The sequence below is a fragment of the Lucilia sericata genome, unplaced genomic scaffold (genome assembly GCF_015586225.1).
Source record: "Lucilia sericata isolate MDLA Ls3-8-SP2 unplaced genomic scaffold, ASM1558622v1 Contig000707F_arrow, whole genome shotgun sequence".
NCBI lineage: Eukaryota > Metazoa > Arthropoda > Insecta > Diptera > Calliphoridae > Lucilia > Lucilia sericata.
Window position 1 is genome coordinate 5982 of NW_023994710.1, and position 71920 is coordinate 77901.

Sequence of the window (71920 nt, forward strand, 5' to 3'; positions counted from 1 at the left end):
CAATTTGTTTATTTTGCCAATTTTTTTGTTTGTTTGTTTTTGTTGTTCTATAGTGAGAAAACTTAATAATACTAATAGTATTGTTCTATATATTTGCCTAAACATTTAGAAGGTTTGCTAATAATTTTATTAAATATTTAAATATGAAATATATTCTTACAAATTGTGCACTAATTTTGTTGACGTTTTAATGGAAAAACAAAAATTAACCCAAATAGTTTAAATAAACATTAAGAATTTTTTGATTTAAATGTAAATTTAAATATTAAATTATTGATAAAAGATTTTCGGTTGAATGGTTGGATAATCTAGATAAATGATGTCAGTATTTTAAATAAAACATTTCAATCAATTAATTAAAATATATTTTTATAATTAAAATAGTTTTTATGTTCAATTTTAAACTTTTCTTTTAAAAAGAGAAAATTATTGGAAATTATTATTTGCAGATATAGAGAAATTAGCTCGAATTATGATTAAAATGGAGAAATAAGGAAAATTTTATAGAAACTGAAAAAATTATCGAAAATTTAGTCAGTTATTGAAAATTTCGCTTAAAAAAGAAAATTTATTGAACATTTCCTATAAAAAGAAAATTTATTGAAAATCTTCTATAAAAAGAAAATTTATTGAAAATTTTCTATAAAAAGAAAATATATTGAAAATTTTCTATATTAAAAAGAAAATTTTCGATAAATTTTCTTAAAAAAGAAAATTTAACGAACATTTTCTATAAAAAGATAATTTATTAAAAATTTTTTATAAAAAGATAATTTATTGAAAATTTTCTATAAAAAGAAAATTTATTGAAAATATAAATAAATTTATTGAATATAATACTATTTAGTCAGTTAGTTAGTTAGTTAGTTAGTTAGTTAGTTAGTTAGTTAGTTAGTTAGTTAGTTAGTTAGTTAGTTAGTTAGTTAGTTAGTTAGTTAGTTAGTTAGTTAGTTAGTTAGTTAGTTAGTTAGTTAGTTAGTTAGTTAGTTAGTTAGTTAGTTAGTTAGTTAGTTAGTTAGTTAGTTAGTTAGTTAGTTAGTTAGTTAGTTAGTTAGTTAGTTAGTTAGTTAGTTAGTTAGTTAGTTAGTTAGTTAGTTAGTTAGTTAGTTAGTTAGATTCTACTCTGGCTTATAGATTAGTCTCTGTGTGGTCTCTAGACTAGAATCTACTCTGGTTTATATTCTAGTCTGACCTATAGAATAGACTCTTGCCTCGAATATACTCTAGACTGTGCTATAGACTAGACTCTAGCTTGCTTTATAAAGTAGACTACATTATAATTAAGTCTACAAAGCATACTCTAGTTATGTCTATAGACTAGACTCTACTATAGTCTATACACTACACTCTAGTATGTCTCTACACTTGACTCTAGTTTAGATTCCAATTGATTCTATTGACTATGTTCCATTCTGATATATTGTCGATATTCTAGTCTGGTATACTTGACAAGATTTATTCTGTCTTATAAATTACACTCTAGTCTAGTCTAGTCTGGTATTTTTGACAAGATTTTGTCTGTCTTATAAATTACACTCTAGTCTGTAAAAAAACTCAACTTTTGTATGATATATAGACTCTAATCTGTTCTTAAAGGTAGTCTCTGGTCAATAGGATAAACCATGATCAGTTTTCTAGAACAATTATAGTATGTTATAGTTATAGACTAAACTCTGATCTAATGACTTGATTCTATTGACTAAACTCTAGTCTAATTTACATACTCTACTCTGATCTAGTTTATAAATTGACTTGGTCTATGGGCTATACTATAGTTGAATCTTCAGATAGATGTACAAACTAAACTCGAAAATGTTCTATAAAAAGAAAATTTGCCGATATAAATATAAAAAGTAAATTTAACGAAAATTATCTATAAAGTGAAAATTTAAAAGTTGAACTTTATCAAAAATTTCCTTTAAGTCTAAAATTTATAAAAAAAATTTACGATTTTTTCAAATTTTATTTGCTTTAAAAAAATATGTCGCCATAAAATCTATAATTCTATTTAAAATGAACAACAGAGATTCTTTGTTTAATTAAATGCAAAAACCAATTATCCAAAACTTATTATCAACGCCATTTACTTAAAAGCAAAAAATATAAATAAATAAACAAAAATTTAAATTCCAGATAAGATTATTTATTCATTTTTAGCTATTTTTGTAAATACAAAATATTTTGCTAAATTAATAAGACGTAATTAAACAGTTTAAACAAAAATCTAAACAAAGAAATAAATAAAATAAAAAGTTTTGTTTGAAAATTGTGAAAATTTTTGGCAGTGGGCAGCAAGATTTCCTAGTTAAAGTTAAACAATTAATAATAGCATTTTGGAATCAGCCAAGCAATTAATAAACAATTTCATAACAAACCTGTAACAATTTAATTTATTACACACATGCAGTAATAATTACCTTTAATTAAATTTCACCAACTGTATATTTCGCATTACTCGTTGCTAGAGTTCAAAAGTTCACAGTACAAAGTATTTCTCACATTATACAATGTAAAACTATACTAATGGGTTGTTGTGCGTTGAGATACATGTACTTTTTGTTGCTTTTTAAATCTCTCACATTCCCTTTGATTTATGATGTAATAGTATCACTTAATTATTAACAAACCAAACTTAAAGTTTGGCAAACATACAACTACTGCTGCTATGTTGCTGCTACTGCAGTATCTGTAGCATCAGTTAACCTATAGTTACATAAATAAATGAATCTGTATCTACAGTAGTTAAAATGTTGTAGATTCACCTAAAAGCTGAAAAAAATAACAAAAACAAACGAAATACTACCGCAAGCTATAGCAACCAACCACTGCTCTCATTTACAGCTCAAAGATTCATTTCATTTTTGTTTTAGTTTTTTGTTGTTGTTGTTGCTTTTATGTTTTATGTAGTTCAGTTTTTTTCGGAATCATGTCATTAACCTCACTTCTTTATGTTTTTTGTAAATTTAACCCAATTTATAAACATTTTGAATAAAATCAAGTCATTGTGAGGGTCTTCATTTTACGAGGGTTGTATGGGAAGTTTATTCGAATCGTAATGATCTATAAAAGGAAATTTTCTCAAAAATGTTTTATAAAAAGAAAATTTAAAGAAATTTTTCTATAAAAAGAAAATTTAACGAAATTTTTCTGTAAAAAGAAAATTTAACGAAATTTTTCTATAAAAAGAAAATTTAACGAAATTTTTCTATAAAAAGAAAATTTATCAAAAATTTTTTTAAAAAAGAAAATTTATCAAAATTTTTTTTAAAAAAGAAAATTTATCAAAAATTTTTTTAAAAAAGAAAATTTATCAAAAATTTTTTTAAAAAAGAAAATTTAACAAAATTTTCTATGAAAGAAAATTTAACGAAAATTTTCTATGAAAGAAAATTTAACGAAAATTTTCTATGAAAGAAAATTTAACGAAAATTTTCTATGAAAGAAAATTTAACGAAAATTTTCTATGAAAGAAAATTTAACGAAAATTTTCTATGAAAGAAAATTTATTGAAAATTTTATGGAAAATTTTCTATAAAAAGAAAATTTATGGAAAATTTTCTATAAAAAGAAAATTTATGGAAAATTTTCTATAAAAAGAAAATTTATTGAAAATTTTCTATAAAAAGAAAATTTATTGAACATTTTCTATAAAAAGAAAATTTATCGAAAATTTTCTATAAAAAGAAAATTTAATCTGACATTAGATTCTCCAGTTTAATCGCAATATCGGCAGATTAGTGCTCTCCTTTATGGACGTTAATGAGAGAAAACAAACTGAAGCATTATTCGCAGACTATATAATCTTGCAAGATTGGAAATCAGCGTAGACCGTTTTGCATCGATCTATGCAAATAGTAGTTGGTCAGAATCTCTCAACCAATTATCGCTTCAATCAAATCTGTTGTTTTCGATACCGGTCTCCTATGGTTGTCTGGTCCAATTTTTGCAGCTCATAATAAATTAGACTCTTCTGGTACCACCAGATAAAGATCATTACCATTACACCATAGATATTTGGCTTTGACTATGATTCGACTGGATATCTCAGTTTCACATGCAATTTTTAGAGCATCGGCTATGAATTTGAATCTCACTGGAATTAGTAAAGATCCAGTGAAGTTTTTACAACAAGAGCCAATCGTAAAGATACTCGATTATATGATCTTTCTTCAACTCAACTATCTGTATAAAGATAATTAATCGCAATAGCCAGTCAGATCTTACCGGGACTGCATTAGTAGATATCAAATTATTTCAAAATTATTGTCGGAGAGCAGAAGTCTGCACCCTACATGTTCTACATTTGGTTCTCTCAATGTTTTAAAATATGATCAGTTGTTTCCAAAATTATAATTCATTCTCAACTTATGCCCTGAAACCCTATGGATCATAACGTCTAAAATCACCCCGGTAACACAATCTGTTAGACTTAAAATTCTTGTCCAATTATTCAATTATTCATGATTTCAAATATTACAAATTCGGAATATATGTGACCATAAATTGAAAACCCTAATATTTGTATATAGTTGCTGACCTACACCAATTTCTATTGGAATTTTTGAACACACAACAGGTAGATATAGTCAACATAAAATTCAAGTCAGCTTGAATGATACACAACCATATGTATATGCGGTTGTAAATCATACTATCTCACACCGTTAAACTCATATATATTTTTTTAAATTGCAAAAATTATTGCACAAATATCAAATGTGTGTTTTTATGTTTTTTTTTAAATTTTTTTCCAACTAAAAAAAACCAAACTTATCTAATAAATAATTTTTTATTGAGTACATATACTGCTAACATGGTTTTTTAAACAGCCCACAATAACCGTTAGAAGATTAAATAAAAACTATATACAAACGCCGCTGCCTTAAACACTATTTGGTTAAATGATTTTAAGCAAAACTATAAACCTACACAATTTATTTAAAATTTTGTTTATATTTATTTGTTTTTGTTGTATTTAAAATTCTGCCATCAGCAATGGAAAAAAATACATTTTAATGTAGACAATGATTAATGCTCGTTATATGCTCTCGTATAAGTTTAAAAATAAACACTTTTTACCAATAATCGATTTGTAAAAGTATTTTTATAGAAAAAAACAATTATTAAATGATTTGTAGTTTATTTTACTTTTTAACATTAAAGAAATTATGAATTACTTTCGGTTTGAGAAATTATTGACTTCTAATTTCTTTAATTGTTTCTTGTGTATAAGAGTAGTTTATAAGATCTAAGAATAGATACCAAAGGCGATGACAGTCTGACCCAAATTTTATTTTTATAGAAGTAGTAGACGTTTATATAAACCTTTCACTTTATTAGAGTGTGAGTGCTTAGTGGTTATGATGAATAAAATTTGACTTGTAATCAAAGTAATTTAAATACATTTGACTTGCTGAGAAAACGCAATCATAATGATCAGATGTTTGTAATCCATTATAGTCTTGACTATAGACTAAACTATATTCTTGACTATAGACCAAACTTTAGTATTGACTATAGACTAAACTATAGTCTTGAATATATAGTAAACTGTTGTTTTGACTATAGACTAATCCATAGCCTGGACTATAGTCGTGACTAGAGACTAATCTATAGACTTGAATATAGACTAATCTTTAGTCTGGACTATAGCCTAATCTATAGCCATAAATATAAACTAATCTAAAGTCTTGACTATGGACTAATCTAAAGTCGTGACTATGGACTAATCTGAAGTCTTGACTCTGAACTAATCTTTAGTCATGACTATAGACTAATCTATAGTCTTGACTATAAACTAATCTATAGTCTGGACTATAGACTAATCTATAGTCTTGACTATAAACTAATCTATAGTCTTGACTATAAACTAATCTATAGTCTTGACTATAAACTAATCTATAGTCTGGACTATAGATTAATCTATAGTCTGGACTATAGATTAATCTATAGTCTTGACTATAGACTAATCTATAGTCTCGACTATAGACTAATCTATAGTCTTGACTATGGACTAATCTATAGTCTTGGCTATAGACTAATCTATAGTCTTGGCTATAGACTAATCTATAGTCTTGGCTATAGACTAATCTCTAGCCTGGACTATAGTCGTGACTATAGACTAATCTATAGACTTGAATATAGACTAATATATAGTCTCGACAATAGACTAAACTTTAGTCTAAACTATAGACTAATCTATAGCCATAAATATGAACTATTCTAAAGTCTTGACTATGGACTAATCTATAGTCTTGACCATGGACTAATCTATAGTCTTGACTATGGACTAATCTATAGTCTTGACTATGGACTAATATATAGTCTTGACTAGAGACTAATCTATAGTCTTGACTATAGACTAATCTATAGTCTTGACTATAGACTAATCTATAGTCTTGACTATAGACTAATCTATAGTCTTGGCTATAGACTAATCTATAGTCTTGACTATAGACTAATCTATAGTCTTGACTATAGACTAATCTATAGTCTTGACTATAGACTAATCTATAGTCTTTACTATAGACTAATCTATAGTCTTGACTATAGACTAATCTATAGTCTTGACTATAGACTAATCTATAGTCTTGACTATAGAATAATCTATAGTCTTGACTATAGACTAATCTATAGTCTTGACTATAGACTAATCTATAGTCTTGACTATAGACTAATCTATAGTATTGACTATAGACTAATCTATAGTCTTGACTATAAACTAATCTATAGTCTTGACTATAAACTAATCTATAGTCTGGACTATAGACTAATCTATAGTCTTGACTATAGACTAATCTATAGTCTTGACTATAGACTAATCTATAGTCTTGGCTATAGACTAATCTATAGCCTGGACTATAGTCGTGACTATAGACTAATCTATAGACTTGAATATAGACTAATATATAGTCTCGACAATAGACTAAACTTTAGTCTAAACTATAGACTAATCTATAGCCATAAATATGAACTATTCTAAAGTCTTGACTATGGACTAATCTATAGTATTGACTATAGACTAATCTATAGTCTTGACTATAGAGTAATCTAAAGTCTTGACTATATACTAATCTATAGTCTTGACTATAGACTAATCTATAGTCTTGACTATAGACTAATCCATAGTCTTGACTATAGAATAATCTATAGTCTTCACTATAGACTTATCTATTTCGTGACTTTAGACTAATCTATAGTCTTGACTATACACTTATCTATAGTCTTGACTATAGACTAATCTATAGTCTTGACTATAGACTAATATATAGTCTTGACTATAGACTAATCTATAGTCTTAACTATAGACTAATCTATAGTCTTGACTATAGACTAATCTATAGTCTTAACTATAGACTAATCTATAGTCTTGACTATAGACTAATCTATAGTTTTGACTATAGACTAATATACAGTCTTGACTATAGACTAATCTATAGTCTTGACTATAGACTAATCTATAGTCTTGACTATAGACTAATCTATAGTCTTGACTATAGACTAATCTATAGTCTTGACTATAAACTAATCTATAGTCTGGACTATAGACTAATCTATAGTCTTGACTATAGACTAATCTATAGTCTTGACTATAGACTAATCTATAGTCTTGGCTATAGACTAATCTATAGCCTGGACTATAGTCGTGACTATAGACTAATCTATAGACTTGAATATAGACTAATATATAGTCTCGACAATAGACTAAACTTTAGTCTAAACTATAGACTAATCTATAGCCATAAATATGAACTATTCTAAAGTCTTGACTATGGACTAATCTATAGTATTGACTATAGACTAATCTATAGTCTTGACTATAGAGTAATCTAAAGTCTTGACTATATACTAATCTATAGTCTTGACTATAGACTAATCTATAGTCTTGACTATAGACTAATCCATAGTCTTGACTATAGAATAATCTATAGTCTTCACTATAGACTTATCTATTTCGTGACTTTAGACTAATCTATAGTCTTGACTATACACTTATCTATAGTCTTGACTATAGACTAATCTATAGTCTTGACTATAGACTAATATATAGTCTTGACTATAGACTAATCTATAGTCTTAACTATAGACTAATCTATAGTCTTGACTATAGACTAATCTATAGTCTTAACTATAGACTAATCTATAGTCTTGACTATAGACTAATCTATAGTTTTGACTATAGACTAATATATAGTCTTGACTATAGACTAATCTATAGTATTGACTATAGACTAATCTATAGTATTGGCTATATACTATTTTATAGTCTTGACTACAGACGATTCTATAGTCTTGACTAGTCTTGACTATAGATTAGTTCATAGTAAAGACTATACATTAGTCTATAGTTATAAATATAGATAAGTCTATAGTCAAAACTATAGATTAGTCCATAGTCAAGACTATAGATTAGTCTGTAGTCTTGACTATAGATTATTCTAGTCTATAAGCCGGTTGACTATAAACTGGTCTACAGTATCGACTATGAATTGGTCTATAGTCGTCCAGGAGAAGTTTTAGTGAATATTTTGTTTCCTATTAAAATTTCTCATCTAATTTTTTTTAAATTTCTCAGTTTAAAAAGTAAAACAAAAATACATCATGCGACTATTAATTACAATTTATGCATATGATCTAAAATAAAGTTCCGTATAATTTTCTACAAGATTAAATATTATTTAAATTAGCAATTTTAGAAATTAATTTTCAACAATGATACTCTTTGTTAAACTGAAATGAAAATAAACGAACTTTCTTATTTAAATAATATATAAAGTACATTAAGAAAAATCTGATCATGACAGTGAGGCATTAAATGAATTGCATCAAGCAACCAATCAAACAGAAATATAGGCAGTTAGTCACTCTAACGTTTGGATGATTTTTTTATTGCTATTAAAATGATGATGATGGTGATGATGACGTTAAAGACACACGCCAAATGTACAAATATTTGCAAGAAAGCAAATCAAAATTATACAAACAAATGCAAAATGCAGTGCAGTGGAAATGCAAATATTTATTTTAAATATCCAACTGTTATAAGAGATAAATAAATAATTCAATATAATAAATTGTAGTATTTTTTTCTCTCTGGTACCAAATCATGTCTTAAAAATAAGAAAAAACATTCAAATGAAAATAAAATTAATGTGAACCGCATTTAATAGGTATGTAGGTAATTAGTAATTGCGTTCTGTTACTGCAACAAATAAAGGTAAAATGTATGTATGTTTGGATTCGAATAGCTCAGTGTCTCCTCTATTTAATATGCCGGCCGTGTGCATACACTTGCCAATTTGAAATATGCAAAATAAGTTGTTGTTGTTGTTGTTATAAGTTACACTGGAATTTTCTGTATTTATAACGATTTAAATGCGTTTTAAATAAATATTTATTTTTTTGTTATTTATATTCATATGTATGTAAATATATATAAAATATATTGAAATATGTTCAATTTATAAAATTATTATTATTTTATGTATGACCTTGTATAGTCTCCAAGTGTCATTATGGTTTAAAGCAGATATTTAAATGAGTGCAGTGTTGCTTTAATTGTAAATAGTCTTTGAGTGGTAATGACACAACTATACTCTGTATAATTATAACATAATTAATGTGTTTCAGATTATTTAGACCCACATAGGTAAGTCCCGATTATATTCTTAGACGATCTAGCCATGTTCGTCCATCCTCCGTCAGTTGATATAACAGTAGTGAAAGCAAAGAGTTAAGCTTTTGAATTGTTACCCAGAAAATGATTTTGCATAGTGAGACATACAAATATTTCAAATCGGAATTAAAATATTTAAATAAATATCAAATATTTTAAGTTAAATTAAAATTAAGATAATTTAATTCTAAATAGAATTCATTCTTTCTAAGCTCTGCTTCCTGTGCATTTCAGAATGTGTTGTACAATCCCTATGTCCAAAAGAACCTATATTCCTAATAAAAATATTATCGTAAATTTACAGATCGATATTTGGTTCCTTTTTGAAAATTCCGGCGTTTACCAATCTCTGTTCTGGACTGTAGTCTAACGCATTGTGTTGGCTACAGATAACTCCATAGTATTGACTATAGACTACTTTATAACTTTGACTATAGGCTACTGTATAATCTTGACTATAGACTAATCTGTAGTATAGATTAATCTATAGCTTTGACTACAAGACTAATTTATAGTCTTGACTATAAGTAGACTTATCTATAGTCTTCACTATAGACTAATCTATAGTCTTGACAATAGGCTATAGTCAAAGCTAATCTTTAGTAAAAAATGTTTACTTCTTCTAAAACATACATGGACTTGATTTAAGAAGGAATCAAGACTATAGACTAATCATATACTAATCTATAGTCCCGACTATGGACTAATCTATAGTCTTGACTATAGACTAATCTATAGTCTTGACTATAGACTAATCTATAGTCTTGACTATAGACTTATCTATAGTCTTGACTATAGACTAATCTATAGTCTTGACTATAGACTAATCTATGGTCTTGACTATAGACTAATCTATAGTCTTGACTATAGACTTATTTATAGTCTTGACTATAGACTAATATATAATCTTGGCTATAGACTAATCTATAGTCTTCACTGTAGACTTATATATAGTCTTGACTATAGACTAATCTATAGTCTTGACTATAGACTGATCTTTAGACTTCACTATAGTCTTGACTATAAACTAATCTATAGTCTTGACTATAGCCTAATCTATAATCTTGACTATAGACTGATCTATAGTCTTCACTATATACTAATCTATAGTCTTGACTGTAGACTAATATACAGTCTTGACTATAGACTAATCTATAGTCTTGACTATAGAACAATATGACTTGACTGTAGGCCAATTTATAGTATTGACTATAGACTAATCTATAGTATTGACTATAGACTAATCTACAGTCTTGACTATATACTAATCTATAGTCTTGACTATAGACTAATCTATAGAAAAAATTTCCTAAAAATACAAAAACATGAGAGATTTCAAGGGGACGTAAAGGTACTTTATTCTGAAAGTACTTTTTTACTCTTGTAGTGTAATTTTTTAAGATTAATTTTGATTGGTATACTGTAAATCCCCGGTTATGCTGCTAATTAATAAACTCCTTTACAAATCTGGAACAAACCACAGGCAAAGAAAAACTTGACAAAGAGTAGGCGTTTGGGTAGGATTTAAATTAAAACAAATGTACAAGAATTTCACAAGGACTTTATACGATTGTTATTATTATTCTAAAGAAGTAGGCGGTCTACCATAAATAACTTTTATATTAAATAAAGACAATTACATGTTGCCATACAAATAACTTAAAAATTAAAAAAAAATATATAAATTAAATTTACCTTTTTTTCCTTTATTTACAGAGGTTACAATAAATACGCCGAAGATACGACATCACGTGATAGTGATTCTTTAATACAAGAATATGGTAATATATCAACAGATGAAGTGAGCACATATTGTTGGCGACATCCCAAAGTACGAGAAAATTGGCGTACTGTCTTAGCAGCCGTTACATTGTTAATCGTTGGCACCGGTCTATTTGTTATGGGTACATTTGCGGTTGCCGATCCAGCGAACACCTCACAGGGTGTAGTATTTTTTGTAGCCGGTCTTATATGTTTTATACCAGGCGCCTATCATGTTGTCTATATATGGCTGGCTGCCAAAGGCTATCGAGGGTTTGATTTCTATCATTTGCCACTATTTACATAAAAATCCTTTTTTTTTATTTAAATAATTTTATGCTTAAATTAAAAAAAAGGAACAAAAACAACAAGATAATCTCTTATAATTTTTATTTTAAATATTAATACAGAAATACACACACACACACGATTTAAAACGAATTTTATGGTGGTAATATTTTTTACAAAAGAACTTAAATGTTAAAAAGTAAAAATAAAATCATTAAAAAATATTTTTTTTGTTTAATTTTTTTTTAATTTAAAAAATTCTCTACACCCCCACCTTTTTTTTAAGAAAAAAAAAAAACAATTATTAAACATTTTTTTAAAATAAACTACACCAGATAAGAATAAAAAAACAATTAATTAATTAAATGTACTATAAATATTAATTTAATTTGTAAAGTGTTTAATTAAAAACAAACAAGAGAATAAAATAAATGTACTAATTTTTATTTTTGTAATTGATACGAAAGACTATATAAATAATTTCTTTTCTTTGTAATATAAGGCATAGTTTTTTATATATATATTAAACAAAATAATAATAATAATACATATTTAAATTAATTTACTTAAATATAAAAACAAACAAAAATTTAATTTTTACTATCTTTTTTTTTTAACTAAACTTTTTTCAAACTTTTTTTTCTGTCTAAATTAAAATTTCGTTGCTATAACTACCAAATTTTCCATAAAAATTTATATTTTAATAATATTTATAATGTAAATATTGTAATTTCGATTCGGCTGGGCCGAATATTTTATAACCTCCTTTATTTTTTGTAGTAAAAATTTTACATATATTGAATTGCTTTAAAAGGACTATAAGATCGCCTAATCGTATTTTTAGTTCTTTTTTATAAAAGTACTATTTGAAGAACGAAAAAGTAGCATTTCATCATGACATTGTAGTTTTTATTTCATATTTCTATGTTCAATATTATAGAAAATAAAAAAAAGTACCATTTGATGAATGAAAAAGTACCAAAAACTTTCATCTTTTAAGGACCCTTCATCTTTCATCTTTTAAGGACCCTTCTAAGGACCCTGTATATTAAATTTTATGTTTCTAGTATCAATATTATAGAATAATCAAAAAGTACCATTTGGAAAACAAAAAAGTACCAAAAAGTTCGCTCTTCACTTAGAACCCTGCCTGTAAAATGTAGTATTTCTATGTTCAATTTTCTAGAATAATCAAAAAATACATTTGAGGAACGCGAAAAGTACCCCCTTAGAGATTTAGAGATAGATTCAATATTAGAGGAAAGCACTTTTTCACGATTAAATTTTCAAAATACTCAATTATGAACAATACTTCCTCGGGATTTTATTCCCTTTTGCATGCTTTATGTATAGGAGGGGGAACAAACTCCACGGGTATATTTGTAGATAAAAGTCAAACGATACAAATCTGAATTGAATTGCTCAAGAAAGATTATGTTTTAGAAAAGTGCCAACCAAACTACTTACACTAATTTAGTCCTATACAGGCCTTAGTACCCGATTGTCAAATAACACACTAATCGCACATTTCAAAACTCAAACCTTTTTCTATAATAACATTACTCTTTTACAACTAGAGTAATTTTTGGTAATGAGTTGATATGTGGTTAAGGTCAATTATGGACCGAAAGCTAAACAAGTTGAAACTATTGACAAATAAATACTGATATTTATAAGGACAAATCCAGTTATCAACTCACTATATATTGAACATTAATTTCTGTAAACAATACCAGAAGAAGCTTTAACTCTGAAGCTCATTTTTCGAGGACGTAATTGGACCAAGTTTTAGCAAAACTTTCTTGGCAATTATCAACCCTCAAATAATACAGAAAAAGGCAGAAATTGTATTCGGTCAAAATTCAACAAAGCTTGAATATTGTATTTAAAATTCCAAATTTCATAAAAAAAGCCAAAATTTCTGACACGATACATAAGTTTCTTCAAATCCTAGGGAAGAAAAAACTTGTGTTTCTCTAATATGAATATGCTAGTGGTTTAGTATATCGATTCACAATTTCGTATACAACATAAATAAGTCTTATCGGTCCATATTTGACCTCATATGGATAAATTGATAAAATTAGACATACATCAAAATATCTCGATCACGTTTCATAAGAATAGGTCATAAATTGACCATATCTTTCTCTTTCGGAAATTCAGTTTATAATTAAAAAATCGTTCAAAAATTATGGTTTTAAGATAAAATTCGAAATTTTTTTTAAGGATTTAAATACTGTAGAGCTCGGTAGGTAATTTAGCAAGGACCCGTATTCTGAAATCAATCTGATATTTATGTTGATATATTTATGTACATTAGAGGTGTCCAAATATTATCAATTTTACTCACATGGATCTTATTTTGTTCATTAGTGTCTAAAACTAACTGGTGTAAATAGATTGAAAAGTGTAAAATTGGGTAAATAATAGGACTTTTTTAAATTCTTCAAAAATTGGACACCTCTTAGGTACATACATATGATAATAAAATTCGGCATAAATCTAATAAATCATTAAACTGTGGCAATAAATGTGAAAAGGTTCGATCTATTAAGACCTCCATCAACACATGTTTAAATGGAGGCTATATAAGATTCGGCATTACCGAATATAACACTCTTACTTCTGGCACGATTAGTCAAAGCCAAGGTTTGAGCAATCTGACAAAATTGGTTAAAAGGTATAAATTTAATTTCCGAAAGCCCCGTATTCCGAAATCAATCTGCTATTAATTTTCCGAACACTCTTACTTCTGGTACGAATAGTCAAATCCAAAGTTTGAGTACTCTGACAAAAAATGGTTAAATCAATCTGCTATTAATATCGATATACAATTCATCATAAAACTAAAAAATTATTAAACTGTGGTAACAAATGAGAAAAGGTTCGATCTTTAAAGACCTTCATCAAAACATGTTTTGTGGTTAGCTATATAAGATTCGGCATTGCCGAATATAAAACTACGATTTGAGTAACATAACAAAAATGGTAAAAAGTTTTAAAAAGCTCAAGTCTACTGCCAAAAAAACCACCCATATGACTACTCACAGTAATATTTTTTTAAAAACTTTCAGTGATTATTTTTAATTTTAAAAACTAAATTATAAATTAATTTTAATAAAATAAATGAATTATTTTTTATCTAGGAGGTTATAAAAATTACATTATTTACAACTTTATAAATACAAAAAAATTCTTATTTTTGAATACTCTAACAGACTGTACGACAAGGTCGAAAAATATAGGTGAGTCATGAATAAACTGTATAGAAAACATTTTCGAATAATTTTTATAAAATTTTTTTACGTCCCCATTCTTTTCGACTTTGAGAAACAGGCAATAAATTAAGTTTTAATTTTAAAATTTAAATTAAGTTTTAATTTAAAAACATTGAACAAAAAATTAAAATGAAAAAACATGGTTGTAAAAATAAATTTAATATTAATTTATATAATATTATTTTATACAGTTATAAAATAATAATTTAAAAAATTTGCCATTGGAATTTGTAATACAGTTTTAAGATAATAAGATATTAACAAAACTGGTCAGATTTTAAAGACTAGAGTGAAAAGTAATCAATATTAGTCAAAAAGGGGGTTCATAGTACAAAAAAGGTTTCCTGCTAAAAGTGATTAAGCTTTGCAAATCTGACTCGACTATTGATTTAAAACCCTATTACAAATTCTAACTGCAAATTATCATCTCTAATTATTATTTTTTTAAATACATTTATAAGTGTTCATTATAAGTTTTTAATTTTTTTAAATATTATTTAAAATATAGAAAAAAACAAATACTTCATACACCCACACACTTTCATTCATTCTTAGTTTTTTAATCTAAAGTTTAAAGTAAAATATTAAGCTTAATAATTAATTAAAAACTATAAAATAAATACAAAATGTTTATATGAAATCGCTAACAAATTCCCCTTACATATTTACATAACGAATCAAAAAAATAATAATAATAATAACACCAATTTAGAAACCAAAAAAACAAAAAGAAATAATAATTTTTTGTTTTAAAATTTATAGATTTTTTGTTTTATTTTTCATTTTGAATTTACGCTTTCATTTAAGAATGAAAAAAAATCATTCTTTTAAATGTTTTGTGTAAGTATTACTTTTCGTTACTTTTTATTTAGTTTAAATTTTATAATCGAGAAAAAATTTAAGAACTAGTTCAAAAATTTAGAAATTTAAATCATTGGCTAGAAAATTTTCTAGAAAATGTTATAATCAAATCATAATTACATAATTATGATAGTTTTTAAATATTTTAAATATAAATACAACTTTTAAACAAATGTTTAAATTTACTTTTTATTAAACAATTTCTTTAAATTTTAATTATTTTTATTTACGTTTCTTAGAAACTTTTTATGCGTTAATATCAAAAAACCGTCCCTAAGATTAAAAAATCCTCTTTTTTCGAAAATTTTATAAATTAAATTTGCCTAAAATTAGCTATAATTTGCAAAAAAAAAATTACTAAAAGGAAATTATATTTTTATTGAAACGCTACAAACAAAAACGAAGAGGATATTCACGTTTTGAAGCAATTTTTAAATAGAACAGTTCCAGTCCAGTTCTGGTTATCGTGGTAGTTCTCTGCCCCCGAACTTTAGAGTAAAGTCGAAGATACTCCGTTCAGTTATAGTTCTGTGCGCGAATGGTCAAGAATAATCGAAGAGATTCGTTCAACTCTGGTTTAGTTCTAATTCAGTTCTAGTTGAGTTCTACTTCAGATCTAGTTCAGTTCTAGTTCAGGTCTAGTTGAGTTCTAGCTCAGTTCTAGTACAGTTCTAGTTTAGTTCTAGTTCAGTTCTAGTTCAGTTCTAGTTCAGTTCTAGTTCAGTTCTAGTTCAGTTCTAGTTCAGTTCTAGTTCAGTTCTAGTTCAGTTCTAGTTCAGTTCTAGTTCAGTTCTAGTTCAGTTCTAGTTCAGTTCTAGTTCAGTTCTAGTTCAGTTCTAGTTCAGTTCTAGTTCAGTTCTAGTTCAGTTCTAGTTCAGTTCTAGTTCAGTTCTAGTTCAGTTCAGTTCTAGTTCAGTTCTAGTTCATTTCTAGTTCAGTTCTAGCTCAGTTCTAGTTCAGTTCCAGTTCAGTTCTAGTTCAGTTCTTGTTAAGTTCTAGTTCAGTTCAGTTCTAGTTCAGTTCTAGTTCAGTTCTAGTTCAGTTCTAGTTCAGTTCTAGTTTTTTTCTAGTTATTTTCTAGTTTTGTTCTGTTCTAGTTCTTTTCTAGTTCTGTTCTAGTTCTTGTTCTAGTTCAGTTCTAGTTCAGTTCTAGTTCAGTTCTAGTTCAGTTCTAGTTCAGTTCTAGTTCAGTTCTAGTTCAATTCTAGTTCAGTTCTAGTTCAGTTCTAGTTCAGTTCTAGTTCAGTTCTAGTTCAATTCTAGTTCTTTTCTAGTTTTGTTCTGTTCTAGTTCTTTTCTAGTTTTGTTCTAGTTCAATTCTAATCGAAGAGATGTCGTTCAGTTCTAGTTTAGTTCTAATTCAGTTCTAGTTCAGATCTAGTTCAGGTCTAGTTGAGTTCTAGTTCAGTTCTAGTACAGTTCTGGTTTGGTTTAGTTCAGTTCTAGTTCAGTTCTAGTTCAGGTCTAGTTGAGTTCTAGTTCAGTTCTAGTACAGTTCTAGTTTAGTTTTAGTTCAGTTCTAGTTCTGTTCTAGTTCAGTTCTAGTTCAGTTCTAGTTCAGTTCTAGTTCAGTTCTAGTTCAGTTTTAGTTCAGTTCAGTTCTAGTTCAGTTCTAGTTCAGTTCTAGTTCAGTTCTAGTTCAGTTCTAGTTCAGTTCTAGTTCAGTTCTAGTTCAGTTCTAGTTCAGTTCTAGTTCAGTTCTAGTTCAGTTCTAGTTCAGTTCTAGTTCTGTTCTAGTTCTTGTTCTAGTTCAGTTCTAGTTCAGTTTTAGTTCAGTTCTAGTTCTGTTTTAGTTCAGTTTTAGTTCAGTTCTTAAATCACGGATTTTCCTCTAATTAGAAATTGCCTTCAAAGGTGAATACCCCTAATAATTACACATCATTAAACTTTAAAGAATTTTGTATACATTACTCAGAAATCTCAAAAAAAGCTAAATATGTAAAAAGGCTATGCACAATGCTTAAGAGCTAAATGTTAATTAAATTTTAATGTACAAATTAAATAAATATTTGCTAACACAATAAAGGGCACACTAAAGATATGGCACAATATGATATTAAAATTATGACCACAAAATTTACAGATTTAAAACTAAATGAATTTAAAACTGCCTTTCTCTAACGATATTCTCCGAAGACGTTTACAGGAAATATTCGATTTTAATTTACTGTAAACTTAATCTTATTCGCAATTAAAACGTGTAAAGTCTTAATCGTAATTCCATAATTCGGTAGTTGACGTGGTAGATACATAATTTCATTCAAATCGATGGTGTACTTAATTTTCTACAAATCTAACAAAACACGCTCACATCTAACATAAAGAAACGCTTTAAAAAGCTCATTAAATATGTGCCAAAGAAACTTTTAAGCACTAGACTCGCAAATTACACAAAAAGTTAAATAATCAATTATTTATACAGATATCAGAACCACATACATAACTTAAACTAAAACCAAAATTACACAAAAAAAATTTCATCATACTTGTATTATTAATCTTATTATTTAAACAATACTTAAGAGCTTTTGAACGATAGAGAAAAACACAAGATATTGATTTTAAGATACGTAAGTTTAAAACTGTGTAATAAGTATGAGTAAAGAATAGTATTAAAAAAAGAATATAAAGAGCAAATAAAGAAATATGGAAAATAAAAAAAGAAAAATTATTTTAAATTTTTTAATTAATCAAGGGATAACAGATAGAAATACTCTAAACGATGTCTAGACTAGACTACAGACTATACTGTATATTATACTGTAGACTAGACTATAGACTAGACTATAGACTGGACTATAGACTAGACTTTAGACTAGACTATAAACTAGACTATAGACTAGACTATAGACTAGACCATAGACTAGACTACAGACTGGACTATAGACTAGACTATAGACTAGACTATAAACTAGACTATATACTGGACTATAGACTAGACTATAGACTAGACTATAGACTAGACTATAGACTAGACTATAGACTAGATTATAGACTAGACTATAGACTAGACTATTGACTAGACTATAGACTAGACTATAGACTAGACTATAGACTAGACTATAGACTAGACTATAGACTAGACTATAGACTAGACTATAGACTAGACTATAGACTTGACTATAGACTAGACTATAGACTAGACTATAGACTAGACCATAGACTAGACTATATACTATACCATAAACTAGACTAAAGACTAGACTATAGACTAGACTATATACTAGACTAGACTATTGACTAGACTATATACTAGACTAGACTATAAACTAGACTACAGACTAGACTACAGACTAGACTATAGACTACACTGAAGACTAGACTATAGACCAGACTATAGACTAGACTACAGACTAGACTATAGACTAGACTATAGACTAGACTATAGACTAGACTATAGACCAGACTATAGACCAGACTATAGACTAGACTATAGGCTCGACTATAGACTAGACTATAGACTAGACTATACACTAGACTATACACTAGACTATAGACTAAACTATATACTAGACTATAGGCTAGACTATAGACTAGACTATAGACTAGACTATAGACTCAACTACAGACTAGACTATAGACTAGACTATAGACTAGACTATAGACTAGACTATAGACTAGACTATAGACTAGACTATAGACTAGACTATAGACTCAACTACAGACTAGACTATAGACTAGACTATAGACTAGACTACAGACTAGACTATAGACTAGACTATAGACTAGACTATAGACTAGACTATAGACTAGACTATAAACTAGACTATGGACTAGACTATAGACTAGACTATAGACTAGACTATAGACTAGACTATAGACTAGACTATATACTAGACTATAGACTAGACTATAGACTAGACTATAGACTAGACTATAGACTAGACTATAGACTAGACTATAGACTAGACTATAGACTAGACTATAGACTAGACTATAGACTAGACTATAGACTAGACTATAGACTAGACTATAGACTAGACTATAGACTAGACTAGACTATAGACTAGACTATAGACTAGACTATAGACTAGACTATAGACTAGACTATAGACTAGACTATAGACTAGACTATAGACTAGACTATAGACTAGACTATAGACTAGACTATAGACTAGACTATAGACTAGACTATAGACTAGACTATAGACTAGACTATAGACTAGACTATAGACTAGACTATAGACTAGACTATAGACTAGACTATAGACTAGACTATAGACTAGACTATAGACTAGACTATAGACTAGACTATAGACTAGACTATAGACTAGACTATAGACTAGACTATAGACTAGACTATAGACTAGACTATAGACTAGACTATAGACTAGACTATAGACTAGACTATAGACTAGACTATAGACTAGACTATAGACTAGACTATAGACTAGACTATAGACTAGACTATAGACTAGACTATAGACTAGACTATAGACTAGACTATAGACTAGACTATAGACTAGACTATAGACTAGACTATAGACTAGACTAGACTATAGACTAGACTAGACTAGACTATAGACTAGACTATAGACTAGACTATAGACTAGACTATAGACTAGACTATAGACTAGACTATAGACTAGACTATAGACTGGACTATAGACTAGACTATAGACTAGATTATAGACTAGACTATAGACTAGACTATAAACTAGACTATCGACTAGAATATAGACTAGAATATAGACTAGACTATAGACTGAACTATAGACTAGACTATAGACTGAACTATAGACTAGACTATAGACCAGACTGCTAGATCTATATTATTCATCTCATCATGATATTGTTGAAAATTGTATCGCTACTACTTGAGTGCAACTTTATCCCAAAACTGTAATTCCTCGGTGATAAACAAACAACTAAATCAGAATGACCTTAATATATTCTAGGTTTCTAAAAATAATAACATTTTATCATATACTTAGTAACTAATTCCAAAATCACAAAAGTCACTCAATAAAGATACCCCAAAAAAAACTAAACTAAAAATCAACATCTCTCGTTTTCAACCAAACAGTCATAACTCAAAATTCAGATGTTTCAAAATCTAATTTTATTACCCCAAAATATTCTAATAGAGAGAAATGTTTGTCATTTCCTTTGTAATTTCTCCAATTTTCTGAATCCCAATACATAGCCAAGTCCATTACACTCTTTCCTATGGATCGGGGTCAATATCTTAAAACATTCTGTCAGTCATGTTGGCTATTTAAGATCAGTAAAATCAGTCTATAAATAGAAAATTTTTTCCAGAATTTTTAATATTATATATGTGCAAAAGTAATATCAGATTAGATTAGAAATTGGTTCAATTAATATGGGTTTCTGGGCCTGTAATTCATATCTCACTCATTTGCAGAATTTGGATTTTTTTGGAAAATTAAAAACAAGTGTAATGACACTGTAATGGCAAATAAACGATATTATTATCTATTTACATGTGTACATAATTTGTTTACATGAATAAATATTTAAGGTCATAAAATCATTCACAACTCATGGATATTTTCCATAAAACATCGATCAAACATAAAAATCCTTTTTATTGCCTAGTTACCAATTTCTGTTTGATGAAATGCAACAAAATTAACTAAAACTATTTATGCATCTAAACAACCCGAAAAAATGCCTATGGAAAATTACAATAACTTGAACACGTACATAGTAGTGAAATTCAAACTAATACAGAACGTCGGAAACGGAAAGTATTCAACTGAAGTAAAGGATTACACGTGCTACAACGACATCTACAAATACTTTTACTTAACACGAAATATATTTAATGTTTAATAAGAAGAGCATCATAAATAAATATTGATTGATTTGTTTGTTTATTTAAATGCAAAAATTTATTGGCAAAAAACAAAATAGAAAATAGAACATCACATAACAAAATCGTAAATATATATCTAAAACAAATAAAAACGAAGAATCGAACTCTTGACATACAAACAAATAGTAAAACAATTGGAATTATTTAAAATAGTACAAATATTTAATGGCAATAACAATACTATTGGTGAATGTTACCGAAAACTTGAAAAAGTTAAATTTTAATACAATTAGACCGACAGGCGACAAGCGTCAATAAAATAAATTTATAAATTTAAATAAAGCTTTAAGCTGTGGTCGAGAGTAAAGTGAAATTTAGCCTTTTTACCACATTTAGTCTAGACGAATACCCTCCCGAGAGAACTACGTACTTATATTGAAGATCTTTTTAAAGCAGTGTCAGTGTCTGGGTTATATATCGGAATGATAGTCTTGAATATTTTAATACGATCTATAGGTTGGAGAAGTTCTATTGGAAATATTGTTGGTATAATTGCTATCTTTTATAAAGAGCTTTATCAAAGTTCGTTTGATACCTAGTACAAGTTTTTTTCATAGCTTCCGAAAAATCTAAGATTGAGATTTCAATCATAAGAAGATGACGTAAATGGGAAACTTTCGAATGACAGTAACTAAACTCCATCTGCAGACAACACGACATCAAGACCGATTGATGAATGTTGAATGTGCTTTAACGAAATGAAGAATCAAACGAATCTGAAAACATTACTCTGACACTTTTGGTACAAAAATATACAGCAGGGTTCTCTATATTTGCTTGATATAAGAACTTTATTTGAGATTTTACGATGAAAGTAAGTTGTTGAGTGACGGATTGAAATTTGATCTTTTAAGGGAAATTAAAAAGAACCAATCATGGACCTAGAATCGACTAAGGTAATCTTAATGATCTAGGTTAAATTTGCAAGCTTATTTCTTTTTTAAGGATCTACTTATAAATGTAGTCGAGCGGATATAGTCATAGTCGAGTTTTCAATCATGTAGAGGAGTAAACGTGACCTCCATTGGTCTGCTGGTGATTTTAACCAATAAAGCACTGTATTGGTTCAGCAGTTTAATAGACACATTTGTCCAACATTCTTCTTAGAATCATTTCTGCAGATCAGCACCTCGTTTAACCCAGAAGGGTTCGAAGTCTATGTTTATAAAAGGTCTAGAGGAGTAAACTTTCTCTTAAAAATGTCCATTGGTTTGCTGGTAATTTTAACCTATAAAACACTGTATTGATTCGGCAGTTTGAAAGACACATTTGTCCATCATTCTTCTTAGGATCATTTCTGTAAAACAGCGCCTCGTTTGACGCAGAAGGGCTCGAAGTCTATGTTTATAAATGGTCTAGATTATTTCTTATTACTACTACTTACTAGAACTTCTTCATTGAAAGGGACCTCGATGCTCTAGTCCCTTGATAGGATAGACCTCTTTTAGGAGTTGCCTTCAACATTAATCGAATCATACTTCTTAGTAGTAACGATGGTTCTCTCGGCGATTACAGGAAACAAACTTCGACTTCCCATATGTGGTCTCCGTTGGTGTAAGAATAAAATCTATTTTGACAGTATTTGTTATTGGAAACTCCTTCCAATTTAGAAAATATAATGCACCAAATGATCTTCAAATGTTCTCCTTATATTGCGAGCTTTCTTTACAACCTAATCTGAAGTTATCTGAAAGCCTTAATTACGAATTTCGCTTGTAGTCTGTCGCTCTAATTACAATGTACATTAATTTTGCAAATTTTATGTCTGTTACAAAGTATCAACACGCAGTTACAATTTCAATATAGTTTAAAAAATTCTAGACATGGAAAATGTTCAACATGAAACTGAACAAGAATCAGACGAAGATTGTGAAGTGTATTGTAAGTATGATAAATAATTACTCCCAAAATCCTGTTCCAATAATGATGTTTTATTTTCAAAATATTTAGTTTTAAAACCCGTTAATGAATACAATATAGTGGATAAAATTAAAGAAGCTAATAAGGAGTTATTTGGCAATGAGCTTGTCGATGACAATGAACTAATGGCTGAAGCGCAACAAAATCGTAAAGTTAGTTTTGCAGCCAATTTAGAGGAATATGAACCACAAAATGGTATAAATCTAAGAGAGCTGGAAGACAAATTAGGCAAAGAACCGGAGGAAAATAATGAAGAAAATTTTCAAGAAATTGAAAAAGAACAGAAATTAGATGTTATAACTGAAGAAGAGGCAGTCAATGAAGTTGATGTTAATGAAGATTCCGAAGCTAATGAAAATTGCGAAACTAACACCCAAGACGAAAAAGAAGAAGAAGAAAAAGAAGAGCTTTCTACTATAGATATGAATGATAATGAATCTAATGACAATTTAGTTGAAGCTGAAGAGCGGCCAGAATCTCCAGCAAATTGTGAAAGTGTAGATGAAAATGTTATACTAGAAGAGATCTGTGAAGAAATACTTGTAATGGATATGGAAAATGAAAAGATCGAAGAAACAGTGACAACGAAATTTGACAGTCCCAGTGCCATGCAACGTAAAATGTTAAAACAAATTACATTCGATTATACCGAAGAAGATGATGAACCGGACAACAAAAGTCTAACTAATCTTTTAATATCCGACAATGAAAACGATCCGAATGAAAACGAAGCTGATAATGAGGATTATAATTGTAATGAATCTATAAATGAAGACACTGACAACGATGAAACAATTCCCTTAAACCATAACGAATACTATGAAGACGATGAGGAAGATGATAAATTGTCCATAATAGTAGCCTCCTACTTACCCGATGATATGGCCTGTGATAAAACCTCCTTAACCGCATCATCGCGCAAATGTTCACCACGTACTAACAAATCTCGTAAATTACCGTTCAATAAACGTTTTTCATTTCGACATAAAACTAAATCCTCAAATGCCATTGGCTCCTGTTCTAACCATCATTCCTCCAACAATCGCCGCTTTATGCCGCCACCCGAAGTAACGGATTTAAAGCTACACTACAAAACCTGTTGCGAATTTAAAAATGCCCAACAGAAATTACCCAATTATACGGGTTATCTTTCGGAATATGGTCTCTCAAAAGAGCAGTTAATTGAAAGAGATCGTAAATTACAGCAGAAACAACAAGGCAAAGAGGTCAATTCGTTGAGGTCAACGGAAGCAGATATGCGTAAAATGCACGATAATGAGAGAGCTTTTACCACATGGCTCAAAAATAAAATGCGCTTTCCCATAAATAAAACACGAAATATGTTCGATGTTAAAAGACCCTTTGGTCTTAGGAAATCTACAAGTGTGGGAGGTAATAATACTTTAAATGAGGACACCAAACAGATGTTAAATACCACAAAATATCGTAGTATTAGTGCTAAACTTAAAAGGGCATAAATCGCTAATATATATTTTTAATTTACTTAAATTTTTACGAGCTTATGTAATCCGCTAATAAAGAAAAAGTTAAACTTTGAAAAATTTAATTTCGAAATGGGGTGTGATGTATAATTTTATTTGATCAATGGGTGATGTATACGATGTAAGTTTCCGAATTTGTAGATCGGTATAGTAAATACCATTGCGAATTTTCTTTCAAAAATTTGTACTTCCATAGTAAGAGAAAGGACTGACAGCTTTGCGGGAATACCACTCTCCAGCTGCAAACGCCCTATTCGTAATAAACACCATGAGCATGCTCCAGATGATCAATCAAGGCGATATAAAACCCAATATCATCCTTATTAATTCTTCCGGGAGCTCAGCTACGAAACACTTTAGCATTGGTTACTGGCCTTTGGGCTTCGTCTTCCTAGAAACAGCTTTCTTAGAAGTTGTCATGACGAATAAGAAGAGAAAGCCTGGAGAAGAGAAACACTATAGCCAGCGAGTTTTTGCACGATTTAACTGATTTATCCGAGGTGAATAAACGATAGTTAAACTCCTTTATTCGTCCGCTGATTCTTTCTCTTCTCATAATGACATACGGAAAGTCTGGTAACCTAAGCCATACGTTCTGTTTCAATCATATTGTTGTGTATAAAAGTGATATCGGTACCTCTGGTTTCACTGGACCCTTAAAGTGGAAGAATTCCTTACTCTAGACTGACCAGAGTTGGGTTAAAACCCAAATCGCGGGAAGGATATTTCAGTTTATGTTCTGATGTATGGACTTGTAACATATTTTGGACTTCATATGTATATGAATACATAGGGTGCTACCTTAGTCGATAAATGCATCTTTGAGTCAACAAAGTTGATGACACTATTGATCAGTCTTCAGGGCGGAGTTTGACGATCACTTTAGAGAGAATGATTGATCTCTTATTAGACTGAAGTAATATGGGTGCTATCGGTGGAGAGTGGGTCTGTCTAGAGGCGATTTATGTTCGTATCTAGGTTCAACTCTGATGAATTCGTTAATGGATTTTTCTTTTATATGTTACTTATATCTAGGAATGTATCGATTTCAACAGAGTTCATGATTAGACTGATCGATGACTTGCTTTATGAAGGGAGTACAAAGATCTACAGTGGTGTTGAATCGTAATAATTGGTTGTTTTTAATGGAGCCAGAATTAATATAATTTACCTTAATAACTTGTGATGTTGCTCGAAGTTTCGATAAATATAAATTAAACAGATGTTGATAATCACCCCATTCTGCATTTCGATTACGTTCATGCATTTAGTTACGCAACGATCGAAAAAAGGTATTCGAACAAAAAATTGAATCGTAAGAAATTCAATTCCATTTCGTTTCAATTCTTTACGAATGTGTGTATTCTTACGATCGTACCTACGTTTATGTAAGTTGTTGTTTATGTGGCGGACAGTCGAATCAAAATACAGAATACCAAAGTTGCCAAACGGAGAAAATTGCGATTCAAATTGAAATGCAGAATAGGGGCCAATAACTTTTTGATATTTGAAGCATTTGTCTCCAAATTATTGCACTACTTTGATGTGATCCTCAGGAACTCCTTCCTCAACTCTTTTCAGAATTTCTTACTAAACTTCGTGAAATTTTCTCAAAATTTTCAAAGAAAAAATGCATTTTTCAAAAATGTTCTTTCTAATTTTCAAATTTTGCTAACATTTTCAATAGAAACAAGTAAGAAATTATAGTCGGGCGTGGCCGACCATATGATACCCTACACCAGTTATGAATATTAAATGTGATGTATTTTTCATAATAAAGCATTTATCTTCAATATTCCCTTGTTCCGATACATTTAAGCAATTTATGGATGAAAAACTAATTTTCTGAAAGAGGCTTTATATGGGGGCTAGGGGCAAATATGGACCAAGCCCGATAAAATTTTGTGAATATATTTATATTGACATAATATTTTGTTGTGCTGAATTTCATCGCGATATGTGTGTTTATAAGCTAATTTGGGACATTCAAGTAATTTTCTGAAGGGGACTTTGTATGGGAGCTAGGGTCAAATGTGGCCCGATCTTTATGAAATTTGGCAGGGTCATCAAAACTTCTATAAAACTTAGTTGTGCGGTATTTTATCGATATATCTGTATATTTAACATAATTATGAGCTCAGAAGCCCTTTTCGGTGGGTTCTGTTGTATGGGGGATAGGTGAAATAATGGACCGATTTTAACCATTTTCAATAGGCTTCGTCTTTAGGTCAAATAAAATGTGCGTGCCAAATTTCATCCAATTATCTTGAAAATTGTGACCTGTACCTTGCGCACAAGGTTTACATGGACAGCCAGCCAGCCAGACGGACGGACGGACGGACATAGCTTAATCGACTCAGAAAACGATTCTAAGCCGATTGGTATACTTTAAGGTGGATCTAGGACGAATATTTTTGTATGTTACAAACATCAGCACAAATCCAAAATACCCTCCCCACTAAAGTGGTGTAGGGTATAAATATTCGAAAATTTTCTATAGAATGAGAAATTTTGCGAAAATTTTCTATAGAAAGTGAAATTTTTCCATTGCTGATGAAAAAATAGATCAAAAATTTTCAATTATAGAAATTAAACAATTTATCATGAATTTTTTTTAAATAATTATTCTCTTTTTTATTGTATATGATTTTTGTTCTTTTGTAATCAATAAAATTTTCTTAGAAAAAATGAAGAGTTAGTCTTAAGGATGACAGCAGATGAAAGAGAGAATATTAATAGAAAAATATAATCAATTAACAAAGAATTAAAAATGCCTTATTTATTACTTTTTTTTTTAACAAGAAACAAAACTTTTTTCGAAAAAAATAATCATATATTCAAAGAAAAAACTTAAAAGACCATAAATATATGTTGTATATTTAAACAAAATTATGATGAAAAAAAATTAAATCGTATAGAAAATTTACACAAAACTTAAAAAGTTTATTTTAATTCTTTTAAAACAGACAGAATTATAGATATTTTAAAAAGTAAACAGTGAAAGTAGGGGGGGAGGAGGAAGGCGAACGAATAATAATAAAAAAGTTTATTAGAAATGAGGGAATATTGTTTAATGACGGGATTTTTTCGATTTATGATGACCACCGTCTCGACTGTCATCCCTTGAACGTTTGTGACTACTGCTACTGTGGCTGCTGCTATGATGATGACGGCTCTTATCACGATCCTTATCCTTGTGCGAAGAGGAATGATGTTTATCACGACTACGATCGTGATGTTTATCCTTGTGAGAAGATTTTGCAGGGCTGTTATTTGGCGGGAAAAAAGAAATTCAATTGTTTAAATTTATAGGAATTATAAGAAAGTTTCCTCGAAAATATATGTGTGTTTGTAATTTGGATTTTTTTTTTGTGTTTGGCCAATAGTGTGTTTTGAGTGAGTAGACAGATTTAGTGATAATTCTTTAGATTTTTTTAAAAACATCAAAAATTACACAAACCTATTTGTTGAGGCGGAAGTTGAATTAGTGTGTTTTGAAGATTTCTTTAGGGTTGCATGTGCTGACGACGAAGAATGTGTTGAGGATTTATGTTTCTTGTGATTCTGTTCTTGAATCGCTCGATCTCTGCGACTTTTTTAAGACAAATACAACAAGTAATAACATTTACAATTTAGCTCAATTATATAAATAATAGTAAAAAGATTTTGAAAATCGAAAAAACATTAATATGAAATCAAAATAAAGAATATGAAAGAGAAATTTTGTTTAAATTTCTATTTCAATTTTTCCCTGAAGTAATAAATTCTACTAGTGGCGACTCATGAATTAGATTTCATCAGCATTTAATTTTAAATAATTAAATTTCCCAATAATTGTTAAACAAATAATATCAGAATTAAACGAAAACAAAAACCAAATGCAACACAATAATAAAAAAAATTAAAATAAATTTAATTAAAAATTAAACACTCACCTATGTTTCGAACTTTTAGAATGTTTAGAATGATGTTTGCCATTTGATTTAGGATCAGAGCCGCTGTATTCATGATTACGATCTTCTTCGGCAGCCTCACGTTCCAAATCGGACCAATCTTTGCCAGATTCTTCATCAGAACCTAGTTCTGCAAAAATAAAACACAAAAAACAATTAGAAAACCAAACTATATCATATAAAAATTAAAACTTACCATCACTATCATCACCACTCTCATCTTCAGAGGCTTCTGAATATTCCGAATCTTCATCGGATTCAAAATCGGACTCCAAATCAGTGGGCTCATAAACTTCATCTTCTTCGGATTCAGCTTCTTCAGCTTCACCCTCACTGCCAGATTCGGGATCTAAGAAAGACCAACCGCCCTGCTCGAAAAAGCCTTCCGGATCATCGACAATGGTTTTCATAATCTTGGCCCAATTCAGGGACTGTATACCCTCGGTATAACGTATATCGCAAGAGCTTTAATTAAACAAATTAGTTTATTAATATTTTTCCACTTTTTTATAAAATTAAAAAAAAACTCACTTCAACCATTCCTTAACATGATCCAACAGATTCATGGGTATAGCATTAACCATGGCCACTTTACGATTATAATCTTTGAAAACAAAAATCATATCAAAATTTCTCAAATGGAATTGTACACGTTCAAAATGCACCAATTCCACATCATCCAAAGTGATAACAAATGGTGGCCATTCAGTGAGATTAACCAAACTGCCAGAGGTGGGTTGTAGAGTAACCGTACTGCGGAAGGGGGCACCTGGGAAACCCAATTCACGGAATGGTGTATCGAATTCTACCTGTTGTTTAGTCATCGATTCAACTTTTTCGCAAAAACTCTTAAATGCTGTTTTCAATTTGTGCCTCAATTCACGTTCTGCCTGTTCAGCGGCCAAATCATCACGATCGTGCATATGTTGATGTTTACCCAAATCGGTGGTAATTTCACCCACTTCTGTATAAAACTGTACATCGACATGTTTCTTCTTGCCAAACATAATGGCATGTTTTAAATGAAAATGTAACAAAATAATCATTTCGTTGTCACACGGTTGAAAGAAGGCGCTTTTGATGTTGTTGTATAGAATATCAACCTTATCACCGCGCACCGATATGTAACGGAAACCATTGGTATGGGCTTCCAAACTGCCGGTCATACGTTTAGTGACAATATTTGGACGTATATACAAATCCTTGAGTTTAGGATTACCTTTGTTTTGTGATAGTATTAAAGTGTCCTGTTTAACAAGATCCTCTTTTTCACGTTCCTCAGCTTCGCGTGTTTTGAAACGTTTCTGTACATCTTTGATGAGACGGAAAGCGTTGTTAAGATTTGATGAAGGAGCCACTGCCTCGCCATGATCTTTAACATTAGAACTGCGATAAGTGCTGTAAATTTTAAAGGGAATAAAATAATATAGATTTAGGTTTTCTTCTTTAATAAAACAAGCAATATTCACTCAAACTCCCTTTGTTTAGGAGAATTTTAGAAAATTTCTGTTTTTATAGGAATTTTGAAAAACTTCATTCTTCTATAGAAATTCTTCGAAAATCTCCATTGTTTAAAGAAAATTTATGAAAAATTTTCTTTTTATATAAAATTTAAATAAATTTGTTTCTTTTATATAATTATAAAATTTTTAGAACTTACACTTCCTTAACAAAAGTAGCTTCTGGATTGGGATAAATTCCACCCTCATTACGACCCATGGTGGCACCGGGATGAAAGAAATTAATACGTAGATATGTGTATTCACCCTCCACAGATTGTGATATATTTTTAATGGTGGAGATGTGAAAGGGTACGGGTATACCAAAGATGGGCATTATAACAGTCTCGTATTTTTTGTCTACATATAATTTCAAATCCTTTACCTCGGGTTCACGTGGCATTTGGCTCATTGACTTATAGGAGGCAGTATTTTTGCGTACTTTTTCCACTTCTTTTGAATCGCCCTGTTTGGATAAACGTTCCTTGGCCTTTTCATTGAGCAGTTGAGCCAATTCTTTTTGATGTTGTTTGCGTTTTTCCTCTGTATTCGTTTCGGTACGTAATTTATTTTCCAAAACAGCATTACGTTTGCTTCTACCCAAAATTTCGGTGCCTTTATCCTCCTTTACTTCCTCCTTTTCATCGCCATCTTCTTCTTCGCTGTCATCTTTTATGAAAATACCAATATTTTTGATTTTCTTCTTAGAAGGAGTCATAATACTGGCTGGCGCTTGATCACCCACCAACACTGTATCACCTATGAATAAAGCATAGGTTTTTGCCTCCTTTTCGCTGGCTTCTGTATTAGTAAGATTGGATATACCAATATTGACATTGAAAACCATATTCTTTTTAACTTCGGCCTGACATTTGGGACCTATAATAATGGAATTCTCGCGGAATTCTATGCCCATAGCAAAACCAAAATTTTTCGTTACACTATCCAATAGTTTGGGTTTCTCTTTCTTTACATAATCTGCCGCATGCTGGTAGATCTCACTTAACTTTGCACCTGGCTTAAGCATTTTCAATATCTCCTCTTGCACATTAACCAAGAAATTATAATTTTCTTGCATTTCTTCGGTGGGATTAACCAAAAATGTACGTGAAATATTTGAACAATAGGATTTGTAACGGGCACCCAACGAACATACGATGGCGCCAAAATGTAAATGATTTTTATCACTTAAGGCGGAAAATTTTAAACTATAAGCTCCTCCTGACTGTATAATAGGGGGATAACACATTTCCAACAGTGAAGAGTCCACGCCAGTTACATATTTTTTATCTGTTAAGGCTGATTCTACACCTTCTGAAAGCTTGGCATGTTTAACTTTCTAATAGAGACAAAAAGTAAAAGATTTAAATAGAAATTTGGTATCAAATTGAAAAATCTTTAACAAACCTTGTCTGAATCTATAATATCCATAATTTGATCCTTTAGATATTTGTTAAAAAGATCCACAGATACCAAAGAGGCCTTGCGTATGTTATTAATTTCTGGCTCATCTTTGGGACACATTATGTATGCTATGGCTCCACTTATATCGATATTTTCAAATGATTCCGATTTCAAAGACGATTTCCAAGATTCACAGAACTCTCCCGGAAATCCATCTTTACTAAAAACACCCAATTTCTTGCCACCCTTGGATGATTTAATAATTTCCTTGAGTTTAACAAAATTGGCTTTATCCTTATCATTCTGTTGAAAAGTGTTATGTTAGCTGAAGATTTTCTTTACATTTCGTTTTATATATAACTTACTCTGTCTCTGGTTAACAGTTTAATCTCTGGCACACCTTCTATTTTACAATTTTCAATTTGTTTAAGAAATTCGATTTTCTTTTTGCCGGTTAGAAAATAAATACCATCAGCTGCAAATAGTGATATTGTATCGGTAAGTTCATAGCCTAAAAGCCAAGTTTGTAATGCTGTGGATTTTGAATATACAATATCTTCATCCACACCCACCACTGACATAATACAGTCCACGTTTTTAAGGGCATCATCGTGGCTTATGGTAGGTGTCTGTTAAAAAGGAAAATAGAAGTAATTAAAAGTTTAGCGAGAAACTTAAGATGCGTCGATATACTAAATGAAATGGGAATACTCCTTCCCAGAAGTTAACTGATTAAGAAATTACAGAAAATTTTCAAAAATTATCTTCTTCACATTTTGTAGAACATTTTCGAAAACCAATTTAAGAAAATTTTAATTTTTAATTCAAAATTTTTAATTTTGGTAAAATTTTTGTAAAATTCTATTTTTTTTGAAATTTCCCAATTTTTTTTTTTTTTTTTTTTTTTGTCGAAAAATTCGATTTTTTTTGGATAAATGTTAAAAAAAAACTTTTTTTAGAAAAAATTCGAAAATTTTTTTTATTTTCGAATAAATCTCTATTTCTGGAAAATTAAAAAAAATCAGTTTTTCAAAATTTTTCGAAACATTTTTTTAGAAAATTGTATTATTTTTTTGAAAAATTTCGAAAAAAAAAACTTTCTTAATATTTATTCTCCGGCAATTGTTTAATAATAAACTTTTAACTAAAATAAGATTGAGTCACTAGTAGAGTATTTATATTTTAGTTAAAATTATAAAAAATCTTTTAAAGTTTCAATGGTGACGACAATTTTTATACATTAATCCCCAGAATTAAATAACTTGAAGTTTATAATTCTCTGTATAACTGTGCTAAATAATTTTGCGACAAAATTGTTCAGCATCATTTGATTTTACACAAATTGTATGAAAATTCACACACACTCATACACAAACATTCCAATGCCGTCCGTCAATGGGATGTAAAAAATGGGCCTAACATTTTTCTGACCAACTTTAGGAATTTCACAATTTTATCAACAATTTTCTGAAAATTTGTTTAATAAATTTATAGATAAAATATAAAACTTACATTCCATTCGTCATACAGACGTTTTATTCGTCGCAAAAATGTCTCTTTATCCAGCACAATGTTCGACATGTTGTTGCTTGTTGTTCAGCTTCTTTTTAATTCCTCCTTTCTTTTTTAAAATTCACAATTATCACTGCACTTTTTGCAAAATTCAAATTTTTAGCAAATTAAGAAAATTCCAGATTTTCTTAAAAGTTTTGCCGGAAAAAAGGCTTAAAGCCGATATTCAATTCAAAATTATTATCCACTAAAAAGTTCTTTTGTAGACAATTATTTTCACAAATTTTTTTGTACGCTGCCTGATGCACAAAGACACAAAGAGAAACACGCAGAAAATACGAATGACAGTAATAGCGTGTTCAAAACGTTGAAATGGCAACGTTGTATAAAAATGGTATGGAAATTAATAAATTGACAATTTTTGCTGTTTTGTTAGAAATTTTAATAGAATAGTTATTTTATGTTATAGATTTTTTGGGTTTTCATTATTTTTCAAGTTAACCGGCGTTTATTTTATTGTGTTACTATTATTAAAACTAAATTAAGACTGCCTAGTATTTGTACTTAGGTAACACTTTTTAGTTTTAAAACAAATATGGCGCACATGCCGCATATTTTTGCACAAGAAATCCCGCCAAAACAAAAACAGAGAAAGATTAAAACAAAAGGTAAGCGAAAAATTAACAACAAAATATATTTTTATGTCAAAACTAACAGGGTGTTTAAGAATTCCGTTTTATTTTGAAATCTTAATTATTGTGGAAATATAAATGACCCAGCAAACTATTTGGATTTATATTAGAGAATTTTAAAAACGCATAGTTCATAACTTTGGTTTTAGATAAATAATAATAAAATTAAACAAATGTTCTTTGGATTTTTAAAAATTTTCAAGAAATTTACTTTTTTTTAGAAAATTTTCTAATAAATCTCGTTTTTTAAATTTTTATTTTAGAAAATTCTCCAAAAATTTGTGTTTTTAAAAAATTCTCTATTTATAAAATATCTCTTTTCTATATAAAAATTTTAAAAAATATCTCCTTATATAAAATACATATTTTCAAAATTTTCTTTTCTTTATACATAGAACATTTTCAAACAATTTCTCTTTTTATAGAATATTATCGAAAAATTTACCTTTTTAATTTACACATATTCAAAAATTTAAATTTCTCTTATAAAAATTTTATAAATTCCCATTTATACAATTTTTTCAGAAAATTTCTTGTATTTTTCAGAAAATTTTATAAAATTGTATCTTTTTATAGAACATTTTCAAATAATAAGCCTATTTTTTTAGCAGAATGTAGAAATTTTTTTTTCGCTTATGAAAATATATTTATTTTATATCACCCTGTATTTTGAAGTTTCATCTACTACCCAAAAATACACCTCTGCCAAAGAGACGGCCAAAATATTTTTCATTTATTCTCGCTCTCCACTTATTCGCCCCATAATTTTTTTATTATTTTCTTGGACCACGAAGTCTCTGATAGATTTGAGGAATTTTTGCAAAAATCAAAATAAACATTTTCCCCCATAATTTATAGACAAAAGACAACAGCAACAAAAATATTGATTAATTGTAGCAATTAAATTGCAACAAATAAATTTGTATTCGTCAGCGAAAATAGAAAAGAAAGATATTTGAGTAAAATGTCCTCAAGAGTTCTTAAGAAATTGCAAGGTGGTGATTTGGAATTACAAGATAATGAAGAAGACGATGAGCAGCCAAGTGAGGACGAGGAAGTAGAAACTCAACGGGCCAAGAAGAATAACTTTTTTGATTTGGTAAGTTTCCACTACACATGAAAACTAAATGAAATAATATTGTGGTCTTAACGTGTAGGTGGTTGATTGGTTGTTTGTATGGCTAGCTGTTAAAGATTCAGCCTGTAATTCCGATTAGTTTTTTCATGTTTGCTTTTTCTTTATATTATAGAGAAAAACTTAGTTATGAAACTAGGTTAGTCAAACATCCAGCCATATGTCTGTTTCTAGTATATTGATAAATTTTGTAATTTTCTTTTTCTTTACTTTGACCTACAGCTGAATCAACAGAGTCTTTCCGAAAGTGAAGTTAAAGAAGATGATAATGAAACTGAACATGCCTCAGCGGCTAATAATTTGCCTGCTGGACCCTCCGCATCTAAGAAGAAAAAGAAGAAGCGTAAGAAGAAGTCCAAGCATACGGGAAATCATATAAGTAGTGAAGATAATGAGGTGAGTTGAGATTTTCCTTTGTATTCTTTTATCTAATGATATGGAAATAATTTGACTTAGAATTGGTTTATTAAAAAATCAACTAAATATAAGGAAAATATAATTTATATTAGTATCATTATGTATGTAGGACCAATTATTATAATTCCATCTATCTATTTTCAGCTCACCGATAAATACATCAGTGATATTGATCCTCTACTTAACAAGGTGTGTGATGCAGCCACACAAGATCCCAAATTGGCCATACCACGTATAGAAATCGATAAGTCGTTGTTTGCCGTAGAGTTAAAAAATCTTAATCCACAAAATGAAATGCGTCGTACGTTCGGCAAAAGAGTGGTAAAAATTGAGTAAGTTTTGGAAATTTAAATTAAACACAAATATGTAATCAACCATATATTAAACTATAGAAATAAACGTGGCCGGCAAAAGTTGACTCTAAAATCAACATACATGGTAACGGCTAAAGAATCATGGCCACCAGTAACCAAAAATATCATTACAATGAAACCAATGCCATCACCAGATAATGCGGGCACAAGTCAATCCACTATCGGTGGTATTGATAAAATACATTGGTTTGCTTTCGAACACAGTCAATACTATCAAAGTGTACAAAATCTATTTTTGTCGGCTTTAGAAAGAACCGATTCAGATTTTTTGATAAATCTTATAAGAAGATGTCCCTATCATGTGGATTCTCTTATACAATTAAGTGAATTATGTAAGTTTTGGAATGAATATCTAGGAATATTGTAATAAATAATATTATAATTGAATTTTGTTTAGGTAAAATGACCGAAGATTTCTCTTTGGCCAGTGAACTAATAGAACGGGCTGTTTTGGTTTTAGAATCATCTCTACACCCCAGTTTCAGCTTAACCAATGGTAATTGTCGTTTGGACTACAAACGCCAGGAGAATCGTTCTATGTTTGTGGTGTTATTTAAGCATGCTCAATATTTAGAGGCTCGTGCCTGTTGTCGTACAGCATTTGAGATTTCTAAATTGATATTAAGTCTAAATCCCGATGTTGATCCATTAGCCATGGTATTGATAGTCGATTATTATGCTTTGCGTAGTAAACAGTATAATTGGTTGGTGAAATTCTATGAAGAGTACGATGTCATACGTAATTTATCACAGCTACCCAATATGGCATATTCATATGCTTTGGCTTTGTATTGTTTGCAAGGAGGTAAGTGAGATTTATAAGGAATGTTTAATAAAAAGATAATATGTAGTTTCTTTAAATATATTTAGAATGTGAAAAGGCCGATAATGCTTTACAATATGCTTTGCTCATGTTTCCGGGTGTTTTGAAACCTTTGTTAGATGAACTGTCTGTGCAAACAGATAAACGTGTCTTGGGATGTTCTTATTTCAATTCAGAAGTTTCGGGAAGGTAAGATCAAATTATTCTTATAGCTGTGAAATACTTAACAGATTAGATTATAAAGTAGTCTATAGACTAGCCTATAGACTACTTTATAAACTAGTCAATGGACTTATCTATTGATTAGTCTAAATTTTAATTTAAAATGAAATAAAATAAATTTATATTAAACATGTCATTTAAAACTTTCATTTGAGCAGTCAATCTCCAGCTCTTCATCAATTGGTATGTCTTTACATTTGCCGAGCCAAGGTGGTATGGCGTCAAAACAACTTATTACCCTGGTTAGAGCGCAATGTTAATACTGCCCTAGATCGCATTGATAGCAAGGATGAAGTTATACAGGAGTATAGTCAAAAAAGAGCGGCCCGTTATGTGCAACCACCAAGGCCCATATTAAGACATGTTATACTCTCCGATTACAAAGAGAAAGTACCACTGGCACCATTTGTAGCCAAAGAAAAAGAAGCCATTATGATGTATGATCCCTTACCGCCAGTCGATTCAGTAAATTGTTATGAAAGGTAAACTGAAAACAGTATTTGAAATAACATTATTTCGGAGTGTTCATAATGTTTTTACAATCTTATAGGAAGTCCTCCTCCTCAAGTAGTCCTACTACCGCCAACAATCCTGTTTCAATGTTTTTACGTTCTCTTTTGCCCTCATTTAACCTTAATAACCCAGGAGGCGCTAATCCGGCCAATGCAGATCAACAACAGCAGGAAAATGTAGTAGCTAATGTTGAACAGGCGGCTGCACGAGTTGCTCAGGCTGGTGGAGGCAATCGAGTAAACGATGAAGTGGCCGAAGTGGATCGTCATTTACAAGCTCTTAATATGAATTTGGAAAATGCTGCTGTAGAGGGTAAGTCTTATAAAATATTTGCTATATTATTTATTATTAAATGAATTATCATTTATTTTAGGTGCTGCTGAAGGCACAGAGGCTGGTGCTTCATATCGTGAGTTGACACAGTCTCTTACCAATATTGTCGATGCTATGCGCGATTTTTTGCAAGATTTCCGCTTGGCTTCTCAAACCCCACTACCACCGGAAAATGAAGAATTCGATACGACCGATGAAGATACAAGTGATTATTTTGGTTAAAAAAATAACAACAAAAAAGATCTTTAATAAAAAACAAAACTAATTCAAGGATATTTTTCGCCCTAAACACAAATTTTTACAAGATAAGTAAAGGCTTTATATAAATATATATGTGTATCTTTAAAACACTTTAAATAAAATCTTTAAAAAAGATTATTACAAAGAAAGGTGTTAACCTAAGCCCGTACACCCAAAATTTTTATAAAAACAAAAAGCATCCAATTTTTGCAACTGATGAACACTTAATATTTAGAACAAATTGAAACAACACCTGCAACAAATCTAAAATAAAATTCCCACTACAAATTTAATCTATTTTTTTTTTTTTTTAATTAAAATAAAATTGATAAAATATAAAATAAAAATTTTCACTGAAAATCAAAATATTTATAACAAAAGTTTAAACTATTTTCCACTAAAAAAAAATTGTTAATGAATGAAATGTTAATTAATATACAATATTTTTCTTCTAAATGTAGAGCATTATTTTATTTAAATTATTGAAAGTAAAAGTCATATTTTTTATTTTTAAATAAAAATTCAATATTTATGAAAACATGATAAAATTCACGTATAAGTATATTTGGTGTGGTTATTTAAAAAAAAACTAATAAAAACAAACGTACATATTTATTACGCTTAAAATAAAGTATGTTTCATTTTAAATAAATAAAAGTATTATATTTGGCTGTGCCGATATACACTTCACCATAGAGTAATTTATTACAAAAACAGTACCAGTTGGAAAACGAAAAGGTACCAGAAAATCCCCTTTTATAGATTTTCATTCAACCAGGACGCTGCGTATTTATTACTAGGTTTAATATTTAAAAGTAGTCAAAAAGTACCATCAATCAATCAGGATCCTATATTTATGATTCAAGGTGCAATAATTTAGAAATTATGCTGCGTGTTAAGTCATCAGGATATAAAGGTCTGGTTTCTAGGTTCAATATTGCATGAAAACCAAGAAGTACCAGTCGAAAAACAAAAAAGTACCAAAAAATACTATCCTACAGATTTTTGTTCACTCAGGACTCTGAATGTTAAATTTTATGTTTCTATGTTTAATATTATAAAAATTTCAAAAAGTACCTTTTGAAGAACGAAAAAGTACCAAAAAGTCCACTTTTATAAGTTCTTATTTATTCCTGGCTCTACATGCTTAATTTCATGTTTTTAGGTTCAATATTATATACAACTCAAAAAGTACCAGTTAAAGAACGAAAAAGTACCAAAAAGTTCCCTTTTATAAGTTCTCATTTACTCCGGGCTTAACATTCTTAATTTCATGTTTCTTAGACCTGGTCCACTAGGAAACTTTTATTGAGAAACTTTTTCTTAATTCTCTTTTGAAGTTTCCTTAATGTCCACACATAGAAACTTTTGTTTCAGAAACTACGTATTAATTGCATTGATTGTTGTTGTAGAATAACGAAACAAAACAAGTTTCCGAGTACGAGAAACTCCGTACCGCGAGAGAGATGAATGATATTCTTTCTCTCTCACGCAAAATCAAAAGTTTCCCAAAAAAAGTTTCCTAGTGTGGACCGGCAGTTAGTTCAATATTATAGAAAGACTCAAAAAGTACCAGTTAAATAACGAAAAAGTACCAAAGAATATTTCTTAGTACCAGAGTTACAAATAACACCCCTTTAGTGTTCCAACGACAATTGGATCTTCGTTTGGCCAAATCGGCCAAAGATTGTCAACTCAGCAACAACTGTATCAACCGGAAGTTTTTCCCCAGGGAAAAACGTCCAGTCACAACCAATCTGTTACAACACCCCATTAGCATAATTTATTTTGCCCACACGATTTTCCATCTCTGATTTTGGCATTAACAAAACATGAACAACACACAACTTTAAACGTACGTAACTTGTTGATCTTGCTCCGTTTTGTTTTTATAAACAAGCAAACTAAGTACAAGAACAACATTTACTATGTGAAACTGTATGTTGTTGTTGTTATTTCTTTTTGTCTAAGCATGCACAGAGGTTGTCCCGGATTTTTGCTCATATCTCCGTTATTTACCGGCCGATTTTGCTGATTTTAAATAGGAAACTTAGCGAAAGCATGTCTGACAGAATTGTTGAAGATTTTAGGTCCCGTGGATATTTGGGGTCTTCAGAAAGTTGATTACAGTTCGCCCTTTATAAGCTGCAAGTTAGGAACCACGCGTCATTTCGATGTTTTTAAGATCAAAATCTTAAGTTTTTTTACATTGATCATTTTGCAAAAATTTGCAAATACATAGTTCTATTTCGTATGTTAAATTTCCCGAATTTAGGAAAAGAATTCCTTTTAATCGTGTTAGAAATTCAACCCCCTGTGTTTTAATGGATCTTATATTTCAAAATATGTATGATGCTGTTTCGATTGGTAAGTAATGATGAAAAAAAAAAAAAAAACAACACAACTTTTTAATAATGATTTCCAATAATTTCTCCAACAGATTAAATCTGTCGATATTTTTATTTTTCTTTTTTTTAATATATTTTTAAACATGAATTTTGTTTTTGCTTAGGATTTAAAAAACGTTTTTATTATTGAAATTATATACGGGAGGAAAACTTTCTTTTGTTTTTATAAAATTGTATTTTTCTTTTGGCCGAATTAAATGTTTCATTAATAATTAAGAAAAAACAAAAATACTTATAAACAGACTGAGGGAAATGCATTTGTATAAATTATGAAAATTGTCTAGACAAAAGACAAAACTGCTTAGTTTAGAATATATAAAAAAAATATTGGTTTATAAAAGAAGTTTACTTAGAAGATATACAAAAAAAGTAAAGGAAAATAAAAGTAAACAAAAAGAAACAAACTTGTTGTGTTACAATACCAAATGTTATAATAAACAGTTTTAAAAAGCAGGAAAATCTGTTATTAATGTTATAAAAACCAATTCACAGTAAAATAAATAATATTAGATGTGTGTGTAAAATGTGATTATGTCATGGTACCAAAGACAGGATTGTGACGACAAATACCAGGTCCATATTCTTCGTAAGCAGCTTTTGTATGACAAACCTGATAGAATTCAGGCTATAAAGAGAAATTTAGTTAAATAAAATTAAATAAAATACTTTTGTAAAGGAATTATGGAAATACTAACCGTTGAAGCTAACATACTGCCACCAAACCAAACAGCATAACGTTGCATATGATGGGTAATAACTTGAACATCAATGGGTTTTGGCTACAAAGAAATTGATAGTTTAGAAAGAGTTCATTTTTGAGTTAGAATCAATGTTAAATTACCTTAATTCTACCCTCCGATAGATTTTCACTAATACGCAAACGTGTATCAACCGAACGTTTGATATCACGCTGCAAGCGACGTCCAAAATCTTTAAACATTGTCGAGCCACCACTTAAAACAATATTATTGTACAATGGTCGTCTCACATCAATGGGACAATTTTGTATGACATTATCAACAATCTCCGACAAAGGTATAGTAAAATCAGGATTCGAAAATTCCGGATGGAAGAATATTTCTGGACCCAAGAAACGTTCGTAACCAACATCAACGGTGAATGGTGATTTTGTGACCGAATTAATGCCCGTATAGTTACGTATCCATTTGCCCGGCTCCGTATCATATTTAGCAAATTCTTTGGCAATGTCGGGGCAAATGTAGCAGTGTTTCTCTTTAATAGCTTTGGCAGTTTCTAAACTTTGTTCGGGTGGTATACCAACTTCGCGTTCGCGCAATAAACTCTGTATGAAGGAGGTTATATTGCGACCAGCAATTGGTATATGTTTAATGCATGAACCGATAACATAACCTTCAGCCTGAAAATGAAAAGTAAATTTTTGTATAAAATGCTAATTTTTGAAGTTAGTAATTCAGAAAGTAAGTCAGTAAGCCACCTATATTTAGGTAACAAAGTTGGCACACGGATGGACAACGTGTAATTGATCAGGAAATGATAATTTGCTCTCAAATGATTATAATGGGCTTTGAGTTCAGTATAGTACATAATAAAAAAAAAAAAAACTTACCACTGGAATGACATGAGTAACACCATCACCACTATCAACAACGATGCCAGTGAGGGTACGTTCCTCGACTGGTCTGGAAGCCCAACTGGCAGCCAAAGCTAAAACAGCCTAAAAATTTAGAATAAGTAACTTTTCCTTTCTAGCTAAATCCATTTAAAACCAACCTGCACAGCAATATAAAGACCAGGAACATTAAAAGTCTCAAACATAATTTCAGCAGTATACTCGCGATTTTCGGGAGTATTTAATGGAGGTTCAGTAAGTAAAAAATGATGATCTTCTGGTTCGGCTCTTAAGTATTTAAAAATGCATTGTTCCAAAAAACGTTCCATCAAATCCCAATCTTCCACCAAACCATGACGGACTGGATACTATTTTATTCAAAGAAACAATAAAACAAAAGAAAATATACAGATAAAAATGTATGAAAATAAATAAAACGATTACACACAAACTATAAAAGAATAACAGTTTAAAGATAACAATTGATTAGTCATAATCAATATCAAAAAACAGTCATTCATGGAAACGAACAAAAACATTAGAATTGTAAGTATTCTTTAATTACCTTGACTGAATAGCCAGTGGCATCGAAAGCCTCATCGCCTATATAGAAATCCAAATCTTCAATACCTTTTGTTATGCGTCTGGTATTGGTGTCGCCCACACGGGCTGACTCTTTGATAGCAATAGCCGAGGGTATTATAAATTGTGGTTCTTTGTTGCCAGCAAATCCCAATTTTGTATAGCTGCAAATCATAAGTCAGCGAAAAAAATCAATTACATTTCAAGTTTTTTTTGCACTGTCCCAGTTTTTCCATAAAAAATGAAAATGTTTTTCTTGTACCCCCCATAATTTTTCGCAAGTTTTATGGGAAGAAAAAAAAAACATACACACACTTACCCGGTGCCTACATCAATCACACAAGCCGGTAAACGGTTAGCCATTATGTTTTTTATAATATTAACTTAATACTTTAGTTAGAATTTATCAACTAATTAAATAAATTTTGCTTTTTATTTAATATTTATGGGGAATTTAATAAATTTTTACAACCACACCTCGACCGAATATTAGATGTGTCACGAAAAAAACGAATTTCTACTGCTCCAACTTCGCTGCAGTCAATTTTTTTCTTGCTCAAAGATAAAATGCCAAACAAAAGAGAATGTAGAAAAATATGAAAGCGAATTCAAATGTCATACAAATAACAGGCAGTGTTGTATTTGGTAAACATAGTTCAAAAAGCATAAATAATAATATCTAATTGGAAAAATATTTAATTAAAATGTAACAAGAAGTAAAATAATTAAAAATTAATAGTTGAATGTTTTTGTCAGGGTTCAACAACAATATATAATTTAATAACAGTTGTCAATTTTATTCCAAACACCCTGTTATCTTTCTTCTATTATTAGTACTTTGACATTCTCTGCGTATTATAAATAAACGAATGGCAGTATAAAATAGAAATGCAAATAAAAGAAAAAACTAAAAGCGTAATTAAACAAATATTTTTTGTACAAGAAAAATTTGCTATAATTAATTATTAAATATATTTGTAAAGAAAAAAACAATAAAAACAAGTAGGCTAATTAAAATGTTCAAAACATAGCTACACGCAACAAATAACAAAACAATACAAATAAAATAAAATAAAATTGCAATATTAAATTTGTGCATAACAATTTAACGAATAAGAAATAAAAAAAAAAAAAACTACGTCACTTTTAGAAAACGGACTAGAAGAAAGAAAAGTAAAGCTCGTACACAAAAAAGGGTCGCAGTGAAAATATTGTATATTTCGCAAGAAACCACATATTGTTATACTTAAAATTAGTTAAATAAAGAACCAAATGGTTTAATAACATTTAAAATATCCAAGAAAAAAAAAGTTAACAAAGAGCTTTAGGCCAAAATTCTATAGAAGAAAAAAAAAAAAAACGAAATTGTAAATAGCCAGCGAGAAAAAACTACATTGTCATTTTACAAGGTCTTGCTTGTTTCAGTGTTTTAAGTTATTTCCTTTTAAGGTTCATGAGCCGCCCTCTAATTTATTAAAGAAAAAACCACGACAAAATTAAATTAATATATATCCGCTGTTGAAATAAATTCTATCAAACTGAGCACTTACGAAAGCATGGATTTACAGCATTTGGAAAATGGCATAGGAGGTGGTGGGGGAGGAGGCAGCGGTGGTGGCGTTGGTGTAAATGGAAATGCCAACACACAAGCCTTGAGTGAAATTGATTTTCAAAGATTGGCCCAAACTATAGCCACTAGTATACAAAAAATCATACAAAATGGTAAGTGAATGTTAAGAAGGATATATTTCTTTAAGATTTAATTTAAAAAAATCTTGTCTCCTAAAGTTTCCACTATGCAACGTATGGTTAATCAGTGCAATACGCCTCAGGACTCACCCGATTTGAAAAAACAACTGTTAGTACTAATTTTTGTATCGAAAATTTAAAGTTTAGATAAGTTAATAGCCTACACCACTGTAATATTTGCAAAGATTTACAATATTTTCGGCCACGACTTAACGATATCCTTACATGTAAATATGTATAGTTTTAAAACATTATATTGGTGTAGGATACCTTACAGTGGACTTTCAATGTCTTTACTTTTAACATAAAAAAACCCTTTTTAGCCATCAAATTATGACCTATACCCATCAGCTAGTTTCCGATACCAATAATCAATTGAAAGAAGTGGATAAATGTAAAGAACGTCATTTAAAAATACAAAGAGATCGTTTGGTTGATGAATTTACTGCTGCTTTAACATCATTTCAGGTGAGTTCTTTTTTTTATCAATTGTTTCTTATTATTAAAAGTTCCATTTAAATTTCTTATTGGAATATTATTATTAGTCATCGCAGAGAAAACAAAACAAGTTTGTTTTTAATATAAATGTGTATTTATATTAATGAGAGATTGTTTTGTTAATTCTTCTTTTCGTTCATTTATCATGATAAACATTTTTTTGTGCTTTGTTTGGTATTTAAATGATAACAATTGTATGGAATAGCTGTTTTCAGTCTATCTTAATAATTTACACTTTTGTTTAAAATAATAGCATTTGTAGCATAATTTTTGCCAGTGCCTCCGTTGGGAATCGAATTCGGTCTAATAGACTAGAAATCTAAACAATTCCCTTCCAGAGACCACACAAAAACAGCAAACATTTTTTTTAAACTTTATGAATGGAATGAATTTACAAAATTTTCTAGCCTTTTTGTAAAATATAATTCTTCCCTTAGGCCGTTCAACGTAAAACTGTCGATATTGAAAAGACTCAAGTACGACAGGCCCGGGCAAATCATTATAACATCGCCAAACCTCCAGGTAATTCCACAAATTCATCAAATGGCAGCAACAATTCCTTTTTCGAAGACAATCTTTTTGGACGCAAATCACAGCAACAACAACAGCAAATACAAATGCAAGATGATATTGATTTACAAGCTTTAGAGGAACAAGAAAGAGCCATACGTGAATTGGAGGTAAAGAAAAAGAACTTTATAATAAATCTAAAAAAAAAACAAAATATTGAAAATTTATTAACAGGAAAATATTGTGGGTGTTAATGAGATCTATAAAAAACTGGGAGCCATGGTTTATGAACAAGGTCTAACCGTTGATTCCATAGAATCATCTGTGGAACAAACTAGTGTTTATGTATCTCAGGGCACAGAAAATCTACGCTTAGCTGGTTCTTATAAGGTAATTATTTGGAATTTGAAATTTCTAATTTAAACTTATTTATAATGTATTGTTTTTTATTGCAGAATAAATTACGCAAAAAGAAATTAATATTGTTTGGTATTTTGGCCGCCGTTTTAGCAGTTATTATCTTAATAATTGTTTTGCAATTGAAAAATTAAAGCTGGTTGGTGTTAGTTATTTACAAACAAACTTATTTTTCTATTTTTCGTTATGATTTGTTAGAAGAGCGAAAAGAAATTTAAACAATTTGGGCCTTTTTTTATGGAAATTTTTAGGCAAAACTAAAATTTATTTGTATTTACTAAATGTTAAAGAATTAAATGAAAGGTATTAAACTGCAACACAGAATTAACGATTAAAGGAAACAAATACAATATATAAAACATATAAAAAACGTCCTTAAAAGTTAAACAACATAAGAAAAAGAACAAATTCTTTATAAATATATATACATTTTTCTTCACGTATTAATTTACTAACCCCCTTGTAGGTATTTTTGTTACATATTTCTTTTAAGGAATTTAAACTTTACAATTTAAATTCTAATTCCAAAAAATTTATTCCAGTTTTGTTTAATATAAATGTTTTGTAAATTTCTTTCTAGAATCTTATATTGGCTTAATATTTTTTTTTAGTATATTTTGTTTTATTTATATTATTATATAGTGCCGAGTGTATGTATTTATCCTTATAAATATATTTAAGTTTAAACATAATCTTCTTATTATAAATTGTATAAAGCAAAAACTTTAAATTATTCGAAAATTGTATGCTTAAATCCAAATGAAGATGATCAGACAAAACAAAAAAAGAAAAAATAAAAAAAAAACAAATAAAAACAATGTGAATTGTAGCAATGTATGATAGAATCATAAACATTTTGTTTTATCATCACAAAAATTTTATTAAATAAAAAAACAAACATGATAATATTTGAAATTAATTGTAATAAAACTAAGTAGTTTTATGGTGGAAAGGATAAAAGGATATACAATTTAAAGAGTGTTAAAGAATTTAAAAGTTACTGTTAGATCCGCTAAGAGCATTTTCAGTTCTTGTTCTTATGAATAATTTAAAAGTGACATTTTAAGGCTTAAAAAGTACCAAAAGATTTAAAGATTTTCATTAAAGATACTTAGTATTGTCAATGTTTCATATCAATATAGAAAATTCCATAAGTACCATTTGAAGTGCAGAAAAGCCAGTATCAAAATTCCCTGGCACCCATTAGCTTGTATCAATGGTAGTGTATAAGACAATTAAAAAAAGCAGTTCTAACAGTTTTTACGTATAACTTTTCGTAATTCCAAAAAAAAAAATCAAGCTGGACCGTCAAATGAGTGACTTCTATTTTTAAAGTTTAAAAAATTCCGTTACTTTTTTAAAATATACTTGGCAGCATTTCTTATTCCAATTTCATTAACAGGGTGGCGGAAATCAACTATTCAAAATTTCTTTGTCCAGAAACAAACTTGGTATCACTTTACTATAGAGACACCCTGTTGTCTCTTTTACATTAACAGCTGTCTCCATAATGACAAATGTAATTTTTTGTTTATCACAAAAAATCAATAAACAAAAACCTGAAGAAGAAAAGAATACGCAAAATATATAAATATATAGAAAAAATATGTCACGACGTACACAAGACATACCTATAAGACCACGTTATGGCCTAACCGACGAGGAACTGGAAGAAGAGCGTGTCAATCGTGAGGCAGCCGCTGCTAATACAAGATCACGCAAAACCTCAACAAATTCAAACTCAGATGTAGCTTCATCCTACAAAGAAATACCATTTTTGGCTCAATATGCAGGAGCTGTACCAGATAGTGTATTAAATGATTTGACACCGACAGCTAGTAGGCCAATGCCGGGTAGAGATGAAAGTCTGGACGATGAGGAAGATGAAGAGGATAATTCAAAAAGTAGTTCGTGTGATAATAGTAATAAAACACCAAAACGACCACAAAGTTTACTAAGTGATGCTATACCCTACGAATTGGAAGGGTCAGATGATGCTGATGGTCAAATGCGACATTTTGTGGCGGAGAATTTAGAGGAAAAGTTGCGTTTAACTAGTCCGGCGGGTAAAGAAGGTACTTTTTTAATTATTTAAAGAATTATTTTAAATTAAAACAAAAATAATATACAAAAATAGATCCCTATGACTATACCAAAGCTCCTTCACATCATAGTACACCCTCCACCTCCACGGGAGGTGGCATGACACGACAGTTTTTACTTATGCCTCAGCTACCACAAATCGATGCTAATGTTTTGAATGATATAGAAATTGAGGCCCAATATTTAGCCACCTCTGTTGATAATTTAACAGAGAACTTGTGTAATCTTTTACATTCCATTTCCTCTATAACAGCGGATAATGTAGAGGTGCACAAAAATGCTGTTAATAAGTTAACCGATAGCATGGATGCCAATATTAAGTGCATGTATACCATAATGGCTAAAACTGAGGAAATAACAAAATCCATGCAACCTACCGAACAAGTGGGATTACGAATGTAAGTTTTAATTAAAATTAAAAAAAAAAAATCAATTCATTAGATTGCTTTTCTTTAGACGAGAAATCAAACGTTTAGTTGATATGTTGGACAGCACTGTATAGGAGTTGGATGACGATGAACCCACGGATCTGATAAATACCAAACCTTTATGCCCTTTAATTTAAGTTTAACACCATCATTTATTTAAAATATTTACTTACAATAAAATAGAACTATACCAAAGATACTATAATTTATCCACTTTAGCTTTTAAAATACGTACACTATCGACGGGGCGATCATTTTTATCAGTTTCTGCCAAACCTATACGTTTAACCACTTGCATACCGGCATATACTCTACCAAAAATGGCATGTTTACCATCCAACCATTGAGTGGGTGCCAAAGTAATGAAAAATTGTGAACCATTTGTATTGGGGCCCGAATTGGCCATAGATAATATACCTGCCCCGGTATGCTTCAAATCTGGGTGAATTTCATCCGCAAACTCACCGCCATAAATAGAACTGCCACCACGTCCCGTGCCCGTTGGATCGCCACCCTGTATCATAAAATCTCTAATGATACGATGAAATACTACATTATTGTAATAGCCACGTCTAGCTAGTTCGGCAAAATTGCGACAAGTATTGGGAGCATGTTTCCAATATAATTCCACGGTGATTTCTCCCATGCTGTAGAATAAAAAAAAAAACACATTAAAAATGTTTGTTGTTGTGCAGGCTTTTTTTAAGACTTACGTGGTCTCCAGAGTGACAAAATTTGGTTGCCATGATTTATCTGGTATGCCAGCAGTAGCTGCTAAAATATTTCCTGTTGTAGCCAACATATTTTATTAATAATATTTATTTAAAATGTTAAAAAGTCTGATTTAGTGCAAAATTCTAAATGTAAACAAAGTTTGTGTTTGCTTACCAGCATGGTTGTTATTTAAGGTACTACAGGTTTTATCAACTGTGTAGTGGATTGTATTTATGACAGTGTTGTATAGAAAATTGCTACCGTTAGGTATTTTAGAGAAATATTTTTAATAAATCCATTTAAATTATTAATTTTTTGAAATTTTATAAAAAACTTTTTTAATTCTTTTCGTGATAAAACCTCCTATTTTTTCCTAATGTTTATCACTTGGATACCAAAATTCCAGGAATATAAAAATTAAAATAAATACAAACAATTTTACATATGTTTGTATGTAAGTATATGTATCTGAGAAAATATTAGAGCTAGATTCCTGAAATTTTGTACATACAACTTTGGCATCCAAGTGATAATAAACATTAGGGGAAAAATGGGAGGACTAGCAGTAGCAGGAGTGACATCTGAAGTAAATATAAAGAATCGTATATCTGGAAATCTATTAGAGCTAGAATTTTCAAAATAGTATGTATGTACATACATATATTGTTTTTAGTACCTCGTTTCTGTAATTTTCTCGAATCGAGAAAAAACTTAAAATATAATAGTCTTCCAGTTTTTAACAGTGTGACTCTGATTATTTTTAAACTGTACTCATTAAAATTTAATAAGAAATTTTTAAATTTCTTGTATTCACCCTGTTTTACACAAGATTATCATGCATTTTTCGCCAGATTTTCTCGATGCGAGAATTACAGAAACGGGGTATAGCAAGGTATATTTATTTTATAAGGTAGTGTTAAGGGCGAATTCAAAAAAACTTGGGCGAATCGAAATACAACACTGTACAGTATTTGTTTTTGTTTAGGCGAATTCTGGTGTAGGCACAATGTCAAAAACAGCTGATTTATAATATGAGGCGAATTTGTAAAAATTAAAAAAAAAAGTTGTTTGTAAATAAAAGATTTTTTGAAATATAATAAAATTGTTAAAATTCTTCGTAAGTAGCCAAAGAATTTGTCCAGCGTTTAGAAAGTTGTTTAATGATTTTCCCTATTAGGAACACTCTTCGGTCTAGACAAGAAAATGCTAAAATAACGTTTGTCGGCTGATCAGTGGAAGGCTTGTTTGGCAGACCTCACTCCATTTTTCTCTTTTTTTAATGTCTTTGGGCACATTAAAAAATGTCCCACCTCCAGCCTCCACTTTCTTCCCACATATTTTGCAACAACGCATTGTTTTTTTTTTAATTTCACAATAATAACACTTTTATCACTCACAATTTTTCACAATTTGATTATAAATTTAGTTTTACTTTTAAAAGCACACTTTTAAATGTCAAATTAAAAATATAAACAAACTTTGACATTTTGCATACATTAACCAAACGTAAACAAAGTTTGACATTAACTCTACACCGCGGCGAAAAAACATGAATGTGAGCAAAAAATAGTCAGCTGTTTTGTTAACACTACCTTATAAAATAAATATACCTTGGGGTATAGGATAGCAAAGTACGCAGGGTATAGCTAGTAACATATAAAAACAAAATGTTTGGTTATAGGTACTTGAAATCAATCATATGAGTGACATCTATACAAGTACATAGAAATTTAGTTGGTCTCTTCCCAAGTAAAAAAAAGTAAGTATTTGATTGAATTTTTCTTTTAAGGATGCAATCAAGTGAATGAAGAGATATGGAGAATATAAGCTTATTTGAATAGAAAAAAAAAAGCTTAAAATATTTTTTTTTTACTTTTTCACAATCTATTCCCACATAATAATATAATTTTACACAGTACATGCTTCCCAAAGTAATGTTGGAATATATAGCAAATTTTAAAATGGCATAATATAAATCTAGGATCTTTTTAAGTATATACAGTGTCTCTCATAAGTATTCGAATTTAGGTAAACTATGAAAAGAAACCAAATTTAATAATATATTTTGTGTGGAAAATAAATAAATTAATTTGTTATATTGTCTAGATAGTCCTTATGTTTGATATCACGCTTTTTAAAACTTGAAAAATTTGCCTTGACTTAAATTAATTGTGTTTTTTTAAAAAAAGTCCATGAAATTGCCTCACAAAAGTATGCGAATTTTTCCTGTATTTCATATTTGATCATATTATACGATACACAAATTTTAGAATCGCATGGTTTTATGCTTAATATTGTTTTAAGGGGTTACTATCAACCGCATGGATATATTTTTGACCCATTTGGTCCACAATTTTGGGGGATTTGTACCCTCTTTTCATGTAATATCATTAAAATGGCGATTTTTGGCTATATTTGTAATGTTTTCACCCTTTTTCCAGAGATAAAACCAAAATTTAATATTGGAATGTAATAGAACCCATAGGATATCTAAAAATAATATTTTTTGTTAAAGGGTCCGTACTTAATCGTTCCAAGATGTATTTTTGGTATCGTTTTTCAGTTTCTAATTGAATTATCTGGATCATAAGTCCCTTTTCGTACCTCTAGGGACCATATTTTCCGACAAAGTTGTCTAGTGTATATTCATGTACATATTGGCACTAATGTATTTTAAATTTTCAATATATTATAGCGGTATACAACCCCAAATCATGCCTTAACAAAACGTCATCCTATATAGTAGATTTCAGTTTTTACTACTCGTAACTTTCACGCTTATGTTGCCCGTTACAATAACACTGTAAGTTCTAAATTTTGGTTTTAATTTGATCATAGTAAATAATATTTAAACACATATCAACATTTTTGATGTGATCATAATGATATCGTGCCATGCAGCATGGAGGCCATTGGTATATAAAAATAATGATTTTACTATTTTGAATGGTGCTTCTTCGAGGCATGTTTTGGAGTTGTACACTTCCACAACACATTGAAAACTTAAAATGTATAAAAGCTGATATCTAAAAGAATATATACCAGAAAACTTTCCCCGAAAATAGTTGATCCTAGTATTATAAAAATGGACTTAAGTTCCAATATATTGAATTAGCGACAGAAGAATGATCCGAATAATTTATCTTGGAACGTTTAAATACAGATTCTTGTAACAAAAATATTATTTTTAGATACCCCAAGGGGTCTTTTAAGTCCCAATATCAAATTTTTGTTTTATCTCTGGAAAAAAGGATACAAATTTACAATTATGGCCAAAAATCGCCATTTTAATGATATTACATGAAAAGAGGGTACAAATTCCCCAAAATTGTGGACCAAATGGTCCAAAAATATACCCTTTCCGTGGATAGTAACCCCTTAAAACAATATTACGCATAAAAACCATTCGATTCTAAAATTTGTGTTGCGTTTAATATGATCAAATATGAAATACAGGAAAAATTCGTATACTTTTGTGAGGCAATTTCATGGACTTTTTTTAAAAAAGCACAATTAATTTAAGTCAATGCAAATTTTTCAAGTTTTAAAAAGCGTGATATCAAACATAAGGACTATCTAGACAATATAACAAATTAATTTATTTATTTTGCACACAAAATATATTATTAAATTTGGTTTCTTTTTATAGTTTACCCAAATTCGAATAATTATGAGAGACACTGTATGTATGTATGTACAGTGTCTCTCATAAGTATTCGAATTTAATGTATGTATTATGAAAACAGACATAATTTTATAATAGATTTTGTGAGAAAAATAAATAAATAAATTTATTATGTTGTCCAGACAGTCCTTAAATTTTATACCACATTTTAAAAATTAAAAAAAAAATAATTTACTTAAACTAATTTAACTTTTTTAAAAAAAAGTGCAAAAAATAGCTTCACAAAAGTATTCGAATTTTTTGTATAAATCATATTTAGATTAGCATTATGAAGTAAAAATAAATAATTAAAATGAAATTAATGTTTTGTATAGTATCCTTTGTTTTTAAAAACAACTTCCAAGCGTCGTGGGACCGTTTCTACCAATTTATGGAATAGTTCTGGCGTTATTATGACCCACTCTTCATACAAAGCAACCGTATGGTGGTTTTGGAGGATAATGAGTGATTTAAAAGTTGTTCTTGTAAATATAACCACAAATTTTCAATGGAGTTTAAGTCGAGACAATAACTCCATTGAAAATTTGATGAAAGAAGATACTTAGTGTTGTAAATGATCAACATTTTCACGTACCAGGTCGTGTATTTTGGATCGTTTTCTGTTGAAAAATAAATTGAATGGGTTGTAGCCCCATTTTGGTGGTACTAGCATGCAAATTCTGCTCTAAAATTGACAAGTGGACCTTCTAGTCTATAATAACAATAATAAATTTTAGCAGTCCAACACCGTGGGCGGACACAGAACCCCAAAATATGGTAGAGCAACTTGGGTCCTTTACAGTTGGTTTTAAGTTAGATAATTCAACGGCATCTCCAAGCTTTCGTCATATCATTTGACGACCATCTGAGCCAAAAATATTATATTTGTTCTAATCGTCGAAGATAACCTCCTTCCAGAATCCAATATTCTTACTTATGAGTCTATTTGCGGAGTCAAGACACTTAACATCGATTAACTTCGATATGAGCGGTTTCCACCTTGGTACTTGACCATGCAAATTATTGCTCCCTAGTACTTTGCCCACAATTTCGACACTAATTTTTATTCACAGGACTGTCATGAGTTCGTTGTTAATTTTTGGAGCTGATAGATGAAGGTTCCTACGGTATTTCCTCAGTATTTCTTTGTTGTCCTGTATTGACAGCAGTTTTGGACGACTTGATAATGGTAAATACTCAATGGAATTCTTTGTTCCATGCGTGTAATGACAAAATATATTGTCAATGGGAATCTATCAACCATTTCCTATATGTATTTAATTGATCGGCCTTGATTATACAGATATAAATTAATTTTTAATTTGAATTGATCAACTCTTTTTCTTTGAACATTTTAAGCGCTTACACAGGAAGGATTTACAACATAATTATGCAAATTTCCAAAAAATATAATGTTAAATATTCCATATAACCACTACCTGCATAATGGGTTAATTAATGGGCAATAAAACACGTGTTCAAGGATTCTAAAAAAGTTCTTAGAAAAAATTCGAATATTTTTGCGCAGTACCTGAAATGACCCTTTTTGGGTTTTTTCCATTTTCTTGGAAACCATTAATGAGTTTTTATTACTTTTTTCTTGTATTTCGTAGAAATAATATAAATTAATAAAATTTCATTAAAACATTTTAAATACTATTATTATTTTTAAAGTAACATCATAAAATAACACAGTAATTCATAAAAATAATAAATTCGAATATTTATGTGAGACACTGTATATTAATTTCCCGTAAATTGTGATTTACCCCAAAAAAACGGATTATTAATTATTGACGGACAAGGTCTTCTTCTTAAAAATCACCAAATCTTGTGTATTCTTTAAGAAAACCTGTGACTTATTAGAAACTGAATGCACTTTTTTATGTTTTTTTCCATTTGTCGGAACTTTAAGTCCATTTTTGATGGATACTTTATTAAGAAATACTAAAATACTAAAAATTGGCTCTAGTTCTTTATAGAAATCATCGTTTGTGCTATAGTTTTGAGCATAACTTTAAGTTTTGTTAAACGGGTTTTCAAATGTTTACTTTTTTGTGTGGTGTATTTTTTATACGAGGGCTACTATGTAATTTGTCAGCTTTTTTGGGCACTTTAAAATAGACGCTGTTCTAAAGACTTTCAGTTAAACTTGAATTTTTTAAGTTCTTAAACGCTCAAGTTCTATAATTCGTTTCATAATGGTCTTTCAAAATCTTTTTTAAAATAATCGTAAAAATAACTAAAATTCTTTAAGGCTCGCAATACATAGAGTTGCCCTCGTACAAGTTTATACATATGTATGTAGACTATATGACCTTAAGCCCATATACAGATAATCTTATGTAGTAGGGTATCTAATTTATACATTTACAATTTTTCTTTTTACTAAATTATGATCATTATGGATCGATTTATTACAATTGAGGACTCAGAGTTAAAGAGAAAGATTAATTTCTCGGAAAAAAATTGAATGGAATTTGATATTGATCTTAATACCAACATTTTATAAGGTCATATTGACAATAAACTGAGATTATATAAGGCGTAATTAGGGTCAGTTATGGATCGATCCTTACTTTTCACTTTGTGAGTGGAGTAACTGCACCTTATTAATTGAGAACATTTATGGAAAATTATGGGCCTTATCGATCTTTTAATGTTTAATATCTTACTTTCTGTTGGTATCCGAAATATGCTTAAATTTTACATAAAAAAAAGGCGTGACATTCAACACAGGTCTTATATAATATCGATATGCCAAATTGCAAGTAAATCGGTTTAGATTTTTATACCCTTCACCTTCGTGAGAAGGGTATATATAAAGGGCACTTTTTGGTACTTTTTCGTTCTACAAAAGGTACTTTTTGAATTTTCTATAATATTGAACCTAGAAACATGAAATTTAGCATGTAGGACCTTGACTAAGTAAGAACCTATAAAAAGGGATTTTTTGGTACTTTTTCGTTATACAAAAGGTACTCTTTGAATTTTCTATAATATTGAACCTAGAAACATGGTATTAAATATGTAGAGCCCGGATTAGGCCAGAGCACAAAAAAGGGGACTTTTTGGTACTTTTTCGTTCTACAAAAGGTACTTTTTGAATTTTCTATAATATTGAACCTAGAAACATGAAATTAAGTATATAGAGCCCGGATTAGTCCAGAACACATAAAATTGGACTTTTTGGTACTTTTTCGTTCTCCAAAGGGTACTTTTTGAATTTTCTATAATATTGTACCTAGAAACATGAAATTTAGCATGTAGGGCCTTGACTAGGTAAGAACCTATTAAAGGGGACTTTTTGGTACTTTTTTCGTTCTACAAAAGGTACTTTTTGAATTTTCTATAATATTGAACCTAGAAACATGAAATTAAGTATGTAGAGCCCGGATTAGGCCAGAACACATAAAAGGGGCCTTTTTGGTACTTTTTCGTTCTACAAAAGGTACTTTTTGAATTTTCTATAATATTGAACCTAGAAACATGAAATTTAGCATGTAGGGCCTTGACTAGGTAAGAACCTATAAAAGGGGACTTTTTGGTACTTTTTCGTTCTACAAAAGGTACTTTTTTAATTTTCTATAATATTGAACCTAGAAATATGAAATTAAGCATGAAAAGCACGGATTAAGTTAGAACGTATAAAATGGGATACAATTGGTATTTTTTGATTTTTTTGTAATAAAATTCGTACTGACTGTTTTTTAACACATCATGGTGAAGGTATATAAGATTCGGCACAGCCGAATATAGTACTCTTACTTGTTTTTGTATAAATTTAATGTAAATTTGGTATTATTTTTGTTTTATGTATAGTGGGAGTAAATAGTTAAGTTAATCTGTATGATACCACCCTAATATTTTTGTATAAATAATGATAAATTCAATTTACTAACAATTTACCAAAGAAGGGATTTTTAAACCTAAGCAGTACATACATATATGTATGTATCAGTAGTAGAAGTAAGAAAACAAATCATGTTAAATTTAGTATTAAATAAAATTTAAATTATATTGCTTAAAAAGCAATAAATATCATAAATAGAATTTATCCTTTAGAACAATATTGTTTAAAAAAGTAATATAGAAAATTGCAAGTACAGTATACATATATAAGTAAAAGTTATCACTTTTAAAGGAAATGTGTGTTGGTCCTTAAACTTTGCTCATAAGATAAGGGTAGAAAGTTTTGAAGGTTGAGAAGGTGTTACTATTATTACATACATATAAGAAAATAAATTGTTTGTAATAACAATTTCAAGCAACATAATCAAGTATGTCATCAGATTCGTTTAAACGTCTAATGCAGCTAGTCTTTAGGCAAGACTATAACCGAGTCTACAGTCAAGACTATAGTCCAGTCAATAGTCAAGACTATAGTTCAGTCTATAGTCAAGGCTATGGTCCAGTTTATAGTTAAGAATATGGTCCAGTCTATAGTCAAGACTATGGTCTAATCTTTAGTCCAGTCTAAAATCAAGATTACAGTCCAGTCTACAGTCAAGACTTTAGTCCAGTCTACAGTCAAAACTATAGTTCAGTCTAGTCTATTCAGTTTAAACAACAAGTTTTATCAATGTTATTTAAATAAATAATTCTTCAATATTCTCCCTTTTATGTTCATTCTTTATCAAACCAAAATAGTATAATCAACCATATAAATATGTTAAATCCTTAAACCACAAAAGTGTAACTACAACAACAACACTACCTTGTATTGAACAGTCTATACCAGACGATCTCTCTGTGTCTGTTGTATGTCTATTGTAAAATTTTTGAAAATTGTATTAAATTATCAACAGTTGACAAATTGATACCACTTTAGTTTTCATTAAATAGACCACCACCAGAACCATCATCATCACAGCCGCCAACACAGTTACCATCACCAATTAAACCATAATGGAGTATGACACTAATGGTCAATTGAATACATTTACACGATTGACGCAGTGCAGTTCGAATTGGTCGAAGTACTTGGACACCAGCGACAAGTACTACTAAATTGAGTAACCAACTACTATGAGTTATAGAGAATAAAGTGCTGCTATATGTATTTTGAAATGTCGTAGTTAAAATGCAATAAATAGTGGAACAATGTACGAAATGTTAAACGTGTTGAAGTCAACAAACTCAATAGAGCAACAATGATGATGATGATGACGATCAGGTACATGAACATGAGACAGACAAGGACATGTGGTTCTATAGTTCTACTTGATAATGTGTTTATTTGATGGACATACGTACTACAAGTTGTACATATAGATGACTCTATTAAATGATTATTCTATGGATGTGTGTACGAATTTATACACCAAAAATATAAATAAATATATAGATAATTTTGTTTATATAGCCGGTAGTTGTGTAGGTGGTAGAGCATTTATTTCTGGTTATGAACAAATGTTTCATACGATTTACATACAATTCTGAATTAATTTAGAGATATTCGTCGACTATAGTCTCAATTAAAGGCTAGGCTGTAGTCTCAACTAAATAATAAAGTGACAGCAGACCCGATTATGGACTAAACTATAGCCTTGATTACAGACTAAAACGATAGTCTTCATAACAGAATGAACTATAATATCGCCTAAATTTCTGAATCGATTTCTGATCTATAGTAAATAATAAAGTACAGTCTATAGATTAGTCCACAGTTTCGACTGTAGATTGGTCTATAGTGAAGATTATAGATAAGTCTACATTCAATACTATAGATTAGTCTTAAGTCATGTTCTAGGTCGGTCTATAGTCAATAATATAGATCAGTCTATAGATAATAATGCATGACAGTATATAGTCAAGATAATAGATTAGTCTACAGTCTTCTACAGTCAAGACCAGTCTATAGTCAAAACTATAGATGAGTCTATAGTCAAGACTATATATCAGTCTGTAGTAAATAATAAAGTACAGTCTATAGATTAATCTACAGTCGGGACAATAGATTAGTCTACATTCAATGCTATAGAATAATCTTTAGTCAAATTATAAATCGGTATATAGTCAAGAATACAGATCAGTCTATAGGTAAGACTATAGTCAAGACTATAGATCATTCCATAGTCAAGACTATAGATCATTCTATAGTCAAGACTATAGATCAGTCTATAGTCAAGACTATAGATCAGTCTATAGTCAAGACTATAGATCAGTCTATAGTCAAGACTATAGATCAGTCTATAGTCAAGACTATAGATCATTCTATAGTCAAGACTATAGATCATTCTATAGTCAAGACTTATAGATCATTTTATAGTCAAGACTATAGATCAGTCTATAGGAAAAACTATTAATCAGTTTATGGTCAAGGCTATAGATCAGTTTAAAGACAAGACTATAGATCAGTCTATAGTTCAGTGTATACATAGGCTAGACTATAGATCAGTCTATAGCAAGACTATAGATAAGATTATAAATTTCTTTATAGTCAAGACTATAGTTCAGTCTATAGTCAATACTATAGATCATTCTTTAGTCAAGACTATAGATCAGTATATAAGCAAAACTATAAATCACTCTATGATCAAGGCTATAGATCAGTCTAAAGTCAAGATTATACATCAATCTATAGTCAAGAGTATAGATCAGTCTATAGGTCAGTATATACATAGACTAGACTATAGATCAGTCTATAGCAAAGCTATGGGTCAATCTATATGCAAGACTATAGATACGATTATAAATCTGTTTATAGTCAAGACTATAGATCAGTCTTAAGTCGATATCAGTTTATTTGAAAGACTATAGTGTGGACTTTAGACCAAAGTATTCTCTCGACTATAGACTTGACAATAGAATTACCTATAGTTTTATATATCCATAGTATCAACTAAAGGTTATAGAATATATTATGGTCTCAACTATGGACCAAACTATAGTCTCGATTATAGACTGAACTATTATATCAACTCTACACTGAAGTTTTATTTAGAAGGTAAATGTTAACAGTCTATAGAAACGTCTGTATTTCTGAAATTTAAAGATGTCCATCGATCATAATTAGATATATGTATATATTTGAGACTAAATATAGACAGAACTGTAGTTCCGACTGCAGTAATAGGCCTATGGACCGGTGAATCTTATTTAAAGGTTCAAATTTATCATCTCTAATGTTAACCCTCGCAAAAATGTTTGTATATTCCAGTAGATTAATATTTAGCCTTTAATCTACTTTTAATCTGCGATTGAATTTTTTTATTTGATATTTTTTTTTTGGTTTTATGGCATCTGTACTTCCGCTTGTTTTGTGTCAAACGCAAACATTTATTCAGGATGACACGAAAAAAATTCATGTTATTTTTTATCACATTTTCTACAAAATACCACTTCATTTGAATAAAGCATTTTATTAAATTTACGTATAAAAAAATTAACAGTTTCAGTTTTCTATAACATTTCTTTAATAACAAATTTTTAATAAATTTTATATTTATTGAAAATTCAGTTGAAATTCCCAATTAAAGAAAAACAATTTGAAATGCTTTAATTTTTCACTATTTATTAAATTATAGACTTCTATTAAAAATAAGATTATTTATACACACAAATGTAGCAACAGCAATGCAATTGCCTCATGAACAAGTTGGTTTTAATTGAAAATAACAGTCAGTATTCAGAAATTAATTAAAATGAATAACTTTTTTATCTCTTTTCACAGCATTATACTTCTACTTGCCGTCACTATATAGATTTATATTTGTACGTTTACATTTGCCATATGAATACACCTGATGGTAAATAACATAAGAAATAATGGGTGCGTAAAGGTTTAAGTCGAATGCTCAGACACCTTATAGTTGAGATCTGGAAAACTATAAAAGACAGGGCAACTAATACTGAATATGTTTTTTTTTAAATAAATTCAATTTAATATGAATTTGTTCGGATTTGCAATTGTTATTGTTACTTACATCAAACTACAAATTATTTCGTCATTAGGCTATTGTATTTGTTTAACTTCATTTTAAAACAATTTACTATATGCCTTTATAAATGATGTAGTTGTACTAGTTGATGCAGTGATGTAGTAGAACAACTTTAGGTAAAAACTTTTTATATATGCATGTACCTGAGTAGTGTTTATTTATCCGGAATGAAGTAATTTTTATTTAATTTTTCATTTTGTACAATTGAACGTGACATATCATTATTTCCGTAAATGCACTCGTGCCGTACACTGTACACATTTAATTTAACCTCAAATTCGAAAACTTAAAAAAAAACGAAACCCAACGAGACAGACAAACAGAAAATTTTAAATACATTGAATGAATAAGTTTGTTAAGGGTTGCTGCGGGGAAGCAGGTGAAAGGTATGCAACAATAATAAATTTAATTAGCAATGAGTTGTATCTTAATAAATTGATCGTATTTATATACAATTTAAGTTGCATATTTATAGGGAAATGTAGTAATAATTGGTTGAAAGAAAATTTAATGAAGTCTCATGTTAACAGTGTAAAACAGAACGTATGAGTAATATTTATTGTATGATATGAATTAATTAGTACTTATACGTGCAAGTAGTCAATAGTAGTATAAGTTTTGTAATACATACCGTATGAGTGTTATTTTTTAGGGGAGCGGATTTTATTAGTACTCATACGTGTAGGTAATTTAGGAAAATGTTTGGGTTTTGAAAGTGGCCAACATAGAATCAAGATATAATTTGTGGGTGTGAGAAACTAACTAACTAACTACTAACTAACTAACTAACTAACTAACTAACTAACTACTACTAACTAACTAACTAACTAACTACTAACTAACGAACTACTAACTAACTAACTAACTAACTAACTAACTAACTAACTACTAACTAACTAACTAACTAACTAACTAACTAACTAACTAACTAACTACTAACTAACTAACTAACTAACTAACTAACTAACTAACTAACTAACTAACTAACTAACTAACTACTAACTAACTAACTAACTAACTAACTAACTAACTAACTAACTAACTAACTAACTAACTAACTAACTAACTAACTAACTAACTAACTAACTAACTAACTAACTAACTAACTAACTAACTAACTAACTAACTAACTAACTAACTAACTAACTAACTAACTAACTAACTAACTAACTAACTAACTACTAACTAACTAACTAACTAACTAACTACTAACTAACTAACTAACTAACTAACTAACTAACTAACTAACTAACTAACTAACTAACTAACTAACTAACTAACTAACTAACTAACTAACTAACTAACTAACTAACTAACTAACTAACTAACTAACTAACTACTAACTAACTAACTAACTAACTAACTAACTAACTAACTAACTAACTAACTAACTAACTAACTAACTAACTAACTAACTAACTAACTACTAACTAACTAACTAACTAACTAACTAACTAACTAAACTAACTAACTAACTACTAACTACTAACTAACTAACTAACTAACTAACTAACTAACTAACTAACTAACTAACTAACTAACTAACTAACTAACTAACTAACTAACTAACTAACTAACTAACTAACTAACTAACTAACTAACTAACTACTAACTAACTAACTAACTAACTAACTAACTAACTAACTAACTAACTAACTAACTAACTAACTAACTAACTAACTAACTAACTAACTAACTAACTAACTAACTAACTAACTAACTAACTAACTAACTAACTAACTAACTAACTAACTAACTAACTAACTAACTAACTAACTAACTAACTAACTAACTAACTAACTAACTAACTAACTAACTACTAACTAACTAACTAACTAACTAACTAACTAACTAACTAACTAACTAACTAACTAACTAACTAACTAACTAACTAACTAACTAACTAACTAACTAACTAACTAACTAACTAACTAACTAACTAACTAACTAACTAACTAACTAACTAACTAACTAACTAACTAACTAACTAACTAACTAACTAACTACTAACTAACTAACTAACTAACTAACTAACTAACTACTAACTAACTAACTAACTAACTAACTAACTAACTAACTAACTAACTAACTAACTAACTAACTACTAACTAACTAACTAACTAACTAACTAACTAACTAACTAACTAACTAACTAACTAACTAACTACTAACTAACTACTAACTAACTACTAACTAACTAACTAACTAACTAACTAACTAACTAACTAACTAACTAACTAACTAACTAACTAACTAACTAACTAACTACTAACTAACTAACTAACTAACTACTACAACTAACTAACTAACTAACTAACTAACTACTAACTACTAACTAACTAAACTAACTAACTAACTACTAACTAACTAACTAACTAACTAACTAACTAACTACTAACTAACTAACTAACTAACTAACTAACTAACTAACTAACTAACTAACTAACTAACTACTAACTAACTAACTACTAACTAACTAACTAACTAACTAACTAACTAACTAACTAACTAACTAACTACTAACTAACTAACTACTAACTACCTAACTAAACTACTAACTACTAACTAACTAACTAACTAACTAACTAACTAACTAACTAACTAACTAACTAACTAACTAACTAACTACTAACTAACTAACTAACTAACACTAACTAACTAACTAACTAACTACTAACTAACTAACTAACTAACTACTAACTAACTAACTAACTAACTAACTAACTAACTAACTACCTAACTAACTAACTAACTAACTACTAACTAACTAACTAACTAACTAACTAACTAACTAACTAACTAACTAACTAACTAACTAACTAACTAACTAACTAACTAACTAACTAACTAACTAACTAACTAACTAACTAACTAACTACTAACTAACTACTAACTAACTAACTAACTAACTAACTAACTAACTACTAACTAACTAACTAACTAACTAACTAACTAACTAACTAACTAACAACTAACTAACTAACTAACTACTACTACTAACTACCTAACTAACTAACTAACTAACTAACTAACTAACTAACTAACTAACTAACTAACTAACTAACTACTACTAACTAACTAACTACCTAACTAACTAACTACTAACTAACTAACTAACTAACTAAACTAACTACTAACTAACTAACTAACTAACTAACTTAACTAACTACTACTAACTAACTAACTACTAACTAACTAACTAACTAACTACTAACTAACTAACTAACTACTAACTAACTAACTAACTACTAACTAACTAACTAACTAACTAACTAAACTAACTAACTAACTACTAACTAACTAACTAACTAACTACTAACCTAACTAACTAACTAACTAACTAACTAACTAACTAACTAACTAACTAACTAACTAACTAACTAACTAACTAACTAACTACTAACTAACTAACTAACTAACTAACTAACTAACTAACTAACTAACTAACTAACTAACTAACTAACTAACTAACTAACTAACTAACTAACTAACTAACTAACTAACTAACTAACTAACTAACTAACTACTTAACTAACTACTAACTAACTAACTAACTAACTAAATAACTAACTAACTAACTAACTAAACTAACTAACTAACTAACTAACCATTGGACTACCTTCTTAATCGCAAAGAGAATATTGTTCTTCAACATGATTTAAAATTACGTTTCCGTTTATCATTTAAGAAAATACATAATTTTACTCTAATTTAAAAGTGAATAAAATCAAAAATAGTATAAATGTATTTATTTATTTACTTCAATCTACTTAAATTATATGCCCAATGCACGTTTTTCAATTATTCATGTATACTTTTAGGCGTTTAAACATAGGTGAGTGTGTGTAATTATTTCCTATTTATCAAGTGCGTGAGTATGTGCCTGTGTATTCGGAAGCCTTGTTATATATAATTTTAGACTCCAGGCCATACATTTACTATGTTTTTTTCCAATTTAATCCTTTTAAAATGCAACAGTGACCGTTAACTATTGAAATGTTGCATGAGAGAGAATACAGGTGTTGCACATTATATTAATTAATTGATATGCATGCTGATAAAGTATGTATATTTGTGTGTGTGTGTGTATGTATTTCTTTTTATAAATGTATTTATTTATGTTTCAATTAATATTTTCATTATAAAAATTAATGACTTAAACTGCTTAAAAATTACAAAATAAAAAGTAATATTTCTATAATGAGAAGTTGAAATTAATAATTAGTATAAATGCAAAATGGCTACTGAATTGAAATGTATATGATAATAATATTAAATTTTTAAGAATTAATTTAAAATAGCTAAAAATCTTAAAAGCGTATTGTAGGCGACTCCCTATGCACCCAAATTTTAAAGAAAACTTTTAAAAAATGTTATTTAGAATTCTCTATAAAAGCCACAATAGTATTTAATTTCAGCAATTTATTTCTAAACAGAATGTTTTAGACATTTCTTTAATCTATGTGAAATACAAATCATTTACATTTACTTTTTCCGCTAATTGCAAATTCTTTTTGTTTTAGAAATTTGTTCGAAACAAAACAAAAAACCCGAATAAAAATCTAAGTTTTTTTTTTGTTATTTTACACATTGAAATTAAACATTTTGTAGAGATGTTAGAAAATACTCGATAAAATGTAAAAATACTTTGCATCAGTTAAATATTCCATTAACAACAGCTGTGGTTAAATTAATAATTAAATAATAATAAAATCTTGTTTATGAACATTAAGTCATGAAATACTTGAATAGACAGGTCATACCTTTTTAAATGAAAATATTTTGCAATAATTCTACACTTATTGCTATTTATCTGCCCACAACTGTTTACATACTTCACATTTAAATCCACTTGTTACACACGTTTTATGCTGCTAAAATTCTAAATTCTTTTTCAATTGGGTTTTTGTTTTTTTTTTTTTTTTTTGGTAAATCCATTTAACAAAACTATTCTATTACAGTGTAACAGATAATTTTGTGAACAAAAATTAAAAACAAAACTTTTTCGTTGAGAAAAATTAATGAAAATATTAAAACAGTGTTCGATAAGGTATTCAGTCGTTTAACTGAGTCATGATAAAAAACCGGACCCTAGTCTTAGAATTGCCTATAGTTTTAACTATAGACTATGGTCTTTCGCTGATATAGTTTCGGTTATGGAGAAAACTACAGACTCGGACTGTATACTGTCGTCTTGATTATAGACCATACTATAGTTCCAACTATAGCTAGACTTTAAAATCCACTATAGACAGGACTATACACTCCCCTATAGATAGAAATATAGTCTAGCCTGTAGACTAGACTGTAGTTTCGACTATAGGCCAGAAATTAGTCTCGTCTATAGAACTGACTATTGTCGAGATTATATCCTTTTCTATAGTTGAACAGACTAGAGTCTCGGCTATAGATCAGACTAGAGTTACTGCTGTAGATCAGGCTAAAGACTCGCCTATAGATCAGGCTATGGAATCACATGTAGATCAAAATATTGTATTGACAAGACTATTGACTCGCCAACAGATCAGACTACAGACTCGACTATAGACCAGAATACAGTCTCCTCTGTTGACCAGACAATAATCTCCTCTGTAGACTAAAGTCTCAACCATGTACCAGACTAAAGTCTCGTCTACTGACAACACTCGACTATAGACTAGACTAAAGTCTCGACTATAGACTAGACTAAAGTCTCGACTATAGACTAGACTAAAGTTTCGTCTATAGACTAGACTAAAGTCTCGACTATAGACTAGACTATAGTCTCGACTATAGACTAGAATATAGTCTCGACTATAGACTAGACTAAAGTCTCGACTATAGACTAGACTAAGTCTCGACTATAGACCAAATTATAGTCTATAGACTAGACTATAGTCTATAGACCAGACATAGTCTCATCTATAGTCTATAGATCAGATTATAGTCTCTTCTATAGATCAGGCTATAGTCTCGTCTATAGATCAGACTACAGTCTCGTCTATTGACCAGACTACAGACTATAGACCAGAATTCAGTCTCCTCTGTTGACCAGACTATAGTCTCCTCTGTAGACTATAGTCTCCTCTGTAGACTATAGTCTCCTCTGTAGACTATAGTCTCAACCATGTACCAGACTAAAGTCTCGTCTATTGACAAGACTCGAATATAGACTAGACTATAGTCTCGACTATAGACTAGACTAAAGTCTCAACTATAGACTAGACTATAGTCTCGACTATAGACCAGACTATAGTCTATAGACCAGACTATAGTCTATAGACCAGACTATAGTCTCGTCTATAGATCAGACTATACAATCGCCTATAGATCACACTATGAAATCATAGACTCGGCAAAATATATAGTCGAGACTATAGTGTCGTCTATAGACTAGACTATAGTCTCGACAATAGGATCGACCAGACTATAGACTAGAATATTATATTTCCTATAGTCAAACAGACTATAGACTAGAATATTATATTTCCTATAGTCAAACAGACTATAGACCATAGTAAAAAAACAAATTTCTAACATTTGGGAACTACTGCTTTTTAACCACATTTTCAACTAAAAGGCATAAATTAATTAAACTACATAAAATGTCCATATAAATCTGTCTGTTAAACATAAAACTATAAAACAATTTTATAAATACCGATTAAAACTATTTCATTGATTTTATTGTATTGCAAATTAAAACTATTGTTATGATTTATTATCTAAAACATTTTCTATGTTTCCAAAAAAATATAAAAGAAAAAAATACAGCCAGACAATTCTTTTTGTTTTATTGGTGGTAAAACTTTTTATCCAAAGCGTAAGTAATTGATGTCAACAAACGGATTTAGGAAATTGAAATACATGTGTTTTGGGAAACAAATAAAAAAAAATATATTTAATGGATAAATTGTATATACATACATAAATTAACAATGCAGAGAATCAAGTAATGAGGTTTGGGAGAGAAAGAATTTTTAAAGTGGAAATATTTAATATTTAGTCTCTGCTGTTTACCACTCTCGGTTAAAGACCTCTCCACTCTCGGCTAAAGACCTATTCTTGATTGTAAACCTCTCTATGGTCTTGACTTAGATTAAACTATAATCTTAATTCTAGACCAGACTACGCTTTCAATTATGTAGATCAGATGACACTATAGAATCGACTGTGCACTATACTATAGTCTCTACTATAGAGTTGGTTATAGTCTCAATTATAGACCAGACTATAGTCTCAACTATAGACCAGACCATGCCACCGACTGCAGACTGAAATATAGACTTAAGTCTCGATTACAGGCAATAATGTAGCTTCCAACTGTACTCTCAACTATAAAGATTAACGAAATAACGTTTGATTTATATTTGATTTATTTATTCGAACATTTAAATTTACAAAATGTAAATATTTTTTTGCAACGTGCATATAATGAATCTCTCACATAAAATGCCCCCCACAAATTCTAGCATTCTTTTATTGTAGTAATTTTGTGTAAAATAATACCTTTTGCTAAATAGCAATTTAAAAATATCTCATTTTCGATTTCCTCTTAGACTAATTTAAGCTTAAACAGTTGTTGTGTATGGAAGAGTTTTAAATATTCCTGAAATACATATAATCAACAAAATTGTTTCATAGCCAACATTATTTAGTAGCAATACAAAATCATTCGTGCAAACTTGTAAAAAAAAAAGAAAACTGAAATAATGAGGAAATAATACAAAAAATTATAAAATCTAAAAACAAAACCATCTTAAGTTGCTCTGTGTGCATTGAGCAAATAGTGTACACTTTCAGTACTGTTCAATTCTATTTAGTTTTGTTGTTAGATTGTGTTGTTCTATTCACTGCAATAGTTCGTTGAATGAATGAAATATCCTTTAGTTTACAAAAATAACAACAGCAACAGAAGATGTGGATAAAAAAGGAAACGGAACTTTTCACTGAACACAAATAAATCACTGCCATTTTATGGTAATAATTTTGCAAAACAATGTTGCATGTTTTTCTTCAACACTTACGAGACTTGAATTGCATGTTTGTGTGTTTTTTTGTGAATGTGCATACCAAATGAACTTTTCTCTCACTTACATAAAGTGTAAAGAAAGAGGAAAAATATTACTAATACAAAAGCTACATTAAAACAGACATATTTAGTAGGTACTATTTGTCTACAGAATTGTTAGTAATCTCTACCATAGACTTGACTATAGTATGGTGTGTAAGACACACTATCGACTATAGTTCGGACTATAGTCTCAACTAGTTTATAGTCTTGTTTTAGGCCGGACCATAGTCGCGATTTTAGACCAGACTAAAAGTCTAGTCTATATAGCCTATACTCCAGTATATACGCTAATATATAGTATAGTCTAAAGTCCAGTCTAGTCTAGTCTAAAGTCCAGTCTATAGTCTAGTCTATAGTCTAGTCTATAGTCTAGTCTATAGTCTAGTCTATAGTCTAGTCTATAGTCTAGTCTATAGTCTAGTCTATAGTCTAGTCTATAGTCTAGTCTATAGTCTAGTCTATAGTCTAGTCTATAGTCTAGTCTATAGTCTAGTCTATAGTCTAGTCTATAGTCTAGTCTATAGTCTAGTCTATAGTCTAGTCTATAGTCTAGTCTATAGTCTAGTCTATAGTCTAGTCTATAGTCTAGTCTATAGTCTAGTCTATAGTCTAGTCTATAGTCTAGTCTATAGTCTAGTCTATAGTCTAGTCTATAGTCTAGTCTATAGTCTAGTCTATAGTCTAGTCTATAGTCTAGTCTATAGTCTAGTCTATAGTCTAGTCTATAGTCTAGTCTATAGTCTAGTCTATAGTCTAGTCTATAGTCTAGTCTATAGTCTAGTCTATAGTCTAGTCTATAGTCTAGTCTATAGTCTAGTCTATAGTCTAGTCTATAGTCTAGTCTATAGTCTAGTCTATAGTCTAGTCTATAGTCTAGTCTATAGTCTAGTCTATAGTCTAGTCTATAGTCTAGTCTATAGTCTAGTCTATAGTCTAGTCTATAGTCTAGTCTATAGTCTAGTCTATAGTCTAGTCTATAGTCTAAGTCTATAGTCTAGTCTATAGTCTAGTCTACTAGTCTAGTCTATAGTCTAGTCTATAGTCTAGTCTATAGTCTAGTCTATAGTCTAGTCTATAGTCTAGTCTATAGTCTAGTCTATAGTCTAGTCTATAGTCTAGTCTATAGTCTAGTCTATAGTCTAGTCTATAGTCTAGTCTATAGTCTAGTCTATAGTCTAGTCTATAGTCTAGTCTATAGTCTAGTCTATAGTCTAGTCTATAGTCTAGTCTATCAGTCTGTCTAGTCTATAGTCTAGTCTATAGTCTAGTCTATAGTCTAGCTCTATAGTCTATTCTATAGTCTAGTCTATAGTCTAGTCTATAGTCTAGTCTATAGTCTAGTCTATAGTCTAGTCTATAGTCTAGTCTATAGTCATGTCTATAGTCTGTCTATAGTCTAGTCTATAGTCTAGTCTATAGTCTAGTCTATAGTCTGTTCATAGTCTATAGTCTAGTCTATAGTCTAGTCTATAGTCTAGTCTATAGTCTAGTCTATAGTCTAGTCTATAGTCTAGTCTATAGTTAGTCTATAGTCTAGTCTATAGTCTAGTCTATAGTCTAGTCTATAGTCTAGTCTATAGTCTAGTCTATAGTCTAGTCTATAGTCTTAGTCTATAGTCTAGTCTATAGTCTAGTCTCTAGTCTAGTCTATAGTCTTGTCTATAGTTGTCTAGTCTATCTAGTCTAGTCTATAGTCTAGCCTATAGTCTAGTCTATAGTCTAGTCTATAGTCTAGCCTATAGTCTAGTCTACAGTCTAGTCTATAGTCTAGCATATAGTCTAGTCTATAGTCTAGTCTACAGTCCTAGTCTATAGTCTAGCATATAGTCTAGTCTATAGTCTATCCTAGGTTCTAATATATATATACATATAGTCTAGTTTATTGTCATTCCATTTTCAATCTATTTGGTACTATTCTCAATTCGCATCCCTGCAGTTCATAAAAAAACTGGTTACTCCTGATATTTTTTCTTATTATTCATTTTTGTGCTTTATTTCCTTTTTCCCATATTCCTACATTTATATTTTTTTATTTATTCGAATGAGAGTGTGTGAATTTTGTTTTTGCATGTAGTTTGTTGTTCTTTTTAAACATACACAAGATGGTTAAATGAAAATCTAAACACATTTTGTAGTGTTTATGCAACATTTAAAAAAAGTACAAAAAACGTATTGAAAAAGAAAGTAAACTGCAAAAGGAAGAAATATTGTGAAAAGAATTGAAGGAATAGCAAAAAATAAATTGTGGTAAAATGGTAACTAACTTTTGATGTGTTTAGTTTTACTACACGTTTATTTGCAACAAACACAAAAAAATCAAAAAAGAAGCAGGAAATATAAAGTGTTGCAAAATAATACATATTTGCTTATTTTCCTTGTGCATACAACACAGGAATAATGAGATTTTCTTTCATTTTTCTTTTTAGTAAGAATACAAAGGATTTAAAACAAAGTATTTAAGTTTATTTATTTATGAAACTTTTATTTTGAAACAATTACTGGCATTGTTTTAAAGGTAAACATTTTAAATTTAATCTTTTTATGCCAGTTTTTTGCACAAAGAGCAATAAAGCTAATAGTAGCAAATGCTATAATAATTGTAATTCAATATTTAGTAAAATTGCATATGTAGAGATTTAAAATCTCCAAAAGTATTATATTACAATGAAATTTTCAAGCCTTTTTTTACCTATTTTTCACTTTTCATAGAATCCCTTTATACATTTTTTCCTACATTCCCTAAAAGAGAATGTAATATTTTTAATTATATGTAAATGAGTTAATTTCATATACATACAACACAAGTATTTACAATGGAATCATTAAAAGAAAAAGTTTTTTAAAACTACTATATAGTGCAACTGCAAGTAAAACAGTATGTGCGTAAATGTGGATAAACAAACATTAATTTCCTCTTAAAGTACTTACTTGGTACTTGATTCAAGCAACTACATTAGTTGTTCCCTACTACAAGTATTTGTTTAAGTTAAGTATAAAATAAAAACGAAAATA

At 29.4% G+C, this 71920-nt stretch overlaps 8 protein-coding genes and 1 long non-coding RNA gene across 11 annotated transcripts; 6 read left to right on the forward strand and 3 right to left on the reverse strand.

The window, feature by feature from the left end:
* Window positions 1-11392: 11392 nt before the first annotated feature.
* Window positions 11393-11881, forward strand: LOC119607558 (transmembrane protein 134; the record flags this gene model as incomplete). Its single annotated transcript, XM_037961516.1, has 1 exon — window positions 11393-11881. A coding segment is annotated over one exon (352 nt), but the record flags the coding sequence as incomplete, so codon positions are not given.
* Window positions 11882-17581: 5700 nt separating this feature from the next.
* Window positions 17582-25107, forward strand: LOC119607551 (myb-like protein X). The gene is made up of 3 exons (XM_037961510.1): window positions 17582-18437; window positions 23486-23590; window positions 23660-25107. The coding sequence occupies exons 2-3, from the start codon at window positions 23533-23535 to the stop codon at window positions 25105-25107; spliced, it is 1506 nt and encodes a 501-aa protein (XP_037817438.1). The 5' UTR covers window positions 17582-18437; window positions 23486-23532.
* Window positions 25108-27737: 2630 nt separating this feature from the next.
* On the reverse strand, window positions 27738-34091 carry LOC119607550 (FACT complex subunit spt16). Of its 2 annotated transcripts, XM_037961508.1 has the most exons (9): window positions 33500-34091; window positions 32353-32616; window positions 31991-32290; window positions 30745-31922; window positions 29616-30482; window positions 29281-29549; window positions 29067-29214; window positions 28592-28723; window positions 27738-28397 (listed from the first exon to the last, which is right to left on the reverse strand). In XM_037961508.1, the coding sequence occupies exons 1-9, from the start codon at window positions 33566-33568 to the stop codon at window positions 28202-28204; spliced, it is 3423 nt and encodes a 1140-aa protein (XP_037817436.1). In that variant the 5' UTR covers window positions 33569-34091; the 3' UTR covers window positions 27738-28201. The 2 variants fall into 2 exon arrangements, with proteins under 2 accessions (XP_037817436.1, XP_037817437.1); XM_037961509.1 differs by lacking the exon at window positions 28592-28723 and having other exon boundaries at window positions 27749-28397; window positions 33500-33838.
* Window positions 34092-34948: 857 nt separating this feature from the next.
* On the forward strand, window positions 34949-38307 carry LOC119607553 (transcription factor 25). Its single transcript, XM_037961512.1, has 9 exons — window positions 34949-35290; window positions 35549-35722; window positions 35888-36075; window positions 36136-36449; window positions 36515-36922; window positions 36988-37129; window positions 37321-37644; window positions 37713-37987; window positions 38049-38307. Exons 1-9 carry the CDS (start codon window positions 35156-35158, stop codon window positions 38228-38230), a joined length of 2142 nt encoding a protein of 713 aa, XP_037817440.1. The 5' UTR covers window positions 34949-35155; the 3' UTR covers window positions 38231-38307.
* Window positions 38308-41064: 2757 nt separating this feature from the next.
* On the reverse strand, window positions 41065-43434 carry LOC119607548 (actin-related protein 3). The gene is made up of 7 exons (XM_037961505.1): window positions 43149-43434; window positions 42813-42993; window positions 42409-42615; window positions 42245-42352; window positions 41498-42034; window positions 41352-41435; window positions 41065-41281 (listed from the first exon to the last, which is right to left on the reverse strand). The coding sequence occupies exons 1-7, from the start codon at window positions 43190-43192 to the stop codon at window positions 41186-41188; spliced, it is 1257 nt and encodes a 418-aa protein (XP_037817433.1). The 5' UTR covers window positions 43193-43434; the 3' UTR covers window positions 41065-41185.
* A 290-nt stretch (window positions 43435-43724) lies between these two features.
* LOC119607549 (syntaxin-7) lies at window positions 43725-46909 on the forward strand. Its single transcript, XM_037961506.1, has 6 exons — window positions 43725-44551; window positions 44618-44687; window positions 44902-45046; window positions 45514-45756; window positions 45821-45976; window positions 46042-46909. Exons 1-6 carry the CDS (start codon window positions 44386-44388, stop codon window positions 46135-46137), a joined length of 876 nt encoding a protein of 291 aa, XP_037817434.1. The 5' UTR covers window positions 43725-44385; the 3' UTR covers window positions 46138-46909.
* Window positions 46910-47507: 598 nt separating this feature from the next.
* On the forward strand, window positions 47508-48729 carry LOC119607555 (BLOC-1-related complex subunit 6). Of its 2 annotated transcripts, none has more exons than XM_037961514.1 (3): window positions 47508-48069; window positions 48141-48504; window positions 48563-48729. In XM_037961514.1, the coding sequence occupies exons 1-3, from the start codon at window positions 47610-47612 to the stop codon at window positions 48606-48608; spliced, it is 870 nt and encodes a 289-aa protein (XP_037817442.1). In that variant the 5' UTR covers window positions 47508-47609; the 3' UTR covers window positions 48609-48729. The 2 variants fall into 2 exon arrangements, with proteins under 2 accessions (XP_037817442.1, XP_037817441.1); XM_037961513.1 differs by having other exon boundaries at window positions 47513-48078.
* Window positions 48667-49438, reverse strand: LOC119607557 (peptidyl-prolyl cis-trans isomerase-like 1). Its single transcript, XM_037961515.1, has 2 exons — window positions 49248-49438; window positions 48667-49181 (listed from the first exon to the last, which is right to left on the reverse strand). Exons 1-2 carry the CDS (start codon window positions 49334-49336, stop codon window positions 48734-48736), a joined length of 537 nt encoding a protein of 178 aa, XP_037817443.1. The 5' UTR covers window positions 49337-49438; the 3' UTR covers window positions 48667-48733.
* A 675-nt stretch (window positions 49439-50113) lies between these two features.
* Window positions 50114-50647, forward strand: LOC119607554. Its single transcript, XR_005231734.1, has 2 exons — window positions 50114-50365; window positions 50426-50647. It is a non-coding gene; the product is annotated as an uncharacterized LOC119607554 (long non-coding RNA).
* The last annotated feature ends 21273 nt before the right edge of the window (window positions 50648-71920 follow it).

Excerpts from the sequence above, each read along its gene's own strand:
- LOC119607551 (XM_037961510.1), top strand. The coding sequence starts at position 23,533 with ATGGAAAATGTTCAACATGAAACTGAACAAGAATCAGACGAAGATTGT. Across the intron at positions 23,591-23,659 it reads CGAAGATTGTGAAGTGTATT|TTTTAAAACCCGTTAATGAA; the intron begins GTAAGTATGATA and ends CAAAATATTTAG.
- LOC119607550 (XM_037961508.1), bottom strand. The coding sequence starts at position 33,568 with ATGTCGAACATTGTGCTGGATAAAGAGACATTTTTGCGACGAATAAAA. Across the intron at positions 32,291-32,352 it reads AACTGTTAACCAGAGACAGA|AATGATAAGGATAAAGCCAA; the intron begins GTAAGTTATATA and ends ACTTTTCAACAG. Across the intron at positions 31,923-31,990 it reads ATATTATAGATTCAGACAAG|AAAGTTAAACATGCCAAGCT; the intron begins GTTTGTTAAAGA and ends TGTCTCTATTAG.
- LOC119607553 (XM_037961512.1), top strand. The coding sequence starts at position 35,156 with ATGTCCTCAAGAGTTCTTAAGAAATTGCAAGGTGGTGATTTGGAATTA. Across the intron at positions 36,450-36,514 it reads TATACAATTAAGTGAATTAT|GTAAAATGACCGAAGATTTC; the intron begins GTAAGTTTTGGA and ends AATTTTGTTTAG. Across the intron at positions 37,988-38,048 it reads GGAAAATGCTGCTGTAGAGG|GTGCTGCTGAAGGCACAGAG; the intron begins GTAAGTCTTATA and ends CATTTATTTTAG.
- LOC119607548 (XM_037961505.1), bottom strand. The coding sequence starts at position 43,192 with ATGGCTAACCGTTTACCGGCTTGTGTGATTGATGTAGGCACCGG. Across the intron at positions 42,353-42,408 it reads GTCTTTATATTGCTGTGCAG|GCTGTTTTAGCTTTGGCTGC; the intron begins GTTGGTTTTAAA and ends CTAAATTTTTAG. Across the intron at positions 41,282-41,351 it reads GCAGTATGTTAGCTTCAACG|CCTGAATTCTATCAGGTTTG; the intron begins GTTAGTATTTCC and ends TTCTCTTTATAG.
- LOC119607549 (XM_037961506.1), top strand. The coding sequence starts at position 44,386 with ATGGATTTACAGCATTTGGAAAATGGCATAGGAGGTGGTGGGGGAGGA. Across the intron at positions 44,552-44,617 it reads ACAAAAAATCATACAAAATG|TTTCCACTATGCAACGTATG; the intron begins GTAAGTGAATGT and ends TGTCTCCTAAAG. Across the intron at positions 45,047-45,513 it reads CTGCTTTAACATCATTTCAG|GCCGTTCAACGTAAAACTGT; the intron begins GTGAGTTCTTTT and ends TTCTTCCCTTAG.
- LOC119607555 (XM_037961513.1), top strand. The coding sequence starts at position 47,610 with ATGTCACGACGTACACAAGACATACCTATAAGACCACGTTATGGCCTA. Across the intron at positions 48,079-48,140 it reads TAGTCCGGCGGGTAAAGAAG|ATCCCTATGACTATACCAAA; the intron begins GTACTTTTTTAA and ends ATACAAAAATAG. Across the intron at positions 48,505-48,562 it reads GAACAAGTGGGATTACGAAT|ACGAGAAATCAAACGTTTAG; the intron begins GTAAGTTTTAAT and ends GCTTTTCTTTAG.
- LOC119607557 (XM_037961515.1), bottom strand. The coding sequence starts at position 49,336 with ATGTTGGCTACAACAGGAAATATTTTAGCAGCTACTGCTGGCATACCA. Across the intron at positions 49,182-49,247 it reads TTTGTCACTCTGGAGACCAC|CATGGGAGAAATCACCGTGG; the intron begins GTAAGTCTTAAA and ends TTTATTCTACAG.